At 44.8% G+C, this 72,089-nt stretch overlaps 2 protein-coding genes across 2 annotated transcripts; both read left to right on the forward strand.

The window, feature by feature from the left end:
* The first annotated feature begins 5,218 nt into the window (after positions 1-5,218).
* LOC147991080 (uncharacterized) lies at positions 5,219-5,956 on the forward strand. Its single transcript, XM_087538519.1, has 2 exons — positions 5,219-5,821; positions 5,939-5,956. Exons 1-2 carry the CDS (start codon positions 5,219-5,221, stop codon positions 5,954-5,956), a joined length of 621 nt encoding a protein of 206 aa, XP_087394645.1.
* Positions 5,957-12,597: 6,641 nt separating this feature from the next.
* On the forward strand, positions 12,598-52,842 carry LOC147991081 (uncharacterized). The gene is made up of 3 exons (XM_087538520.1): positions 12,598-13,153; positions 52,360-52,700; positions 52,789-52,842. Exons 1-3 carry the CDS (start codon positions 12,598-12,600, stop codon positions 52,840-52,842), a joined length of 951 nt encoding a protein of 316 aa, XP_087394646.1.
* Positions 52,843-72,089: the final 19,247 nt, after the last annotated feature.

Consider the following 72,089-nt stretch of genomic DNA (forward strand, 5'->3'; position numbering starts at 1 on the left):
GAGGCCATAAAAAAGGCCCAAATAAAAAAATGAGAGAAAAAGATAGAAGGGACAATGTTACTATCCTTTTTCCACACTTGTGCTTCAAAGTAGCACCATGATCTTCATGATAGAGAGTCTCCTATGTTATCACCTTCATACACTAGTGGGAATTTTACATTATAGAACTTGGCTTGTATATTCCAATGATGGGCTTCCTCAAAATGCCCTAGGTTTTTGTGAGCAAGCAAGTTGGATGCACACCCACTTAGTTTCTTTTGTTGAGCTTTCATACACTTATAGCTCTAGTGCATCCGTTGCATGGCAATCCCTACTCACTCACATTGATATCTATTGATGGGCATCTCCATAGCCCATTAATACGCCTAGTTGATGTGAGACTATCTTCTCCTTTTTGTCTTCTCCACAACCACCCTTGTATTCCACCTATAGTGCTATGTCCATGGCTCACGCTCATGTATTGCGTGAAGATTGAAAAAGTTTGAGAACACCAAAAGTATGAAACAATTTCTTGGCTTGTCATCAGGGTTGTGCATTATTTAAATATTTTGTGTGGTGAAGATAGAGCATAGCCAGACTATATGATTTTGTAGGGATAACTTTCTTTGGCCATGTTATTTTGAGAAGACATAATTGCTTTGTTAGTATGCTTGAAGTATTATTATTTTTATGTCAATATTAAACTTTTGTCTTGAATCTTTCGGATCTGAACATTATGCCACAATAAAGAGAATTACATTGATAATTATGCTAGGTAACATTTCACATCAAAAATTCTGTTTTTATCATTTACCTACTCGAGGACGAGCGGGAATTAAGCTTGGGGATGCTTGATACGTCTCCAACATATCTATACTTTTTTATTGTTCCATGCCATTATATTATCTGTTTTGGATGTTAATGGGCTTATTTATACACTTTTATATTATTTTTGGGACTAACCTACTAACCGAAGGCCCAGTGCAAATTGTTGTTTTTTGCCTATTTCAGTGTTTCATAGAAAAGGAATATCAAACGGAATCCAAACAGAATGAAACCTTCGGGAGAGTTATTTTTGGAACAAATGTGATCGAGAGGACTTGGAGTGAATGTCAAGCAACCAACGAGGAGGCCACGAGGCAGGGGGGCGCACCTACCCCTTGGGCGTGCCCTCCACCCTCGTGGGCCCCTTATGGCTCCGCCGACCTACTTCTTCTTCCTATATATATCCATATACCCCGAAAACATCCAGGAGCACCATGAAACCCTATTTCCACCGCCGCAACCTTTTGTACCCAAGAGATCCCATCTTGGGGCCTTTTCCGAAGCTCCGCCGGAGGGGAAATCAATCACGGAGGGCCTCTACATCAACTCCATGGCCTCTCCGATGATGTGTGAGTAGTTTACTTCCGACCTTCGGGTCCATAGTTATTAGCTAGGTGGCTTATTCTCTCTCTTTGGATCTCAATACAATGTTCTCCTCGATCTTCTTGGAGATCTATTCGATGTAACTCTTTTTGCGGTGTGTTTGTTGAGATCCGATGAATTGTGGGTCTATGATCAAGTTTATCTATGAACAATATTTGATTCTTCTTTGAAATCTTTTATGTATGATTGGTTATCATTGGAAGTCTCTTCGAATTATTAGTTTGGTTTGGCATACTTGATTGATCTTTCTTGCAATGGGAGAAGTGCTTAGCTTTGGGTTCAATCTTGCGGTGTCCTTTCCCAGTGACAGTAGGGGCAGCAAGGCACATATTGTATTGTTGCCATCGAGGATAAAAAGATGGGGTTTATATCATATTGCTTGAGTTTATCCCTCTACATCATGTCATCGTGCCTAATGCCTTACTCTGTTCTTATGAACTTAATACTCTAGATGCATGCTGGATAGTGGTCGATGTGTGGAGTAATAGTAGTAGATGCAGAATCGTTTCGTTCTACTTTGTCACGGACGTGATGCCTATATACATGATCATGCCAAGATATTCTCATAATTATGCACTTTTCTATCAATTGCTCGATAGTAATTTGTTCACCCACCGTAATAACTTATGCTATCTTGAGAGGAGCCACTAATGAAATCTATGGCCCCCGGGTCTATTCTCCATTATATTAATCTCCCGTCAACAAGTTATTTCTGGCACCGTTTATTTTGTAATCTTTACTTTCAATCTATATCATAAAAATACCAAAAATATTTATCTTATTATTATTATCTCTATCAGATCTCACTCTCGTAAGTGACCGTGAAGGGATTGACAACCACTTTATCGCGTTGGTTGCGAGGTTCTTATTTGTTTGTGTAGGTACGAGGGACTTGCGTGTAGTCTCCTGCTAGATTGATACCTTGGTTCTCAGAAACTGAGGGAAATACGTACGCTACTTTGTTGCATCACCCTTTCCTCTTCAAGGGAAAACCAACACAGTGCTCAAGAGGTAGCAGTAACTCCGATTGCGCTGAAATTTTAACACATTTTGTTTCGGATATATGCTTCCTTGCACCCGAAGTAGAGACCCAACCGACATACGACGTGAGCATAAGACACCTGGGCGCGCCGCAGATCTTGGGGCCTATGGGCCCCGCTTGCATTGATTTCACCTCCCAAAAATCACAAATATTCCAAAATAATTCTCCATAAATTTTTATCGCATTTGGACTTTGTTTGATATCGATATTCTGTGAAACAAAAAACATGCAACAAACATGAACTGGCAATGGGCACTGGATCAATAGGTTAGTCCAATAAATCATATAAAATATTGCCAAAAGTATGTGAAAGTTGTATAATATTGGTATGAAACAATAAAAAATTATAGATACGATCACTCGTACGCGCCGGTGCTATACAAACGGTTTTAACCCCTTTCCGCGACGGCATTTGGAATGATCACCTAGTGAGTGACGGCGATAGGGGGTCCTTCCCACATGACCCAGAAACCGTCAGGGGTAGGTGTGACGCCCCAAGACCGGCGCTCTAGAAGCCTTCCAGTTATTTCGTTGTTGTTGTGTATTTATTTGTTTGTTGCATTTCATCATCGCATCATCTGCATTGCATCGGCACTCCGTTGCCGTCATTGTTTTCAAACTTGCACCCCCTCGTAGTTGCCGCGTCCCCCCTTGCTTTCGTTGACCGTTCCGAGACCAACCTTGTTCTTCATTTTCCCTCTTGCCTAAACCGGAGTCTCTTTGCATAGTGCATCGACCCCTCGCCCGTGTCTAAAACTTCCCCGAACCCAAACCGGACTATCATTACCATTGGGTCCAGATCATCCCCAAACATCTATAAAACTTCTCCGTTCTCTTCATTGGACTCCCCAACCTAATTATCTCAACCGTCCGATCTAAATCGGAGGGTCCTTTGAGCCCCTAGTCTAGCCACCCTACCTATTTATACAGCCAAACCCTAGCCTATCCTGTCCAATCCACCAATCCTCCTCGCTGCCGCCACTCCTCTTCCTCGGGATCCAACCCGCATCCACTCTCTTTGTCCCTCGTTTTCAGCACCAGGCCAACCAGCACCCCCTGATATGTCTCCAACGTATCTACTTTTCCAAACACTTTTGCCCTTGTTTTGGACTCTAACTTGCATGATTTGAATGGAACTAACCCGGACTGACGCTATTTTCAGCAAAATTACCATGGTGTTATTTATTTGCAGGAGCAAACGTTCTCGGAATGATCTGAAACTTCACGGAGCCACTTTTCAGAAAATAAGAAAAATACCTGCAAAAGATGAAGGCCAGGGGGCCCACCACCTGCCCACGAGGGTGGGGGCGCGCCCCCCTACCTCGTGGGCCCCCTGTTGCCTCTCCGACTCCAACTCCAACTCCATATATTGAGTTTCGGGGAGAAAAAAATCAGAGAGAAGAAATCATCACGTTTTACGATACGAAGCCGCCGCCAAGCCCTAAAACCTCTCGGGAGGGCTGATCTAGAGTCCTTTCGGGGCTCCGGAGAGGGGAATCCGTCGCCATCGCCATCATCAACCATCCTCCATCACCAATTTCATGATGCTCACCGTCGTGCGTGAGTAATTCCATCGTAGGCTTGCTGGACGGTGATGGGTTGGATGGGATCTATCATATAATCAAGTTAGTTTTGTTAGGGTTTGATCCCTAGTGTCCACTATGTTCTGAGATTGATGTTGCTATGACTTTGCTATGCTTAATGCTTGTCACTAGGGCCCGAGTGCCACGATTTCAGATCTGAACCTATTATGTTTTCATCAATATATGAGTGTTCTTGATCCTATCTTGCAAGTCTATAGTCACCTATTATGTGTTATGATCCGTTAACCCCGAAGTGACAATAATCGGGATACTTACCGGTGATGACCGTAGTTTGAGGAGTTCATGTATTCACTATGTGTTAATGCTTTGTTCCGGTTCTCTATTAAAAGGAGGCCTTAATATCCCTTAGTTTCCGTAAGGACCCCGCTGCCACAGGAGGGTAGGACAAAAGATGTCATGCAAGTTCTTTTCCATAAGCATGTATGACTATATTCAGAATACATGCCTACATTATATTGACGAACTGGAGCTAGTTCTGTGTCACCCTAGGTTATTACTGTTACATGATGAACCGCATCCGGCATAATTCTCTATCACCGATCCATTGCCTACGAGCTTTCCACATATTGTTCTTCGCTTATTTACTTTCCTGTTGCTATTGCTATCATCACTACAAAATACCAAAAACATTGCTTTTACTACCGTTACCTTTTATTACCGTTACCACTACTATCATATTACTTTGCTACTAAATACTTTGCTACAGATATTAAGTTTCCAGGTGTGGTTGAATTGACAACTCAGCTGCTAATACTTGAGAGTATTCTTTGGCTCCCCTTGTGTCGAATCGATAAATTTGGGTTAAATACTTTACCCTCGAAAACTGTTGCGATCCCCTATACTTGCGGGTTATCACCCCCTTCGATCCACCTCGCTCGATCCCCCCTGCTCGCACCAATCGAGCCCCTGTCCAGGAGCTCCCACACCAACCCAATGCTGGCCTTCCGCGTTCAACCTCATCCCCAACCTCGCAAGCCTCCTCGATCCTCTCCCGAGCAGGTGCTCTCCCGGAGCCCCGCGTCCGTGCCCCCGTCCGGCCAGCCACGTCGTCGACGCACCCAGCAGATGAGCGTTGTCCTTGCTGCTTTACCTTCTTCCCATGCTCCTCCCGCCTCCGCTAACCTCTCTCTCTCCCTCGTTTTTCATTTCACCGAGCAGGAGCGCCATGGATAGCCGCCCGTGGATGTCGCCTCATGCTGTTTCCCCTTCGTCACTTGAGCTCCCACAGGCAAACCCGCTGTCTCCAGGCCATCCCCATCCTCTGCATCGCCATGGACGCCCACCCGAAGCTCCACGCCCTGCCTTCCCCCACTTCGCCTGTGACCTCTGCTGCACCGAATCTGGCAGGATTCCGTCGCAGCGCCAAGTCCCTTGCCTCGCTGCTCCTTTGCCCCTGGTCACCGGAGACCCCACGCAAGATCCTGCTGCCAGAGCCTTGCCAAGTCCCGCGCCGAGCCAGCACGACGCCGTCCCCTGCTTCTGTCGTGCGAGCACGCGAGGACGAGGCCAGCACCCAGTCCCACTCCTCCCCCCTGCCTCGACCGCGTTGACCTTGGTCCTTGTTTCGATCTGGAGGCAGCAGTCAACTACGTCGCCAGCCACCGCCAGCACCAAGGTCCAACTCGCCTCGCCTCGCCTCGGTCCATCTCCACACACAGCTCAAACCGGCCCAAGCCACATCCGCAGCCCATCCCCACCGACCGGCCTCGCTGGGCCGCAAGATGAGATCCACCTCCATCTGTTGTTGGGCTTTGGCCCAATAGCACTAGTGCTGTTTAGCGCTCAGTGCACTTATTGTTATTCAACACCCATGCCTGTTGGGCCAGCCTGCCAGATTCGGCCCGCATGTTCTTTTTTCTTGTTATGCGAATTATCTATTATCCAGAGAATTACAGTTTTATAGAAAAACCCTCATACTTCATGCATTTAATAACTCTTGAACCATGCATCGGATTAAAATGTTTTATATATGTAAAATGCTTAGAATTTCATCTAGTTTCACAAAATGCCACTTTCATCTATCTTTAAAATGTTTAAAATGTTGTTTGTTTAAATTTGCTTAGATGCCATGTTAAAATGATTTATTTAATAACTAAATCACCGTAGCTCTGAATTAAATAAACATTATATGTAAATGGGGTGGAATAATGCATAGTTTAACATGATGCACTTACTTTTGCTGTTTAGAAACTCTAAAATATGGTTTAGGGAAGAACAGTACCAACTTTGAAATATGCACATGGGGATTTTCCGGACTTGTTTTTTGTTGTTCGGCCTCATTTAAACTTGCCTAGATACGTAGTTTTATTATGCTTCACCCCTTGCCATCTTTAATAATATTTAATATTGTTGGGTACATAACCGAGAGAGAACTAAATAAGTCATGTGGTGTTTCGTCAATATGCAACTGGTTGCATACTGAACTCCACTTAGCTTCTAGTATTGTTTGTGGCACTTTGTCATGCCATGAGTCATTAAACCGGACATGCGTCATACTTGATTGTGCATCATGCCATGACTATGCTTGTTGGTTTACCATGTTGTTTGCTTCTTTCCGGTGTTGCTTCTTCTTGATAGTTCCAATAACGTTGCGATTGTGAGGATTCGTTCGACTATGTCCGTTCGTCCTCTTCATGGACTCGTTCTTCTTCCTAGCGGGATTTCAGGCAAGATGACCGTCACCTTGGATCTCACTACTATCTTTGCTATGCTAGTTGTCTCGATTGTATCGCTATGTCGCGCTACCTACCACTTTTACCAAGCCTCCCAAATTGCCATGATAGCCTCTAACCTTTTTCACCCTTCCTAGCAAACCATTGTTTGGCTATGTTACCGCTTTGCTCAACCCCTCTTATAGCATTGCTAGTTGCAGGTGCAGTTGCAGTTTGTTCCATGTTGGGTCATGGATTTCATGGATATCTTGGGATATCGCAATATCTCTTATTTAATTAATGCATCTATATACTTGGTAAAGGGTGGAAGGCTCGACCTTATGCCTGGTGTTTTGTTCCACTCTTACCGCCCTAATTTCCGTCATACCGGTGTTATGTTCCTTTTTTGCATCCCTAACACGATGAGGGGTATGGGACCCTCTTGACAGTTTGCTTTGAATAAAACTCTTCCAGCAAGGCCCAACATTTGTTTTACCATTTGCCTAATAACAACTAAAACTTGCATAGGGACTTGCCCCCCCCCCCCCCGTGGATTTTTAATCAACCCCCGGGCCAGTGCTCCTCTGAGTGTTGGTCCAAATCGGGCGATGTCCGGCGCCCCTGGGCAACCAGGGTCTCAGTCAACCCGACGTCTGGCCCATCCAGTGTGCCCTGAGAACGAGATACGTGCAGCTCCTATCGGTATTTTTTGGCACATCAGGAGTTCTTGCTGGTTTTGTTTTACCATTGTCGAAATGTCTTGTGCACCGGGATTCCGAGTTTGATCGGGTGTCCCGCGATGGAGGATTGTCTCCGCGGATCGTGAGCTTGTCATGGGCTAAGTTGGGACACCCCTGCAGGGTTTAAACTTCCGAGAGTCGTGCCCACGGTTACATGGCAGATGGGAATTTGTTAATATCCGGTTGTAGTGAACTTGAAGTAAACTCAGTTAAAATACACCAACCGCATTGCGTAACCGTGACTGTCTCCTTTCGAGGAAGTTCGAGAGGATAACACGGTTGGGTTATGTTTGAATGTAAGTAGTTCAGGATCACTTCTTGATCATTACTAGTTTGCGACCGTTGCGTAGATTATTATCTTATTCTTGTACTCGTAAGTTAGCCACCATACAATGCTTAGTCACTGCTGCAACCTCACCACTTGTCCTTTCCATACCCTTTAAGCTCTGCTAGTCTTGATACCCATGGTAATGGGATTGCTGAGTCCTCATGGCTCACAGATTACTACAACAACAGTTGCAGGTACATGTAATGCGATGATCTGACGCAAGTGCGATGCTTGCTTGGTTTTGGAGTTCTGCTTCTTCTTCGATCAAGGGATAGGTTCCGGATTGGGAGAACCTGGGATTAGCAGGGTGAATGTCATTCTTATTTTTCGTTTGATTTCATCCGTAGTCGGATCCTGCTCTTCTGTATGGTGATTGCTATGTATTGATGAACTATTGTATTGAATGTTGTAACTTGTGGCGAGTGTAAGCCTTTATCTTGTATTCTCTTCTATTCAGTACATGGTATGTTGTAATGATATCCACCTTGCTATGCGCTTGAAATGCGTTTGTGCCCCAATCATGAATTCATCACATGATTGGTATAGAATCGCATCTTGGGCGCTACAAGTTGGTATCAGAGCCTTACCAACCTTAGGATCCCCCTTGATTGATCGAATCGCTGCCGTTGTTGAGTCTAGAACAAAACTGTTTTGAGTCTTGGGATTATATATATATATATATATCGGAGAGTAGGATTCTTTTTACTCCTCAACCTCTTCGTCGCTCTGGTGAGGACTACTGATGTAGATGTTTTGACTTTCCTCTCCTCATTTTCACTATAAAAAATTAGGATCACACGAGTATGTTGGGATCGTTCTGATATTCTTGTGACGAGCATTGTTCTTGGTGCCTCCTGACATTTAGCGGTTATGTGGCAGTGTCTCGAGGAGTTGAGCTCCGAGGTGTTGTCGTCATAATTTTATCGTTGCAGTTATGGAATACCTGAGTTCGCCGACATCGAAATCTCTTTTATGCAGTTAGTGGTGAGATAACCTCGACGTCACCCAGTACTGGGGAGGGAGTTCGGGAGTATTGCCACAGCTCGTAAAACAGATGCTTTTCGAAGGTTGAGGTACACGATTTTTGGAGATTTCTTGGTTATGTGTTGATGGATGGATACATTTGGAGCGTAGGGCTTGTTAGTTGTGTGATATATATTGTGCCTCCCTGTATCCCCAATACCAGATTGCATAACCAGAAAGTTTTGGGAGTTTTTAGGTGGGAATTCAAGTATCACATAGGATATCTTTCCAACAAACACATGATACGATATGGGATCTATCATATGTTTGTTTCCGGCTTATTCTGCAAGCCAAATCTTTGTTTTGTTTTGAGTTGTGGTATTCGAGTTGCTTCAATGTCAAGTGTTGATTATATACCTTTCCTAAGCGATGTTCTCATATTCCTATGTGAACACTAATCCTTCTTATTTATCGAGATTGTCATCCCAATTCTATTTCCAACCAGTGCGCTTCGCTTCGAGATGATCCCATCATTTTCCCCATCCGCAAGATCAATTCTAAGTTTTCTCAATGGTGTTTGTTCCATCCGTCCCAAGTTGCATTTGTTTTCCCACCCTCCCACCCTATTTCCTTGCAGAGTCAGACATCTCAATCATGTATCCGATTAATTCACGTGAAGCCTCTACATTCTTTTCCTTCAATATTCTTAATCAGTGATTTCTCGTGAAGATGCTCAGGACCTACAAGTTTTTTTCATTCTTCGTTCTTGTTTCTTCTTCGGTGGGCTAAATTCAAGCCTTGTTGATCATACCCCTTTCCTCGTTTCAAATGCTTCCCCATGCCGGTGCACCTCTTAATCATTCACCTCTGTCTATTCGTATCTGAAGTGCTGAAGATATCTCGGAAGATTCGTGTTTCCATTCTTAATCCGTTCAAGCTATTTGGAGATTACTATCTCATTCAAGTCATTTAATTTAACCGGTGCAATCTCTCTTCAAAATCATTTCAACGGTGTTTATCTTTGAGTGGGCCCTAACCCACATGTCTTTCCCAGGATCTTACCTGACTCTTCTAATTCTTTTCGAAGTCATTCTCAAATTCTTTTCAAAGTTTGACGTAAGAATGAATTTTCATCAGTCAGATGCCCTCTCCAGGACCGCTTTCAAATGCTTTTCCTTGTTGGCTCAATCTTTCTAATCTTCATTATTCGGAGTGCCTCAACAAATCATGGTGGTGTTTCTCGTCGTCATTCTCAGATTTTGAAGACCGAAGAAGATTTTTTTTTCTAAATCTTGGTCCGTTCTCTTAAAGATGTGTAGCCCAAGCTTGATGCCATCCTCTCAAATTGTTTCGGTGCATCGTTCAAGTATTCTCTAGTCAGCTCATGATCTATTTGTGCTCATGTATCTAAATTCCGTGAAGTATCTTTATTCGTTTTCCAATTCTTCCCAGTGAATTGTGCCTTTGCTACTTTCATTTTCAATTCTTACGGTGGTTCGTTCAAGATTTCTTTCCTCTTGTTATCATATCAATTCATTTGTTCTTTTCAAGTCCTACCGGTGGTTCATTCAAGACCTTACCAAGTTTACGCTATATCTCTCCTTAATCCTTTCCAATGAGAATGAGTAGTATGCCAAATCCATTGTGGGTCATCAATCTAATTGATGAAGGATAAGCATAATGTAATTATTATTCTTGTTTCATCGAGTAAATTCAATTCCTTATTCCGGAGGTTCATCAAAATTCTCGGTTTCAATTGTTCATCTTTCTTTTCCGGAGTTCCATGTTTTCTCGGTTATATGGTCACGGAGCTCCAGCTAAATCATTGCAAGACTTCAATCTTATTCTTTCAAACCTTCATGTCTTTTCTACCATCTTTTCATTGCCGGAGTTCTTCATGGAGGCTCTTCATGGTGGTTCATCAAGGATTTAATTCATTCTCAAAGTGTTCTTCAAGATTCTTCTTGGAGGAGCTCAAGTATTCGTCATCTTGCATTGTGAAGTGCAATTATTTCTACATTATCTTTTGAGGTGGTCTTATGTCATTCTTGACAATTTCCCTTTGTGTTTCATGATTCGCAAGTTGTCATGGATGAGATATGTAAACCCATCATTTTCTCTTCGTTCAGGAGATCCTTTGCAACCCGTCAACCTCTTCATTGGAGTTATCCTGGGTTATATTTCACCTAAAGCCTTCCCTAAGGATTGTTGCTATTTATGGTGCTCATAAATGACCCAAGTTCTTCACTTATCCCCTCGGTGAAATAAGTTTTTCGTCTCCTTGTTGATATCAATCCAATCAATTGTTTCCGTTAGCAGCCGATTGTCACCTCACAATTTTGAGATGTTTTCATAAGTCCACAAGGAGTATATCATTTGATTGTTGATTCTTAAACAACTCCGTTCAACCCTTCTTCGTAAGGATGCTCTTTCAATTTTAATTGGGAGATTTGTCATTCTGCTTCTCCGTTCTTTTCTTTCCAACCATCTAGTTTTCCATTCATTTGTTCCGGAGGCATTGTGATGTTGCTCTCTTCACCCATCACCTCGTTTTGTCAATATCACGTTCTTTTCCTTGCTTATCCGTTTAGCAGGAGTGTTGTGTCCTCTGCTCAAGTTCTTTTCATCTTATCAAAGTCTTGCATCTCTTTTCAACCGGAGTGTTGTTCGAATTTGTTCTTCCTTGTTCCTTGGTTATCTCGTTTCAACCAGAGTGGTTTCAATCCTTTCTTGTCCATTGTGCTCGTCATTCATAGCTTTGCAACCTCCAAGGTTCACATGGTGTTCCTTGTTTCTCTTTCTACCGCAGTGCTCTCAACTTCATTCAACTCTGTTGTGTTCTTTCTTTCAAGTTTTCTACCTCTCAAGGTTTGTTGGTTTCACTTGGTTGTCAAAGAAGCAACTTTGTTTTACCTCTTCCTCTTTCGTTTTTCTCCGGTGCCATCCTTAGATCTCGGGTCGAGATCTCTTGTAAGTGGAGGAGAGTTGTAATGCCCCAAGACCGGCCCTCCAGAAGCCTTCCAGTTATTTCGTTGTTGCTGTGTGTTTACTTGTTTGTTGCATTTCATCATTGCATCATCTACATTGCATCGGCACTCCGTTGCCGTCATTGTTTTCAAACTTGCATCCCCTCATAGTTGCTGCGTCCCCCCTTGCTTTCGTTGATCGTTCCGAGACCAACCTTGTTTTTCGTTTTTCCTCTTGCCTAAACCGGAGTCTCTTTGCACAGTGCATCGGCCCCTCACCCGTGTCCGAAACTTCCCCGAACCTGAACCCGACTATCATTACCGTCGGGTCCGGATCATCCCCAAACATCTATAAAACATCTCCGTTTTTTTCATTGGACTCCCCAACCTAGTTATCTCGACCGTCCGATCTAAATCGAAGGGTCCTTTTAGCCCCTAGTCTAGGCACCCTACCTATTTAAACAGTCAAACCCTAGACTATCCTGTCCAATCCACCAATCCTCCTCGCCGCCGCCACTCCTCTTCCTCGGGATCCAACCCGCATCCACTCTCTCCGTCCCTCGTTTTCAGCACCAGGCCAACCAGCACCCCCCTTCGACCCACCTCACTCGATTCCCCCCGCTCGTGCCGATCGAGCCCCTATCTAGGAGCTCCCACACCAACCCAGCACCGGCCTCCCGTGCTCGACCTCATCCCCAACCTCGCAAGCCTCCTCGATCCTCTCCTGAGCAGGTGCTCTCCTAGAGCCCCGCGTCCCCGCCTCCGTTCGGCCAGCCACGTCGTCGGTGCACCCAGCAGATGAGAGCCGTCCCTACTGCTTTTCCTTCTTCCCCTGCTCCTCCCGTCTCCGCTAACCTCTCTCTCCCTCGTTTTTCCTTTCACCGAGCAGGAGCGCCATGGATAGCCGCCCGTGGATGTCCCCTCCTGCTGTTTTCCCTTCGTCGTCGGAGCTCCCGCAAGCAGACCCGCCGTCTCTAGGCCATCCCCGTCCTCTGCATCGCCATGGACGCCCACCCGGAGCTCCACGCCCCGCCTTCCCCCACCTCGCTCGTGACCTCCGCTACACCGAATCCGGCAGGATTCCATCGCAGCGCCAAGTCCCTTGCCTCTCTGCTTCTTTGCCCCTTGTCACCGGAGACCCCGCACAAGTCCCTGCTACCGGAGCCTTGCCAAGTCCCGCGCCAAGTCAGCACGGCGCCGTCGCCTGCTTCTGTCATGCGAGCATGCAAGGACGAGGCCAGCGCCAAGTCCCACTCCTTCCCCCTGCCTCGACCGCGTTGACCTCGGTCCTCGTTTCGATCTGGAGGCAGCAGTCAACTGCGTCGCCAGCCACCGCCAGCGCCAAGGCCCAGCTCGCCTCGCCTCGCCTCAGTCTATCTCCACGCGTAGCTCAAACCGGCCCAAGCCACATCCGCAGCCCATCCCCACCGACCGGCCTCGCTGGGCCGCAAGGTGAGATCCACCTCCATCTATTGTTGGGCTTTGGCCCAATAGCGCTAGTGTTGTTTAGTGCTCAGTGCGCTTGTTGTTATTCTGCACCCATGCTTATTGGGCCAGCCTACCAGATTCGGCCCGCATGTTTTTTTCTTGTTCTGCGAATTATCTATTATCCGGAGAATTACAGTTTTACAAAAAAAAACCTCATGCTTCATGCATTTAATAACTCTTGAACCGTGCATCGGATTAAAATGTTTTATATATGTAAAATGCTTAGAATTTCATCTAGTTTCATAATATGCCACTTTCATCTATGTTTAAAATGTTGTTTGTTTAAATTTTCTTAGATGCCATGTTAAAATGATTTATTTAATAACTAAATCACCGTAGCTCCGAATTAAATAAACTTTATATGTAAATGGGGTGGAATAATGCATAGTTTAACATGATGCACTTACTTTTGCTGTTTAACAACTCTAAAATATGGTTTAGGGCAGAACAGTACCAACTTTGAAATATGCACATGGGGATTTTCCGGACTTGTTGTTTGTTGTTCTGGCCTCATTTAAACTTGCCTAGATAGGCAGTTTTATTATGCTTCACCCCTTTCCATGTTTAATAACATTTAATATTGTTGGGTACATAACCGAGAGAGAACTAAATAAGTCATGTGGTGTTTCGTTAATATGCAACTCGTTGCATATTGAACTCCACTTAACTTGTAGTATTGTTTGTGGCACTTTGTCATGCCACGAGTCATTAAACCAGACATGCATCATACTTGATTGTGATCATGCCATGACTATGCTTGTTGGTTTACCATGTTGTTTGTTTCTTTCCGGTGTTTCTTCTTCTTGATAGTTTCGATAACGTTGCGATTGTGAGGATTCGTTCGACTACGTCCGTTCGTCTTCTTCATGGACTCATTCTTCTTCCTAGCAGGATTTCAGGCAAGATGACCGTCACCTTGGATCTCACTACTATCTTTGCTATGCTAGTTGTCTCGATGCTATTGCTATGTCGCACTACCTACCACTTGTTTACCAAGCTTCCCAAATTGCCATGATAGCCTCTAACCTTTTTCACCCTTCCTAGCAAACCGTTGTTTGGCTATGTTACCGCTTTGCTCAGCCCCTCTTATAACGTTGCTAGTTGCAGGTGCAGTTTGTTCCATGTTGGGTCATGGATTTCATGGATATCTTGGGATATCACAATATCTCTTATTTAATTAATGCATCTATATACTTGGTAAAGGGTGGAAGGCTCGGCCTTATGCCTGGTGTTTTGTTCCACTCTTGCCGCCCTAGTTTCCGTCATACCGGTGTCATGTTCCTTGATTTTGCGTCCCTAACACGATGAGGGGTATGGGACCCTCTTGACAGTTCGCTTTGAATTAAACTCTTCCAGCAAGGCCCAACATTGGTTTTACCATTTGCCTAATAACAACAAAACTTCCATTGGGACTTGCCGGCCCCCGTGGATTTTTAATCAACCCCCGTGCCAGTGCTCGTCTGAGTGTTGGTCCAAACCGGGCGATGTCCGGCTCCCCCTGGGCGACCAGGGTCTCAGCCAACCCGATGTCTAGCCCATCCGGTGTGCCCTGAGAACGAGGTACGTGCGGCTCCTATAAGGATTTGTCGGCACATCGGGAGGTCTTGCTGGTTTTGTTTTACCATTGTCGAAATGTCTTGTGCACCGGGATTCCGAGTTTGGTCGGGTGTCCCGCGATGGAGAATTGTCTCCGCGGATCGTGAGCTTGTCATGGGCTAAGTTGGGACACCCCTGCAGGGTTTAAACTTCCGAGAGCCATGCCCGCGGTTATGTGGCAGATGGGAATTTGTTAATATCCGATTGTAGTGAACTTGAAGTAAACTCAACTAAAATACACCAACCGCGTTGCATAACTGTGACTGTCTCCTTTCGGGGAAGTTCGAGAGGAGAACACGGTTGGGTTATGTTTGAATGTAACTAGTTCAGGATCACTTCTTGATCATTACTAGTTTGCGACCGTTGCGTATATTCTTATCTTATTCTTGTACTCGTAAGTTAGCCACCATACAATGCTTAGTCACTGCTGCAACCTCACCACTTGTCCTTTCCATACCCTTTAAGCTCTGCTAGTCTTGATACCCATGGTAATGGGATTGCTGAGTCCTCATGGCTCACAGATTACTACAACAACAGTTGCAGGTACATGTAATGCGATGATCTGACGCAAGTGCGATGCTTGCTTGGTTTTGGAGTTCTGCTTCTTCTTCGATCAAGGGATAGGTTCCGGATCGGGAGAACCTGGGATTAGTAGGGTGAATGTCGTTTTTATTTTTCGTTTGATTTCATCCGTAGTCGGATCCTGCTCTTCTGTATGGTGATTGCTATGTATTGATGAACTATTGTATTGAATGTTGTAACTTGTGGCGAGTGTAAGCCTTTATCTTGTATCCTCTTCTATTCAGTACATGATATGTTGTAATGATAACCACCTTGCTATGCGCTCAAAATGTGGTTGTACCCCAATCATGAATTCATCACGTGATTGGGATAGAATCGCATCTTGGGCGCTACAATAGGGACCCTACGGTACTCCTACTTGTTTGTGCTCGCATTGCCATCGCAGTCGGTATTCTGTGGTGCTACGTTTACGATGCATGACCCATCACAAACGGTTCACTATTATAGAACGTGTATGATAAGCATACAATCACACACATTCGCTTTTCCCAAACCATATGCGATAACTAATTAAGAAGATTAACTAATCGTCGTATGAGTGTCGGACAGGATTACGAAACGTCGGACCGTCGTAACATCGTCGTACACGACAACTATCGCACACGCTATTCCATGGTGCAACGTTTACGATGCATACTTCATCAGAAACAGTTCATGGTTGCAAATCGTGTACGACAAGGCAAGTACACAAACATTTAGTTTGCGCGCACCGTTTGTGATATTGTTTGACATCGCACACGCTTTGCTAACGGCAACTGTGTGCATGCTTGCACATGTTTCCTCTCTATGAACCATCTCGGATTATGGTGTATATTGCAAACACTTGTGTTTTACCAACCGTGTGTGCCGTAACGACCTGTAGAGCATAATTTCACCGTAATTTAATTGCTACTATTTCAAATTGTACCGGATTTGAATTTGAATGTATTCTATAGCTTTATTCATATCCATCAGGTTCAAACAACCAATGCATTATTCGATTCATAGGTACATATGTTCAAGAATTACATAAGAACCAAATAAAGAATGATGAACCATAGTTGTATACTTGTACTATTAAAGACAGTAAAGAAAGAGGCGAAATACATTCTGGTTGCTGAACAAGGTGAAGCGGAATGCCCATATTGTGCCCTCCTCCACGCAGAAGGCGCGCATGACTCTAGTCCAACACCTTGTGATGGCCGACCGCCCATCCGTCACGGTCTTCATGAAAACATCTAGATAATCATCATGTTCTGCTAGAAATACTTTAACCTTTGCATGCCCACCAATCATGTAGTTTGAGAGGTAATCTTGAGTAAACTGCTTTGGCAGCCACTGCAAAGGAAAAAGATTCAGACACTGTCATCTAACAAAACTCATTATGGGCAGTAAAAAGAAGGCTGCAGAGTTCTTACTTACCATTCTGCAGTTCGATGTTGTCTTAGATAAAGTGTAAACAAATAGTTTAATTGTCATATTTTGACCCATTTTACTAACAATCTTTATCAGCTTCCTCACTTGATGTTGGTTCATCGATATCTCATTGCCCCATAAGCAGAAAGGGTCGAAGCGCGGATCTTTACCAATGACATATGTACCTAAAAGCACCAAGTTAATATTAGAAGCTAAACAACAATTGCACAATGATCTGTATAGCTAACTCGGCTGCGATCTTCGACATTATTGCACACAGTTGGTTTCTTCCACCGTGTGCCTGATACGTCCATTTTTCATCATGCTTTTATATCGATATTTATTGCATTATGGGCTGTTATTACACATTATGTCACAATACTTATGCCTATTCTCTCTTATTTTACAAGGTTTACACGAAGAGGGAGAAAGCCGGCAGCTGGAATTCTAGGCTGGAAAAGGAGCAAATATTAGAGACCTATTCTGCACAACTCCAAAAGTCCTGAAACTCCATGGGAGTTATTTTTAGAATATATAAAAAATATTGGGTGAAGGAAGCACCAGAGGGGGGGGGACCCACCATCCACGAGGGTGGGGGCATGCCCTACCCCCTGGGCGCGCCCCCTGTCTCGTGGGCCCCCTAGCAGGCCTCTGGTGCCCATCTTTAGGTATATGAAGTCTTTTGCCCTGGAAAAAATCATAAGCAAGCTCTCGGGACGAAACTCCGCCGCCACGAGGCAGAACCTTGGCAGAACTAATCTAGGGCTCCGGCGGAGCTGTTCTGCCGGGGAAGCATCCCTCCGGGAGGGGGAAATCATCACCATCGTCATCACCATCGATCCTCTCATCGGGAGGGGGTCAATCTCCATCAACATCTTCACCAGCACCATCTCATCTCAAACCCTAGTTCATCTCTTGTATCCAATCTTTGTCTCAGAACCTCAGATTGGTACCTGTGGGTTGCTAGTAGTGTTGATTACTCCTTGCAGTTGATGCTTGTTGGTTTACTTGGTGGAAGATCATATGTTCAGATCCTTTATGCATATTAATACCCCTCTGATTAGGAACATGAATATGCTTTGTGAGTAGTTACGTTTGTTCCTGAGGACACGGGAGAAGTCTTGCTATAAGTAGTCATGTGAATTTGGTATTCGTTCGATATTTTGATGAGATGTATGTTGTCTTTCCTCTAGTGGTGTCATGTGAACATCGACTACATGAAACTTAACCATTGTTTGGGCCTAGAGGAAGGCATTGGGAAGTAATAAGTATACGATGGGTTGCTAGAGTGACAGAAGCTTAAACCCTAGTTTATGCATTGCTTCGTAAGGGGCTGATTTGGATCCATATGTTTCATGCTATGGTTAGGTTTATCTTAATACTTCTTTTGTAGTTGCGGATGCTTGCAAGAGGGGTTAATCATAAGTGGGATGCTTGTCCAAGTAAGGGCAGTACCCAAGCACTGGTCCACCCACATATCAAATTATCAAAGTGCCGAATGCGAATCATATGAGCGTGATGAAAACTAGCTTGACGATAATTCCCATGTGTCCTCGTGAGCGCTTTCCTCTATATAAGAGTTTGTCCAGGCTTGTCCTTTGCTACAAAAAGGATTGGGCTATCTTGCTGCACCTTATTTACTTTTATTACTTGTTACCTGTTACTAATTACCTTATCACAAAACTATCTGTTACCGATAATTTTAGTGCTTCCAGAGAATACCTTACTGAAAACTGCTTATCATCTCCTTCTGCTCCTCGTTGGGTTCGACACTCTTACTTATCGAAAGGACTACGATAGATCCCCTATACTTGTGGGTCATCAGTGCCCTGTAGAGCACATAATTAACTATCGCACTCGAGTGTCCATCATCACCCTTCTGTGTAACTTTGACCTCATCACCCACGGGTAAACTTATAAACGAAGCCATTCCACACACTTCATTTTTACAAAGCTTTTTGCCAATAAACGCCTGTAGGATCGAAGTATGTCTAGAGGGGGGGGGGGTGATTAGACTACTTGACCAAATAAAAATCTAGCCTTTTCCCAATTGTAAGTGTTGGCAGATTTTAGCAACTTAGCACTAGTCAAGTAAACAACCTACACATGCAAGTCTAAGAGTATAGCAGCTGAATGTAAAACATTACACATGAAGGTAAAGGGAGGAGTTTGGAGGAAGCAAACGCAATGTAGACACGGAGATTTCTGGCGTGGTTCCGATAGGTGGTGCTATCGTACATCCACGTTGATGGAGGCTTCAACCCACGAAGGGTAACGGTTGCGCAAGTCCACGGAGGGCTCCACCCACGAAGGGTCCACAAAGAAGCAACCTTGTCTATCCCACCATGGCCATCACCCATGAAGGACTTGCCTCACTAGGGTAGATCTTCACGAAGTAGGCGATCTCCTTGCCCGTACAAACTCCTTGGTTCAACTCCACAATATTGACGGAGGCTCCCAAGTGACACCTAACCAATCTAGGAGACACCACTCTCCAAAAGGTAATAGATGGTGTGTTGATGATGAACTCCTTGCTCTTGTGCTTCAAATGATAGTCTCCCTGATACGTCTCCAACGTATCTATAATTTTTTATTGCTCCATGCTATTATATTATCTATTTTGGATGTTAATGGGCTTTATTTTACACTTTTATATCATTTTTGGGACTAACCTACTAACCGGAGGCCCAGCCCAAATTGTTGTTTTTTTGCCTATTTTACGGTTTCGAAGAAAAGGAATATCAAACGGAGTCCAAACGGAATGAAACCTTCGGGAACGTGATTTTCTCAACAAACGTGATCTAGGAGACTTGGAGTGGGCGTCAAGAAACGATCGAGGAGGGCACGAGGCAGGGGGCGCGCCCTCCACCCTCGTGGGCCCCTTGTTGGTCCATCGACATACTTCTTCCTCCTATATATATCCACGTACCCCCCAAACATCCAGGAGCACCAAGAAAACCTAATTCCACCACCGCAACCTTCTGTACCCGAGAGATCCCATCTCGGGGCCTTTTCCGGAGCTCTGCCGGAGGGGGCATTGATCATGGAGGGCCTCTACATCAACTCCATGGCCTCTCCGGTGATGTGTGAGTAGTTTACTTCAGACCTTCGGGTCCATAGTGTAGGGGATCGTAGCAGAAATTTAAAATTTTCTACGCATCACCAAGATCAATCTATGGAGTAATCTAGCAATGAGGGGAAGGGGAGTGCATCTACATACCCTTGTAGATCGCTAAGCGGAAGCGTTGCAAGAACGCGGATGAAGGAGTCGTACTCGTAGCGATTCAGATCGCGGTTGATTCTGATCTAAGCGCCGAACAACGGCGCCTCCGCGTTCAACACACGTGCAGCCCGGTGACGTCTCCTATGCCTTGATCCAGCAAGGGGAGAAGGAGAGGTTTGGGAAGACTCCGTCCAGCAGCAGCACGACGGCGTGGTGGTGGTGGAGGAGCGCGGGACTCCAGCAGGGCTTCGCCAAGCACTACGAGAGACGAGGAGGGAGAGGGGTAGGGCTGCTCCAACAGGGAGATCGAATCATGTGTTGGGCTGCCCCTTTGCCTCCACTATATATATGTTGGGTTTCGTAGTAATTTCAAAAAATTTCCTACGCACACGCAAGATCATGTGATGCATAGCAACGAGAGGGGAGAGTTTTGTCTACGTACCCATGCAGACCAACTGCGGAAGCGTTGACACAACATAGAGGAAGCAGTCGTACGTCTTCGCGATCCAACCGATCAAGCACCGAAACTATGGCACCTCCGAGTTCGAGCACACGTTCAACTCGATGACGATCCCCGGACTCCGATCCAGCAAAGTGTCGGGGAAGAGTTCCGTCAGCACGACGGCGTGGTGACGATCTTGATGTACTACAGTAGCAGGGCTTCGCCTAAACTCCGCTACAGTATTATCGAGGACTATGGTGGCTGGGGGCACCGCACACGGCTAAGGAATAGATCACGTGGATCAACTTGTGTGTTTCTGGGGTGCCTCTGCCTCAGTATATAAAGGACTAGAGGGGGGGAGGCTGGCCGGCCAAGGTGTGGCGCGCCAGGAGAGTCCTACTCCCTCTGGGAGTAGGATTCCCCCCCCCCCAATCCTAGTTGGAATAGGACTCCTTGAGGGGGGGGGGGAAAGAGAGAGAGGGGCCCGGCCACATCTCCTAGTCCTAATAGGACTAGGGGAAGGGGGGAGGCGCATAGCCACCTTGGGCTGCCCCTTTCTCCTTTCCACTAAAGCCCACTAAGGCCCATATAGCTCCCGGGGGGTTCCGGTAACCTCCCGGTATTCCGGTAAAATCCCGATTTCACCGGGAACACTTCCGATATCCAAACATAGGCTTCCAATATATCAATCTTTATGTCTCGACCATTTTGAGACTCCTCGTCATGTCCGTGATCACATCCGGGACTCCGAACAACCTTCGGTATATCAAAATGCATAAACTCATAATATAACTGTCATCGTAACCTTAAGCGTGTGGACCCTACGGGTTCGAGAACAATGTAGACATGACCGAGACACGTCTCCGGTCAATAACCAATAGTGGGACCTGGATGCCCATATTGGCTCCTACATATTCTAGGAAGATCTTTATCGGTCAGACCGCATAACAACATACGTTGTTCCCTTTGTCATCGGTATGTTACTTGCCCGAGATTCGATCGTCGGTATCCAATACCTAGTTCAATCTCGTTACCGGCAAGTCTCTTTACTCGTTCTGTAAATACATCATCCCGCAACTAACTCATTAGTTGCAATGCTTGCAAGGCTTATGTGATGTGCATTACCGAGAGGGCCCAGAGATACCTCTCCGACAATCGGAGTAACAAAACCTACTCTCGAAATACGCCAACCCAACATGTACCTTTGGAGACACCTGTAGTACTCCTTTATAATCACCCAGTTACGTTGTGACGTTTGGTAGTACCCAAAGTGTTCCTCCGGTAAACGGGAGTTGCATAATCTCATAGTTATAGGAACATGTATAAGTCATGAAGAAAGTAATAGCAACATACTAAACGATCGGGTGCTAAGCTAATGGAATGGGTCATGTCAATCAGATCATTCTCTTAATGATGTGACCCCATTAATCAAATAACAACTCATTGTTCATGGTTAGGAAACATAACCATCTTTGATTAACGAGCTAGTCAAGTAGAGGCATACTAGTGACACTTTGTTTGTCTATGTATTCACACATGTATTATGTTTCCGATTAATACAATTCTAGCATGAATAATAAACCTTTATCATGATTATAAGGAAATAAATAATAACTTTATTATTGCCTCTAGGGCATATTTCCTTCAGTCTCCCACTTGCACTAGAGTCAATAATCTAGATTACACCGTAATGATTCTAACACCCATGGAGCCTTGGTGCTGATCATGTTTTGCTCGTGGAAGAGGCTTAGTCAACGGGTCTGCAACATTCAGATCCGTATGTATCTTGCAAATCTCTATGTCTCCCACCTGGACTAGATCCCGGATGGAATTGAAGCGTCTCTTGATGTGTTTGGTTCTCTTGTGAAATCTGGATTCCTTTGCCAAGGCAATTGCACCAGTATTGTCACAAAAGATTTTCATTGGACCCGATGCACTAGGTATGACACCTAGATCGGATATGAACTCCTTCATCCAGACTCCTTCGTTCGCTGCTTCCGAAGCAGCTATGTACTCCGCTTCACATGTAGATCCCGCTACGACGCTTTGTTTAGAACTGCACCAACTGACAGCTCCACCGTTTAATGTAAACACGTATCCGGTTTGCGATTTAGAATCGTCCGGATCAGTGTCAAAGCTTGCATCAACGTAACCTTTTACGATGAGCTCTTTGTCACCTCCATATACGAGAAACATATCCTTAGTCCTTTTCAGGTATTTCAGGACGTTCTTGACCGCTGTCCAGTGATCCACTCCTGGATTACTTTGGTACCTCCCTGCTAGACTTATAGCAAGGCACACATCGGGTCTGGTACACAGCATTGCATACATGATAGATCCTATGGCTGATGCATAGGGAATATCTTTCATATTCTCTTTATCTTCTGCAGTGGTCGGGCATTGAGTCTTACTCAACTTCACACCTTGTAACACAGGCAAGAATCCTTTGTTTGTTTGATCCATTTTGAACTTCTTCAAAATCTTGTCAAGGTATGTGCTTTGTGAAAGTCCAATTAAGCGTCTTGATCTATCTCTATAGATCTTTATGCCTAATATGTAAGCAGCTTCACCGAGGTCTTTCATTGAAAAACTCTTATTCAAGTATCCCTTTATGCTATCCAGAAATTCTATATCATTTCCAATTAGTAATATGTCATCCACATATAATATCAGAAATGCTACAGAGCTCCCACTCACTTTCTTGTAAATACAGGCTTCTCCGAAAGTCTGTATAAAACCAAATGCTTTGATCACACTATCAAAGCATTTATTCCAACTCCGAGAGGCTTGCACCAGTCCATAAATGGATTGTTGGAGCTTGCACACTTTGTTAGCTCCCTTTGGATCGACAAAACCTTCTGGTTGCATCATATACAACTCTTCTTCCAGAAATCCATTCAGGAATGCAGTTTTGACATCCATCTGCCAAATTTCATAATCATAAAATGCGGCAATTGCTAACATGATTCGGACAGACTTAAGCATCACTACGGGTGAGAAGGTCTCATCGTAGTCAACCCCTTGAACTTGTCAAAAACCTTTTGCGACAAGTCGAGCTTTGTAGACAGTAACATTACCGTCAGCGTCAGTCTCCTTCTTGAAGATCCATTTATTCTCAATTGCTTGCCGATCATCGGGCAAGTCAACCAAAGTCCATACTTTGTTCTCATACATGGATCCCATCTCAGATTTCATGGCTTCAAGCCATTTTGCAGAATCTGGGCTCACCATCGCTTCTTCATAGTTCGTAGGTTCATCATGATCTAGTAGCATGACTTCCAGAACAGGATTACCGTACCACTCTGGCGCGGATCTTACTCTGGTTGATCTATGAGGTTTAGTAGTATCTTGATCTGAAGTTTCATGATCATTATCATTAGTTTCCTCACTAACTGGTGTAGGTGTCACTGGAACAGTTTTCTGTGATGTACTACTTTCCAGTAAAGGAGCAGGTACAGTTACCTCGTCAAGTTCTACTTTCCTCCCACTCACTTCTTTCGAGAGAAACTCCTTCTCTAGAAAATTTCCGAATTTAGCAACAAAAGTCTTGCCTTCGGATTTGTGATAGAAGGTGTATCCAATAGTTTCCTTTGGATATCCTATGAAGACACATTTCTCCGATTTGGGTTCGAGCTTATCAGGTTGAAGCTTTTTCACATAAGCATCGCAACCCCAAACTTTCAGAAACGACAATTTGGTTTCTTGCCAAACCACAGTTCATAAGGCGTCATCTCAACGGATTTTGATGGTGCCCTATTTAACGTGAATGCGGCCGTCTCTAGAGCGTATCCCCAAAATGATAGCGATAAATCAGTAAGAGACATCATAGATCGCACCATATCTAGTAAAGTACGATTACGACGTTCGGACACACCATTACGCTGTGGTGTTCCAGGTGGCGTGAGTTGCGAAACTATTCCACAATTTTTCAAATGTACACCAAACTCATAACTCAAATATTCTCCTCCACGATCAGATCGTAGAAACTTTATTTTCTTGTTACGATGATTTTCAACTTCACTCTGAAATTCCTTGAACTTTTCAAATGTTTCAGACTTATGTTTCATTAAGTAGATATATCCATATCTGCTTAAATCATCTGTGAAGGTGAGAAAATAACGATATCCGCCACGAGCCTCAATATTCATCGGACCACATACATCTGTATGTATGATTTCCAACAAATCTGTTGCTCTCTCCATAGTACCGGAGAACGGCGTTTTTGTCATCTTGCCCATGAGGCACGGTTCGCAAGTACCAAGTGATTCATAATCAAGTGGTTCCAAAAGTCCATCAGAATGGAGTTTCTTCATGCGCTTTACACTGATATGACCTAAATGGCAGTGCCACAAATAAGTTGCACTCTCATTATCAACTCTGCATCTTTTGGCTTCAACATTATGAATATGTGTGTTACTACTATCGAGATTCAACAAGAATAGACCACTCTTCAAGGGTGCATGAGCATAAAAGATATTACTCATATAAATAGAACAACCATTATTCTCTGATTTAAATGAATAACCGTCTCGCATCAAACAAGATCCAGATATAATGTTCATGCTTAACGCTGGCACCAAATAACAATTATTTAGGTCTAATACTAATCCCGAAGGTAGATGTAGAGGTAGTGTGCCGACTGCGATCACATCGACTTTGGAACCGTTTCCCACGCGCATCGTCACCTCATCCTTAACCAATCTTCGTTGATCCGTAGTCCCTGTTTCGAGTTGCAAATATTAGCAACAGAACCAGTATCAAATACCCAGGTGCTACTGCGAGCATTAGTAAGGTACACATCAATAACATGTATATCACATATACCTTTGTTCACCTTGCCATCCTTCTTATCCGCCAAATACTTGGGGCAGTTCCGCTTCCAGTGACCAGTCTGCTTGCAATAGAAGCACTCAGTTTCAGGCTTAGGTCCAGGTTTGGGTTTCTTCTCTTGAGTAGCAACTTGCTTGCCGTTCTTTTTGAAGTTCCCCTTCTTCTTCCCTTTGCCCTTTTTCTTGAAACTAGTGGTCTTGTTGACCATCAATACTTGATGCTCCTTCTTGATTTCTACCTCCGCAGCTTTCAGCATCGCGAAGAGCTCGGGAATAGTCTTGTTCATCCCTTGCATATTATAGTTCATCACGAAGCTCTTGTAGCTTGGTGGCAGTGATTGAAGAATTCTGTCAATGACGCAATCATCTGGAAGATTAACTCCCAATTGAATCAAGTGATTATTATTCCCAGACATTTTGAGTATATGCTCACTGACAGAACTGTTCTCCTCCATCTTGCAGCTATAGAACTTATTGGAGACTTCATATCTCTCAATCCGGGCATTTGCTTGAAATATTAACTTCAACTCCTGGAACATCTCATATGCTCCATGACGTTCAAAACGTCGTTGAAGTCCCGATTCTAAGCCGTAAAGCATGGCACACTGAACTATCGAGTAGTCATCAGCTTTGCTCTGCCAGACGTTCATAACATCCGGCGTTGCTCCTGCAGCAGGCCTGGCACCCAGCGGTGCTTCCAGGACGTAATTCTTTTGTGCAGCAATGAGGATAATCCTCAAGTTACGGACCCAGTCCGTGTAATTGCTACCATCATCTTTCAACTTTGCTTTCTCAAGGAACGCATTAAAATTCAACGGAACAACAACACGAGCCATCTATCTACAATCAAACATAAACAAGCAAGATACTAATCAGGTACTAAGTTTCATGATAAATTTAAGTTCAATTAATCAAATTAATTAAAGAACTCCCACTTAGATAGACATCCCTCTAATCCTCTAAGTGATTACGTGATCCAAATCAACTAAACCATAACCGATCATCACGTGAGATGGAGTAGTTTTCAATGGTGAACATCGTTATGTTGATCATATCTACTATATGATTCACGCTCGACCTTTCGGTCTCCGTGTTCCGAGGCCATGTCTGTATATGCTTGGCTCGTCAAGTATAACCTGAGTATTTCGGTGTGCAACTGTTTTGCACCCATTGTATTTGAACGTAGAACCTATCACACCCGATCATCACGTGGTGTCTCAGCACGAAGAACTTTCGCAACGGTGCATACTCAGGGAGAACACTTCTTGACAATTTAGTGAGAGATCATCTTATAATGCTACCGTCAATCAAAGCAAGATAAGATGCATAAAAGGATAAACATCACATGCAATCAATATAAGTGATATGATATGGCCATCATCATCTTGTGCTTGTGATCTCCATCTCCGAAGCACCGTCGTGATCACCATCGTCACCGGCGTGACACCTTGATCTCCATCGTAGCATCGTTGTCGTCTCGCCAAGCTTGTGCTTCTACGACTATCGCTACCGCTTAGTGATAAAAGTAAAGCATTACATTGCGATTGCATTGCATACAATAAAACGACAACCATAAGGCTCCTGCCAGTTGCCGATAACTCGGTTACAAAACATGATCATCTCATACAATAAAATTCAGCATCATGTCTTGACCATATCACATCACAACATGCCCTGCAAAAACAAGTTAGACGTCCTCTACTTTGTTGTTGCAAGTTTTACGTGGCTGCTACGGGCTTAAGTAAGAACCAATCTCACCTACGCATCAAAACCACAACGATAGTTTGTCAAATAGACTCCGTTTTAACCTTCGCAAGGACCGGGCGTAGCCACACTTGGTTCAACCAAAGTTGGAGAGACAGTCGCCCGCAAGCCACCTATGTGCAAAGCACGTCGGGGGAACCGGTCTCGCGTAAGCATACGCGTAATGTTGGTCCGGGTCGTCTCGTCCAACAATGCCGCCGAACCAAAGTATGACATGCTGGTAGGCAGTATGACTTATATCGCCCACAACTCACTTGTGTTCTACTCGTGCATATAACATCAACATAAATAACCTAGGCTCGGATGCCACTGTTGGGTTTCGTAGTAATTTCAAAAAAATTCCTTCGCACACGCAAGATCATGTGATGCATAGCAACGAGAGGGGAGAGTGTTGTCTACGTACCCACGCAGACCGACTGCGGAAGCGTTGACACAACGTAGAGGAAGTAGTCGTACGTCTTCGCGATCCAACCGATCAAGCACCGAAACTACGGCACCTCCGAGTTCGAGCACACGTTCAGCTCGATGACGATCCCCGGACTCCGATCCAGCAAAGTTTCAGGGAAGAGTTCCGTCAGCACGACGGCGTGGTGACGATCTTGATGTACTACAGCAGCAGGGCTTTGCCTAAACTCCGCTACAGTATTATCGAGGACTATGGTGGCTGGGGGCACCGCACACGGCTAAGGAATAGATCACGTGGATCAACTTGTGTGTTTCTGGGGTGCCTCTGCCTCAGTATATAAAGCACTAGAGGGGGGAGGCTGGCCGGCCAAGGTGTGGCGCGCCAGGAGAGTCCTACTCCCTCTGGGAGTAGGATTCCCCCCCCCCAATCCTAGTTGGAATAGGACTCCTTGAGGGGGGAAAGAGAGAGAGGGGGCCGGCCACCTCTCCTAGTCCTAATAGGACTAGGGGAAGGGGGGAGGCACACAGCCACCTTGGGCTGCCCCTTTCTCCTTTCCACTAAAGCCCACTAAGGCCCATATAGCTCCCGGGGGGTTCCGGTAACCTCCCGGTATTCCGGTAAAATCCCGATTTCACCCGGAACACTTCCGATATCCAAACATAGGCTTCCAATATATCAATCTTTATGTCTCTACCATTTCGAGACTCCTCGTCATGTCCGTGATCACATCCGGGACTCCGAACAACCTTCGGTATATCAAAATGCATAAACTCATAATATAACTGTCATCGTAACCTTAAGCGTGTGGACCCTACGGGTTCGAGAACAATGTAGACATGACCGAGACACGTTTCCGGTCAATAACCAATAGCGGGACCTGGATGCCCATATTGGCTCCTACATATTCTACGAAGATCTTTATCGGTCAGACCGCATAAGAACATACGTTGTTCCCTTTGTCATCGGTATGTTACTTGCCGAGATTCGATCGTCGGTATCCAATACCTAGTTCAATCTCATTACCGGCAAGTCTCTTTACTCGTTCTGTAAATACATCATCCCGCAACTAACTCATTAGTTGCAATGCTTGCAAGGCTTATGTGATGTGCATTACCGAGAGGGCCCAGAGATACCTCTCCGACAATCGGAGTGACAAAACCTAATCTCGAAATACGCCAACCCAACATGTACCTTTGGAGACACCTGTAGTACTCCTTTATAATCACCCAGTTACGTTGTGACGTTTGGTAGTACCCAAAGTGTTCCTCCGGTAAACGGGAGTTGCAATCTCATAGTTATAGGAACATGTATAAGTCATGAAGAAAGCAATAGCAACATACTAAACGATCGGGTGCTAAGCTAATGGAATGGGTCATGTCAATTAGATCATTCTCTTAATGATGTGACCCCGTTAATCAAATAACAACTCATTGTTCATGGTTAGGAAACATAACCATCTTTGGTTAACGAGCTAGTCAAGTAGAGGCATACTAGTGACACTTTGTTTGTCTATGTATTCACACATGTATTATGTTTCCGATTAATACAATTCTAGCATGAATAATAAACCTTTATCATGATTATAAGGAAATAAATAATAACTTTATTATTGCCTCTAGGGCATATTTCCTTCAATATAGGGGGAGAGGGAGGGCTGCGCCCCCACCTAGGGTTCCCACCCCAAGGGGTGCAGCAGCCCTAGATCCCATCTAGGGTGGCGGCCACAAGGGGGAGAGGGGGAGGCACACCTGGGGTGGGCCTTAGGACCCATCTGCCCTAGGGTTTGCCCCTCCCCTCTTGGAGGCGCCTTGGGCCTTGGTGGGAGGCTCCCTAGCCAACCTAGGGGCTGGTCCCTTCCCACTATTGGCCCATGTATGCCTCCGGGGCCCGTGGCCCCTCCCGGTGGACCCCCGGACTCCTCCGGTGGTCCCGGTACACTATCGGTGATGCCTAGAACACTTCCGGTGGCCAAAACCATACTTCCTATATATCAATCTTTACCTCCGAACCATTCCGGAACTCCTCATGACGTCCGGGATATCATCCGGGACTCCGAACAATATTCGGTAACCGTGTACATACTTTCCCTATAACCCTAGCATCATCGAACCTTAAGTGTGTAGACCCTACGGGTTCGGGAGTCATGCAAACATGGCCGAGACAACTCTCCGGTCAATAACCAACAGTGGGATCTGGATACCCATGTTGGCTCCTACATGTTCCATGATGATCTCATCGGATGAACCACGATGTCAAGGATTCAATCAAAGAGTCATGCAGACATGGCCGAGACAACTCTCCGGTCAATAACCAACAGTGGGATCTGGATACCCATGTTGGCTCCTACATGTTCCATGATGATCTCATCGGATGAACCACGATGTCAAGGATTCAATCAATCCCGTATACAATTCCCTTTGTCTATCAGTACGATACTTGCCCGAGATTCGATCGTCGGTATCCCGATACCTTGTTCAATCTTGTTACCGGCAAGTCTCTTTACTCGTTCTATAACACATCATCCCGCGATCAACTCCTTGGTCACATTGTGCACATTATGATGATGTACTACCGAGTGGGCCCAGAGATACCTCTCCGTTACACGGAGTGACAAATCCCAGTCTCCATTCGTGCCAACCCAACAGACACTTTTGGAGATACCCGTAGTGTACCTTTATAGCCACCCAGTTACGTTGTGACGTTTGGCACACCCAAAGCACTCCTACGGTATCCGGGAGTTGCACAATCTCATGGTCTAAGGAAATGATACTTGACATTAGAAAAGCTTTAGCATATGAACTACACGATCTTGTGCTCGGCTTATGATTGGGTCTTGTCCATCACATCATTCTCCTAATGATGTGATCCCATTATCAACGACATCCAATGTCCATGGTCAGGAAACCATAACCATCTATTGATCAACGAGCTAGTCAACTAGAGGCTTACTAGGGACATGGTGTTGTCTATGTATCCACACATGTATCTGAGTTTCCTATCAATACAATTCTAGCATGGATAATAAACGATTATGATGAACAAGGAAATATAATAATAACCAATTTATTATTGCCTCTAGGGCATATTTCCAACAGTCTCCCACTTGCACTAGAGTCAATAATCTAGTTCACATCGCCATGTGATTAACACTCACCGGTCACATCGCCATGTGACCAACATCCAAGAGTCTACTAGACTCAATGATCTAGTTCACATCACTATGTGATAAACACTCAAAGAGTTCTGGGTTTGATCATGTTATGCTTGTGAGAGAGGTTGTAGTCAACGGGTCTTGCCATATTCAGATCCCTATGTATTTCGCAAAACTTTATGTCATATCGTAGATGCTGCTACCACGTTCCACTTGGAGCTATTCCAAATTGATGCCCCATTATACGTATCCGGTATCTCTACTCAGAGCTATCCGGATAGGTGTTAAGCTTGCATCGACGTAACTCTTTACGTCGAACTCTTTATCATCTCCATAACCGAGAAACATTTCCTTATTCCTCTAAGGATAATTTCGACCGCTATTTGGTGATCCTCTCCTAGATCACCTTTGTACCCTCTTGCCAGACATGTGGCAAGGCACACATCTGGTGCGGTACTCAGCATGGCATACCGTATAGAGCCTATGACAAAAGCATAGGGGACGACCTTCGTCCTTCTTCTCTCTTCTGTCGTGGTTAATCTTTGAGTCTTACTCAACTTCACACCTTACAACTCAGGTAAGAACCCCTTCTTTGACTGATCTATTTTGAACTCCTTCAAAAACATGTCAAGGTGTGTGTTCTTTGAAAGTATCATCAGGCGTTTTGATCTATCTCTATAGATCTTGATGCCCAATATGTAAGCAGCTTTATCCAGGTCTTCCTTTGAAAAACACTCTTCAAACAACCGTTTATGCTTTCCAGAAATTCTACATCATTTCTAATCAACTATATGTCATCCACATATACTTATCAGAAATGTTGTAGTGCTCCCACTCACTTTCTTGTAAATACAAGTTTCTAGCAAACATTGTACAAACCTGAAAGCTTTGATCACTCCATCAAAGCATATATTCTGACTCCGAGATGCTTGCTCTAGTCCATAGAAGGATCGCTGGAGCCAACATACATTTTAGCATCCTTAGGATCGACAAAACTTTGATTGTATCACATACAACTTTTTCTTATGAAAACTGGTAAGAAAACTTGTTTTTGACATCCATCTGTCAGATTTCATAATCGAAAAATACAGCTAATGCTAACATGATTCCGACGGACTTAAGAATCGCTACGGGTGAGAAATTCTCATCGTAGTCAACTCCTTGAACTTGTGAAAAACTCTTTGCCACAAGTCGAGCTTCATAGACGGTAACATTACCGCCCACGTCCGTCTTCTTCTTAAAGATCCATTTATCTCAATGGCTCGCCGATCATCGGGCAAGTCCACCAAAGTCCATACTTTGTTCTGATACATGGATCCTATCTCGGATTTCATGGCTTCTAACCATTTTTCGGAATACGGGCCCACCATCACTTCTCCATAGCTCGTAGGTTCATTGTTGTCTAACAACATGATATCTAAGACAGGATTACCGTACCACTCAGGAGTAGTGCATATCCTGGTCGACCTACGAGGTTCGATAGCAACTTGATCCGAAGCTTCATGATCACTATCATTAACTTCTTCTTCAACAAACGTAGGCGCCACAGAAAACATCTTTCTGTGTTGCATCACTCTCTGGTTGAAGTAAAGGTTCGACAACCTCATCAAGTTCTATCTTCCTCCCACTCAATTCTTTCAAGAGAAACTCCTTCTCGAGAAAGGACCCGTTCTTAGTGACAAACAATTTGCCCTCGGATCTGAGATAGAAGGTATACCCAACTATCACCTTTGCGTATCTTATGAAGATGTGTTTGTCCGCTTTTGGGTTCGAGTCTCTCCGGCTAAAGCCTTAAGCATCACAGCCCCAAACATTAAGAAATGACAACTTTGGTTTCTTGCCAAACCAATGTTCATACGACGTCGTCTCAACGGACTTAGATGGTGTCCTATCTAAAGTGAATGCAGCTGTCTCTAATGCATAACCTCAAAATAATAGCGGTAGATCGGTAAGAGACATCATACATCACACCATATCTCATAAGGTTCGATTACGACGTCCGGACACACCATTACCCTGTGGTGTTCCAGGTGGCTTCAACTGTGAAACAATTCCACAATGTCTTAAGTGTTTGCCAAACTCATAACTCAGAAATTCTCATTGATCAGATCGTAGGAATTTGATCTTCTTGTTATGATGATTCTTAACTTCACTCTGAAATCGCTTGAACTTTTCAAACGTTTCAGACTTGTGCTTCATTAAGTAAATATACCTATATCTACTCAAATTGTCAGTGAAGATGAGAAAAATAGAGATATCCACCGCACGCTTCAATTTCTCATTGGATCACATGCATCAGCATGTATGATTTCCAACAAGTCACTTGCCCGTTTCATTGTACCTAAAAACGGGGTCTTAGTCATCCTGCCCATGAGGCATGGCTCGCATGTGTCAAGCGATTTAAAATCAACTGACTCCAAACATCCATCGACATGGAGTTTCTTCATGCATCTTACGCCAATATGACCTAAACGGCAGTGCCACAAGAAAGTGGTACTATCATTATTAACTCTACATCTTTTGGCATGAACATGTGTATTGCCACGACCGAGATTCAATGAACCATTCACATAGGGTGCATGACCATGAAAGGTATTATTCATGTAAACAGAATAACCAGTATTCTCTAACTTAAATGAATAACCGTATTGCAATAAACATGATCTAATCATATTCATGCTCAACGTAGACACCTGATAAAATTTATCTAGGTTCAATACTAATCCCGAAGGCAGATGGAGCGTGCAATGGTGATCTCATCAACTTTGGAAACACTTCCAACACACATCGTCACCTCGCCCTTAGCCAGTCTCCATTTAGTCCGTAGCTTTTGCTTCAAGTCACCAATAATAGCAACTGAACCGGTATCCAATACCCAGGTGCTACCAGGAGTACTAGTGAGGTACACATTAATAACACGTATATACTCTGTTGAAGTTGCCAGCCTTCTTATCTACCATGCATTTGGGGTAATTCCGCTACCAGTGACCGTTCCCCTTACAATAGAAGCACTTAGTCTCGGGTTTGGGTTCAACCTTGGGTTCCTTCACTGGAGCGGCAACTGGTTTGCCATCCATGAAGTTTCCCTTCTAGCCCTTGCCCTTCTTGAAACCAGCGGTCTTGTTAAACCATCAACACTTGATGCTCCTTCTTGATTTCTACCTTTTGCGGTCTTAAGCACTGCGAACAGCTCCGGGATTAACTCCATCCCTTGCATGTCATAGTTCACCACGAAGATCTAGTGGCTTAGTGATAGTGGCTAGAGAACTCTATCAATCACTATCTTATCTGGAAGTTTAACTCCCACTTGATTTAAGTGATTGTAGCACCCAGACATTCTGAGCACATGCTCACTAGCTGAGCTATTCTCCTCCATCTTGTTGGCAAAAGAACTTGTCAGAGGTCTCATACCTCTCAACATGGGCATGAGCCTTAAATCCCAATTTCAGCTCTTGGAACATCTCATATGTCTTATGGCGTTCAAAACGTCATTGGAATCCCGATTCTAAGCCATAAAGTATGGTGCACTAAACTATCAACTAGTCATCAGGATGTGTCTGTCAGGTGTTCACAACATCCACAAATGACGTTGTAGGGGTTTGCACATCGAGCGGTGCATCGAAGACGTAAGCCTTCTGTGTAGCAGTGAGGACACTCCTCGGACTACGGACCCAGTCCGCATCATTGCTTACAATATCTTTCAACTTGGTCTTTCTCTAGGAACGTATTGAAATAGGGAGCAACAACGTGAGCTATTTATCTACATCTACAACATATTTGCAAAGACAATTTAGACTATGTTCATGATAATTGAGTTCATCTAATCAAATTATTTAACGAACTCCCACTCAGATAGACATCCCTCTAGTCATCTAAGTGAAACATGATTTGAGTCAACTAGGCCGTGTCCGATCATCACGTGAGACGGACTAGTCAACATCGGTGAACATCTTCATGTTGATCGTATCTTCTATACGACTCATGCTCGACCTTTCGGTCTTCCGTGTTCCGAGGCCATGTCTGTACATGCTAGGCTCATCAACACCCGTTGTATTTGAATGTTAGAATCTATCACACCCGATCATCACGTGGTGCTTCGAAACAACGAACCTTCGCAACGGTGCACAGTTAGGGGGAACACTTTTCTTGAAATTTTAGTGAGGGATCATCTTATTTAAGCTACCATCGTTCTAAGCAAATAAGATGTAAAACATGATAAACATCAAATCCAATCAAATAGTGACATGATATGGCCAATATCATTTTGCTCCTTTTGATCTCCATCTTCGGGGCTCCATGATCATCGTTGTCACCGGCATGACACCATGATCTCCATCATCGTGTCTTCTTGAAGTTGTCTCGTCATCTATTACTTCTACTACTATGGCTAACGCTTTAGCAATAAAGTAAAGTAATTACATGACGTTTATGTTGACACGCAGGTTATAAATAAATTAAGATAACTCCTATGGCTCCTGCCGGTTGTCATACTCATCGACATGCAAGTCGTGATTCCTATTACAAGAACATGATCAATCTCATACATCACATATATCATTCATCACATCCTTTTGGCCATATCACATCACAAGGCATATGCTGCAAAAACAAGTTAGACGTCCTCTAATTGTTGTTGCAAGTTTTTATGTGGCTGCTATAGGTTTCTAGCAAGAACGTTTCTTACCTACGCCAAAACCACAACGTGATATGCCAATTTCTATTTACCCTTCATAAGGACCCTTTTCATCGAATCCGATTCGACTAAAGTGGGAGAGACAGACACCCGCCAGCCACCTTATGCAACTAGTGCATGTCAGTCGGTGGAACCTGTCTCACGTAAGAGTACGTGTAAGGTCGGTCCGGGCCGCTTCATCCCACGATGCCGCCGAATCAAGATAAGACTAGTAACGGCAAGTAAACTGAAAAAAATCGATGCCCACAACAACTTGTGTTCTACTCGTGCATAGAAACTACGCATAGACCTAGCTCTGAAACCACTGTAGGGGATCGTAGCAGAAATTTAAAATTTTCTACGCATCACCAAGATCAATCTATGGAGTAATCTAGCAACGAGGGGAAGGGGAGTGCATCTACATACCCTTGTAGATCGCTAAGCGGAAGCGTTGCAAGAACGTGGATGAAGGAGTCGTACTCGTAGCGATTCAGATCGCAGTTGATTCCGATCTAAGCGCCGAACAACGGCGCCTCCGCGTTCAACACACGTGCATCCCGGTGACGTCTCCTACGCCTCGATCCAGCAAGGGGAGAAGGAGAGGTTTGGGAAGACTCCGTCCAGCAGCAGCACGACGGCGTGGTGGTGGTGGAGGAGCGCGGGACTCCAGCAGGGCTTCGCCAAGCACTACGAGAGACGAGGAGGGAGAGGGGTAGGGCTGCTCCAACAGGGAAATCGAATCGTGTGTTGGGCTGCCCCTTTGCCTCCACTATATATAGGGGAGAGGGAGGGCTGCGCCCCCACCTAGGGTTCCCACCCCAAGGGGTGCGGCAGCCCTAGATCCCATCTAGGGTGGCGGCCACAAGGGGGAGAGGGGGAGGCACACCTGGGGTGGGCCTTAGGGCCCATCTGCCCTAGGGTTTGCCCCCTCCCCTCTTAGAGGCGCCTTGGGCCTTGGTGGGAGGCGCCCCAGCCCACCTAGGGGATGGTCCCTTCCCAGTATTGGCCCATGTATGCCTCCGGGGCCCGTGGCCCCTCCCGGTGGACCCCCGGACCCCTCCGGTGGTCCCGGTACACTACCGGTGATACCCGGAACACTTCCGGTGGCCAAAACCGTACTTACTATATATCAATCTTTACCTCCGGACCATTCCGGAACTCCTCGTGACATCCGGGATCTCATCCGGGACTCCAAACAACATTCGGTAACTGCGTACATACTTTCCCTATAACCCTAGCGTTATCGAACCTTAAGTGTGTAGACCCTACGGGTTCGGGAGTCATGCAGACATGGCCGAGACAACTCTCCGGTAAATAACCAACAGCGGGATCTGGATACCCATGTTGGCTCCTACATGTTCCACGATGATCTCATCGGATGAGTCACGATGTCAAGGATTCAATCAATCTCGTATACAATTCCCTTTGTCTATCGGTACGATACTTGCCCGAGATTCGATCGTCGGTATCCCGATACCTTGTTCAATCTCGTTACCGGCAAGTATCTTTACTCGTTCTGTAACACATCATCCCGTGATCAACTCCTTGGTCACATTGTGCACATTATGATGATGTCCTACCAAGTGGGCCCAGAGATACCTCTCTGTTACACGGAGTGACAAATCCCAGTCTCGATTCGTGCCAACCCAACAGACACTTTCGGAGATACCCGTAGTGTACCTTTATAGCCACCCAGTTACGTTGTGACGTTTGGCACACCCAAAGCACTCCTACGGTATCCGGGAGTTGCACAATCTCATGGTCTAAGGAAATGATACTTGACATTAGAAAAGCTTTAGCATATGAACTACACAATCTTATGCTAGGCTTAGGATTGGGTCTTGTCCATCACATCATTCTCCTAATGATGTGATCCCATTATCAACGACATCCAATGTCCATGGTCAGGAAACCGTAACCATCTATTGATCAACGAGCTTGTCAACTATAGGCTTACTAGGGACATGGTGTTGTCTATGTATCCACAATGTATCTGAGTTTCCTATCAATACAATTCTAGCATGGATAATAAACGATTATCATGAACAAGGAAATATAATAATAACCAATTTATTATTGCCTCTAGGGCATGTTTCCAACACATAGTTATTAGCTAGATGGCTTCTTCTCTCTCTTTGGATCTCAATACAAAGTTCTCCTCGATCTTCTTGGAGATCTATTCGATGTAATCTTCTTTTGCTGTGTGTTTGTCGAGATCCGATGAATTGTGGGTTTATGATCCAGATTATCTATGAACAATATTTGATACTTCTCTGAATTCTTTTATGTATGATTGGTTTATCTTTGCAAGTCTCTTCGAATTATCAGTTTGGTTTGGCCTACTAGATTGATCTTTCTTGCAATGGGAGAAGTGCTTAGCTTTGGGTTCAACCTTGCAGTGCTCGATCCCAGTGACAGAAAGAGAACCGACACGTATTGTATGTTTGCCATCGAGGATAAAAAAGATGGGGTTTATATCATATTGCATGAGTTTATCCCTCTACATCATGCCATCTTACTTAAAGCATTACTCTGTTCTTATGAACTTAGTACTCTAGATGCATGCTGGATAGCGGTCGATGTGTGGAGTAATCGTAGTAGATGCAGAATCGTTTCGGTCTACTTGTCGCGGACGTGATGCCTATATACATGATCATACCTAGATATTCTCATAACTATGCTCAATTCTATCAATTGCTCGACAGTAATTCGTTTACCCACTGTAATACTTATGCTCTTGAGAGAAGCCACTAGTGAAACATATGGCCCCCGGGTCTATCTTCCATCATATTAATTCCAACACTTAGTTATTTCTATTGCCGTTTATTTTACTTTGCATCTTTATTTCTCTTTATCATAAAAATACCAAAAATATTATCTTTCAGATCTCACTCTCGTAAGTGACTGTGAAGGGATTGACAACCCCTTTATCGCGTTGGTTGCAAGGTTCTTATTTGTTTGTGTAGGTGCGTGGGACTCGAGCGTGATCACCTACTGGATTGATACCTTGGTTCTCAAAAACTGAGGGAAATACTTACGCCACTTTACTGCATCACCCTTTCCTCTTCAAGGGAAAACCAATGCAGTGATCAAGAGGTAGCAAGAAGGATTTCTGGCACCGTTTCCGGGGAGATTCGTGCCAAGTCAAGTCAAGATTTGACTCCCGACAACGAGCCATTTCTGGCACCGTTGCTGGAGTCTATGCACAAGTCAAGACATACCAAGTACCCATCACAAACTCTTATCCCTCGCATTACATTATTTGCCATTTTCCTCTCGTTTTTCTCTCCCCCACTTCACCCTTGCCATTTTATTCACCCTTCTTTTGTTCGTCTTTCCATTTGCTTTGATGTCTTACTTGGCTCGTTTGCTCGTTTGGTTGGAATAGTTGTTTATTTATTGCTAAACAGAGAACCTAATATCTATGGATCCTCATCCGCTTGCTAATCTTTTTAAGAGATCCAATTATGATGAACCAATTGCTAGTGAGTTTTGTGCACTAGATTATCTTTATGAGGTTTTTGCTTGAAATTCGTGAATTAGAAAAGTGTGATGAATTACTTTATGAAGCGATTCACGATAGATCTTTGAATAAAAAGCATGATTGTAATGATTTTATTATAAATTCTATTTATGTAAATTATGCTAATAATATGCAAAACCCTAAGCTTGGGGATTCTACTTTTACTATGTCCTCTACTTGTTGCAATGATCATGATTGGGGCGATTCTTCTTTTGATCTTGAAAATTTATTTAAGCCTCATGATGAATATGAGATTGATAAGAGTGTTTGCAATGTTATTGGAAGTGGGTTTGGAAGAGTGTCAACTTTAGATCCCACATATTTGGAGAATGTTCAATCTTATGATTTTTTTATAAAAGTGGGTTTGGAAAGGTCATGAATTTAGTTAATGTTAATCCCACTATTTTGGAAGAGTGTCAAATTTGCATGCACGTGGATCGTGTTGAAAATATTTTATGTGATAGCTATTTTGTTGAATTTTCTTATGATCCCACATGTAATTATTATGAGAGAGGAAAATATGATTGTAGAAATTTTCCTGTTACTAAATTACCTCTCGTTATGTTGAGATTGCTATTGTTTCTTTCCGCTTCCTTGCATATGCTAGTTTTTGCTTACCTTGATAATTTGTTTGCCTATAAGATGCCTATGCATAGGAAGTATGTTAGACTTAGATGTTTTTGTCATGTGTTTTATGATGCTCTCTTTGTGCTTCAATTCTTGTCTTTCATGTGAGCATCGTTGAAATCTTATGCCTAGCTATAAGGCTTTAAAGAAAAATGCTTGTTGGGAGACAACCCAATATTTTTCCTTGATGTCATTCAATAAATAATTTATATAGCCTCTGTTTTGGTTGTGTTTTTTGTGTTTAATTAATGTTCGTGCCAAGTAGAACCGTTGGGAAGACTTGGGGAAAGTCTTTTTGATCTTGCTGTAAAAAACAGAAACTTTAGCGCTCACGAGAATTGCTGCCATTTTTATTTGAAAAGTGCTATTTAGTTAATTATTTTTGCATATTATTAATAGATAAATTCCTCATGTGCATAAATTTATTTTAGAATTTTTGGGGTTCCATAAGTTTGCGTTAGCTACAGATTACTACAGATGGTTCTGTTTTTGACAGATTCTGTTTTTCGTGTGTTGTTTGGTTATTTTGATGAATCTATGGCTAGTAAAAGAGCTTATAAACCATAGAGAAGTTGGAATACAGTAGGTTTAACACTAATATAAATAAATAATGAGTTCATTACAGTACCTTGAAGTGGTGTTTTGTTTTCTTTTGCTAACGGATCTCATGAGATTTTCTATTTTGAGTTTTGTGTTGTGAAGTTTTCAAGTTTTGGGTAGAGATTTGATGGATTATGAAACAAAGAGTGGCAAAAGCCTAATCTTGGGGATTCCCATGGCACCCCAAGGTAAACTTCAAGGACACCAAAAAGCCTAAGCTTGGGAATGCCCCAGAGGGCATCCCCTCTTTCGTCTTCATCTATCGGTAACTTTACTTGGAGCTATATTTTTATTCATCACATGATATGTGTTTTGCTTGGAGCATCTTGTATGATTTGAGTCTTTACTTTTTAGTTTACCACAATCATCCTTGCTTTACACACCTTTTGAGAGAGACTCACATGATTTGAAATTTATTAGAATACTCTATGTGCTTCACTTATATCTTTTGAGCTATATAGTTTTTGCTCTAGTGCTTCACTTCTATCTTTTAGAGCACGGTGGAGGATTTGTTTTATAGAAACTATTGTTCTCTTATGCTTCACTTATATTATTCCAAGAGTCCTTTATAACAACATGGAAATTTTCTTTTAGGAATAATATAAAAACTTTTATACAAGTGTATTGAATACTAAGAAAAGTTTGATACTCAATGGTTGTTTTGAGATATGGAGATGGTGGTATTAGAGTCATGCTAGTTGAGTAGTTGTGAATTTGAGAAATACTTGTGTTGAAGTTTGTGATACCCGTAGCATGCACGTATGTTGAACCATTACGTGATGAAGTCGGAGCATAATTTATTTATTGGTTGTCTTCCTTATGAGTGGCAGTCGGGAACGAGCGATGGTCTTTTCCTACCAATCTACCCCCCTAGGAGCATGCACGTAATACTTTGTTTCGATAACTAATAAATTTTTGCAATAAGTATGTGAGTTCTTTATGACTAATGTTGAGTCCATGGATTATACGCACTCTCACCCTTCCACCATTGCTAGCCTCTCTAGTATCGCACAACTTTCGCCGGTACCATAAACCCACCATATACCTTCCTCAAAACAGTCATCATACCTACCTATTATGGCATTTCCATAGCCATTCCGAGATATATTGCCATGCAACTTTCCACCGTTCTGTTATTATGACACGCTTCATCATTGTCATATTGCTTGCATGATCATGTAGTTGACATCGTATTTGTGGCAAAGCCACTGTTCATAATTCTTCATACATGTCACACATGCATCATTGCACATCCCGGTACACCACTAGAGGCATTCACATAGAGTCATATTTTGTTCTAAATATCGAGTTGTAATTCTTGAGTTGTAAGTAAATAAAGTGTGATGATCATCATTATTAGAGCATTGTCCCAAGTGAGGAAAGGATGATGGAGACTATGATTCCACCATAAGTCGGGATGAGACTCCGGACTAAAAAAAGAGGCCATAAAAAGGAAGGCAAAAATAAAAAAATGAGAGAAAAAGAGAGAAGGGACAATGCTACTATCCTTTTTCCACACTTGTGCTTCAAAGTAGCATCATAATCTTCATGATAGAGAGTCTCCTATGATATCACTTTCATATACTAGTGGGAATTTTTCATTATAGAACTTGGCTTGTATATTCTAATGATGGGCTTCCTCAAAATGCCCTAGGTCTTCATGAGCAAGCAAGTTGGATGCACATCCACTTAGTTTCTTTTGTTGAGCTTTCATGTACTTATAGCTCTAGTGCATCCATTGCATGGAAATCCCTACTCACTCACATTGATATCTATTGATGGGCATCTCCATAGCCCGTTGATACGCCTAGTTGATGTGAGACTATCTTCTCCTTTTTTGTCTTCTCCACAACCACCATTCTATTCCACATATAGTGATATATCCATGCTCACGCTCATATATTGCGTGAAGATTGAAAAAGTTTGAGAATATCAAAAGTATGAAACAATTGCTTGGCTTGTCATTGGTGTCGGGGATATACCCCGCGGTATGACCCGGCCGGATGTATGACCCGGGTGGGACTTGGCGCTTCATTGGTAACCCGCCGGAGGATTAGCGACTCACGAGGCCGGCGGCTCGCTGGTGTGACGACTCACGAGTCTGGAAACACATTGGTGACCTGGCGAGTGTTTCAGATGGATGACAAGGCCCAAGGCCCAGAAGGCCGGCTCATATGATGGTGGGCCGGCTTAAAAGGAAAGGCATAAGGAATATTCTCCTAGAAAGTAAGCAAGACTAGGACTCCACTTGTAATAGAGTTATCCTGATCCAACTAGGACTAGTCATATAACCCACCCCTTCAACATATATAAGGAGGGACAAGGCACCCAAGAGAGAGAGAGAGAGATAATCGTTAAGGCTAGACATAACAAGAGGAGAGCCGGCTTATGCGGCGACTCCCTCATGATCATAATGAGACCTAAACAACATGTAGGGCTATTACCGGATCATGTTTCCTGGGGCCCGAAGCTGTATAAATCCTTCTCTTGTGTGTTGATCCGCCTCACTCTCTCAATTCCAACCAACCCCTCTCAAGCTACTACGTAGATGCGTTGGCATCACGATTAAGTCCTCACATTAGGACATTTGTCGTGACGTTTCCACAACAGTTGACGCTTAACGTGGGGCCCGCGCACGGTGGTGTTGAGTTTTTGGTGGAATCTCACGAATCTGTGTGGATCGGTTTCCGCTGTTTTATGAAGTCGTCGAGACGGACAGAAAATTTCCCTTCGCACCGCTGTAGAAATCTACCGAAGACGTCTTGTTTTCTGGATCAGTGGCGAACCTCGCTGTGGCTGGGTATGGCCAGTCAAGAAAATACGACCACGTCTTACCATCTACGACGTCAAGTCCAAGGAACCATCAGATCAGGCGCACAAACCACTACGATGGTGCATTGAGTAATTTTGGACGAGCAGAGTCCAGGATTGGACTGGAAAAAGAATCGGCGAGATCACCCGTACGCGGCGACGAGCGACTCATCCAATCTGAAGAAAAATCAACTTCCGTTGCAACTCAAACTCTGTCTTCTATGCCTCCTTTTTCCATGGCGGGTTGTATGGAGCAGCAGATGAAGACAAATAAAAAATGACGGCAGTCTGGCCACGATCCAGTGTCCCTGTGACAGTTTCCTCAAAAACTAGTAATTGCAATACACAATGGCACAATCTTCAATGGGACATCATACTCCACGTGAAAATCATCAGCAGCGTCAATTTCCAATGGGATTCACTTGAAGACGTAGTTGACTTTGTTAGAACCGCAATACCGCTGAACCGCCGAGATCGGACTCGCCGAGCTACGACCCGGAAATAGAGACAACAACGACCCGAACTCGCCGCCACAGGGTGTCATCCACCCTGGCTTCGGACTCGCCGCGCCTTGAGCCGCCCTGGCCGTGCTCCGTCCCCGTTGTGATCGAGTCAGTCCCGTATCCGCCTTCGAGTCGCCTTCATAGCCAACCGCCGTAGTTGAGCCACCATCCATAGCCCGTTCGAGCCTTCAGCCCTTTTTTTTCGAGAATGACGGGGGAAAACCCCACCGTTTGTTATATTACTCGAAGGACTCGGCAGTCATACAGTGTTTTCACCACATGCAGACTGGGGTCTCGCCTACCGTAGCTGGTCCACCGTGGCCACCTTGCTGCATTGAATCGCCGAAATCCACTGCGGCCTCATAACTGTTGCGAGCCGCCGGCTGCCTCTACCACGAGCAGCCCGGAATCTTCCGCCGCAGTGGACTGCGGCCATAGCTGTACCTCGAGCCGGTCGGTGAGCCTCCGCCCATTGAGCCGCACCGTCCGCACCCGCGACTCGGCTGCCCCTACTGCGCTGGCCGCCGCAAGCCACCATGAACCGCCTGCCTCTGGAGGATCCAACATCCGCTGATGCCATAGGAATTTGTCAGATTATCTATGATCAAACAAGCAAGTTGGGTTGAACGCCCACAGAATCGCTCTTCTGTGTTTGCGCGCAATGGATGAACGCCCTGAACTCCTCTCTGTTCCGCTCCGCACGCAGCCGCCCCGGCGCTGATAGAGGCAAAGGTGTCCCGATGTTTCGATGAGATGGTGGCTATCGTTTTCTGTGGGAGTCGACCTTGACGATCCGACTACGAACGTGCGAGACGTCGCGCCTTAGCAATCGCTAAACCAACTTCCGAGGGGTTATTGACCACGCCGGAGCACGATCAACCTGACCACGAGGGCCTGTTTCCTGCGAGCAAACGAAGAACAAGCAAGAAACTGAGATTGCAATCTGGATATTGCGAACATAAGATGAAAGCTTTATTGATCAAGGTGGGGTTCTGTGACGTCTTGGTCTGGTCGTTGGACACAAACGAAGTACGCGAAGTTGCAGCTATGGCGAACTTTTAATCTAAACAAAACCCAAAATCTAAACGACGCCCTAAGGGCTGTATATATGAAGGAAGAGAGGGGAATTTCGTGGCCCTTGAGGGTGGGGTCCGAATCCAACCCTAACTCTTGTTTCCCCACACATACGGACTCTAAAAATAGCCTATACTTAAGTATTTCGAAATTACATGGGCCTGGCCCATTAATAAGGTGACGCAGCACCTAGAATAGCCTATGGACGAATATTATGAAGTGGCATCTTGTATATTTCGTCCATGGCTTCATGCACTCCTTATGGCGGCTTCAAAGTCCTGAAATCATCAGTTGTAACTCCGTTCTTGATCCCCTTGCGCATGCCATCAACTTCATGCGTGTTCTTGCTCCAATGTTCAGCCTTCTCCAAGCTAGGCCCTTCATTTGAAAGCAAAACAAATGTATCCAATTTAGGCAGCATCATAATCTCATGAACATTAGAATCATTACCAAGAAACGAAAGTACCTGGTAATTTAATTGGCGTGCGCGAGCTCTAGTAATTGGTCCAGTATATGTAACAGTAGGGGCTGTGGGTGTAACAATGGTATTGATGTCCTCATCATCCTCCCCTTCTTGAAATGAAGTCATCCTCGACGGAAGCTCATCTTCGTCACCCAAATAAGGCTTCAAATCTGCAATATTAAAAGTGGGACTAACCCCAAAATCTGCAGGTAGCTCAAGTTTATATGCATTATCATTTATTTTCTCTAAAACCTTAAAAGGACCATCAGCACGTGGCATTAGCTTTGATTTGCGCAGATTAGGAAATCTATCTTTACGCAAATGTAACCAAACAAGATCTCCAGGTGCAAACACAACATGTTTTCTACCCTTATCTCCAGCAAGTTTATATTTAGCATTCATACGCTCAATGTTTTCCTTAGTTAACTCATGCATTTTTAAAATCAATTCAGAACGTTCTTTAGCATCAAAATTAACCTTCTCCGAAGATGGAAGAGGCAACAAATCAATAGGTGCACGAGGTAGGAAACCATACACAATTTCAAAAGGGCACATCTTAGTAGTAGAATGCAATGAACGATTATAAGCAAATTCAATATGAGGCAAGCATTCTTCCCACATTTTCTTGTTATTCTTCAAAACAGCCCTAAGCATAGTAGACAATGTTCTATTGACTACTTCAGTTTGTCTATCAGTTTGGGGGTGACAAGTAGTACTAAAAAGCAGCTTGGTCCCCAACTTAGCCCATAAACATCTCCAAAAGTGGCTAAGAAATTTAGTATCACGATCTGAAACAATAGTATTTGGCACACCATGTAAGCGAATAATTTCACGAAAGAACAAATCAGCAACATTAACAGCATCATCGCTTTTATGACATGGTATAAAGTGTGCCATTTTCGAGAACCTATCCACGACAACAAATATGCTATCCCTCCCCTTCTTTGTTCTAGGTAAACCTAAAACAAAGTCCATAGATATATCCTCCCAAGGAACACTAGGTACAAGCAAAGGCATATATAAACCATGAGGATTGAGTCGTGACTTAGCTCTTTGACATGTAGTGCATCGAGCAACAAAACGCTCAACATCCCGTCTCATCTTTGGCCAAAAGAAATGTGTAGCAAGTATATCCTCCGTCTTCTTGACGCCAAAGTGTCCCATTAATCCTCCTCCATGCGCCTCCTGCAACAACAAAAGACGAACGGAGCTAGCTGGAATGCATAGCTTGTTAGCACGAAACACAAATCCATCGTTAAGAACGAACTTGTTCCAAGTTCTCCCTTCCTTACAATTCTGCAACACATCTTTAAATTCAGCATCATTAACATATTGATCCTTGATGGTCTCCAAACCAAATATTTTAAAGTCAAGTTGTGAAAGCATAGTACAATGACAAGACAAGGCATCAGCAATAACATTTTCTTTACCCTTCTTGTGTTTAATCACATAAGGAAAAGTCTCAATGAATTCAACCCATTTAGCATGTCGACGGTTCAGTTTTGCTTGACTTTTAATGTGTTTCAAAGATTCATGATCAGAATGTATAACAAATTCCTTGGGCCATAAATAATGTTGCCATGTTTCTAAGGTCCGAACAAGAGCATATAATTCTTTATCATAAGTAGAATAGTTCAGACTAGGCCCACTCAATTTTTCAGAAAAGTATGCAACAGGTTTTCCATCTTGTAATAACACACCTCCTAATCCAATTCCACTAGCATCACATTCAAGCTCAAAAGTCTTATTGAAATTAGGAAGTTGGAGTAAAGGAGCATGTGTCAACTTATCTTTCAATACCGTGAAGGCTTCTTCTTGTGCGGTACCCCAAACAAAAGGTACATCCTTCTTTGTAAGCTCGTTGAGAGGTGCAGCAATGGTGCTGAAATCTCTCACAAAACGCCTACAAAAACCAGCGAGGCCAAGGAAACTCCTCACTTGTGTGACCGTTTTGGGCTGCGGCCAACTCTCAATAGCTTCAATCTTGGCTTTATCAACTTCAATTCCCTGTGGAGTAACAACATAGCCAAGAAAAGATACTCGGTCGGTGCAAAAGGTGCACTTTCCAAGGTTACCAAACAAACGTGCATCACGTAGAGCAATAAAAACAGCACGTAAATGTTCCAAATGTTCCTCCAAAGATTTGCTATAAATCAATATGTCATCAAAGTAAACTACCACAAATCGTCCAATGAAAGCACGTAAAACTTCGTTCATTAACCTCATGAAAGTACTAGGTGCATTAGTTAACCCAAAAGGCATGACTAACCACTCATATAATCCAAACTTAGTTTTAAATGCTGTTTTCCATTCATCTCCCAATTTCATACGAATTTGATGGTAACCACTACGCAAATCAACTTTGGAGAATATTGTAGAGCCACTCAATTCATCAAGCATATCATCTAGCCTAGGAATAGGATGACGATAACGAATAGTAATATTATTAATGCCTCTACAATCAACGCACATACGCGACGTACCATCCTTTTTCGGCACTAAAATGATAGGAACAGCACAAGGACTAAGGGATTCGCGTATATAACCTTTGTCGAGCAGTTCTTGTACTTGACGCATAATCTCCTTCGTCTCCTCTGGATTGGTACGGTATGGTGCCCGGTTGGGTAATGATGCACCGGGAATTAAGTCAATTTGATGCTCAATCCCGCGAATAGGTGGTAATCCCGGTGGCACGTCTTGTGGAAAGACGTCGGCGAACTCCTGCAAAATGTTAGTGACAGCAGGAGGCAAAGAGGAAGGCACGTCCTCGAATGAAAATAATGCCTCTTTGCACACAAAAGCATAGCAAACAGATTTGCTAAAATCTAGATCATCAATATCAGATTTGGTGGCAAGTAAACATGCACTTTTCAATTTAATTTCAGAAGCAACACTAGCTTGTTTATTATTATTAGGCTGCATTTGTTGCTCAAATTCTTTTGCCACAATCTGATTTTCACTCTTAGTTTTCTCCTGTTTTGCTTTATTAGCTCTATTAATATCATCTTTCAAAATGGAATCAGGAGTCATAGGAAGCAAAGTAATATTTTTATCCTTATGAACAAGAGTATACTGATTGTTTCTACCATGGTGAATAGAATTTTTATCAAATTGCCATGGTCTACCAAGTAATAAGGAACATGCTTGCATCGGTACCACATCACAATCAACATAATCAGCATATGTAGAGATACTAAAATGCACATGAACAGTACGTGTTACCTTAACCTTGCCGCTGTTGTTGAACCATTGGATGTAGTAAGGATGTGGATGTGGTCTTGTGGTGAGAGATAGCTTCTCCACCATCTCGATGCTAGCCAAGTTGTTGCAACTCCCTCCATCTATGATCACGCGAACAGAACGTTCCTTCACAACTCCCTTTGTATGGAACAAATTATGCCTCTGATTTTGCTCAGCTTGTGTAACCTGCACACTCAAAACACGTTGAGCAACTAAACATTCATACCTGTCAGCATCTTCAGGAGCCATGTATTGCGTCTCATGATCAGAATCGTCTCCACCGTGTTCGTCACGTGTAATAAGAGCCAATGTCTCCTCATCATAGTCACTAGCGGACTCATACCCACCATCCTCAGTAACAATCATCACACGCTTAGATGGGCATTCTCTTGCATAATGACCTCCACCCTTGCAACGTCGACAAATAATATCATGTGTTTGCCCTGTTGATGCCATGGATGAAGAAGAGCTCTTTGCAGGCCCAGAAGGTGTGCTCTTGGCAGATAGTGGTGATTGTGCCTGCTTTATTGTATCACGGTTGGAGGTGGTAGCCGACGGAGGCGCCGGTGAAGCAGAACGTGTGGAAGTAGATGATGCACGTGGTGTCCATGAAGAAGGTCGACCTGCAGAAAAGTTAGTCCGCGCCAATGCCTGTCGATCCTGCACTTCACGTTCAGCTTTACAAGCAAGATGGAATAAACGAGTGATATTAGTATACTCCTTATACTCTAGAATCGTCTGAATCTCTCTATTTAATCCACCCATAAAACGTGCAAGCATAGCTTCATTCTCCTCAACAATACCACATCTAATCATGCCAGTTTGTAATTCCTGATAATATTCTTCTACAGAATTTTTTCCCTGTCTTAAGCGCTGCAATTTTTGAAGTAATTCACGTTGATAATATGGTGGAACCCAACGAGTACGCATAGCAGTTTTCAAAGCAGCCCAAGTAGCAGGAATGGGATATAATCTACAATGCTCAGACCACCAAACACATGCAAAACTAGTGAATGCACAAACAGCAGCAGGAACACGTCTCTCCTCGGGATATTGTAAACATGTAAATCGTTGTTCAGTTTCTAACTCCCAAGTAAGATATATATCAGGAACATATCTACCCTCAAATGGTGGAATATTCAATTTTAGTTTAGGGAGATGGTCATGATCTCGTACCTGAGGGTGAGCCCTACCATTGCCATTATTTGCATGTGGACGACCTGATGGTTGCTGTGCTGGTGGTGGCACGTAGTTCTGATTTTGATCAACCTCATCCTCGTAATCGCCAGCAAAATCATCCTCCTCCGCATCAGCAGCAGGAGCCACAGAAGTAGCAACAGCAGCACCAACAGTTTGGCCAGGTGCAAGAGGGAGACGGCTCGCTCGGCGGAGGGCCGTTTCACGATGTGTAGGTAGTCGTCGTTGTTGTTGTTGTAGAGGTGCGTTAGGTGCAGCCGGTGGTGGTGGTGGAAGACGCGCGAGCAATTCATTAAACCTGTCATCGAGTTTTGTTTCGAACGTCTTCTCCATGTCATCTATCTTCTCCATGGCCTCTTCAAATCTGTTTAGCACATCCTGCACCTGTCCATTCATCATTTGCTGAAATTTATCATGCAACTCCTGATTCATCATGTTCTCCCAGTCAGTCTCGTCGGCTTGTGATCCTGCCATGGTTAGCAACAATAGAAAACACACAAGAATATGATCCTACAGAATACTAACAAGAGGTGGTGGTGGCGGGTGTCACAAATCCGTCAAGCAAATCTCAAATTCTTACCAGTTCTTACCCAGCAGCAGGCGGTGATCGGCAACCGTTGTAGTCAAAACTCTCAAAAGCTTGGATAGAGCGATTGCCAGGGAGAGTCAAACGCACGACGTAGAGGTATGTGGAGCTGGGAAGGCTTATAGTATGGTAGCAAAAAGGGTCAGCAATAATCAATTCAGAGATGCAAAGTTGAATAAACGCTCAACGACGGTACTGTGCTGGTCCTAGGCTAGACCGTGCTAGAGACGCGAGCCTAGAACACTAACAAAATCACGGCGCTGCACGTAAATAAGGGAAAAGCACACTCTGGAACTTTTTTTTTTCGCTTTTTTTTGCGCTCCTCTTTTTTTTTGCGCTCCTTTTTTTTTGCGAAAAATCACTATAATGGCGAGTGTCTCAAAACTCTTCCCTCGTCAAACTGATAGGATGGGCACGAAAAAAAAATTTCCACTTTTTTTTTCGGAAATCAGGGCAGCGACGACGAAAAAGTGCGACAAAAAATCACTATGATGGCACGTGGCTCAAAAGACTCAGAAAAGCCTAAAAATAGGATAGGGAAAAAATATTTTTGCCCGTGAAAATTTTGGCCTAAAAACTGCCCGGGGGTCTCCAGACTTTTTTTTTCGAGACCTACGCAGGCAAGGAAACACGAATCGGAATTGAGATTGATCTCAAAAACAAACCTAATATGAGAAGAACTCGGATTGGTGGTGGATATATGGTTGTGGTATATGGCAGCGGTGGTGGTATATGGTAGCGGTGGTGGTATATGGATAGAGATTGATGGTGGTATATGAATACGGATTGGTAGTGGTATATGGATAAGGATTCAGAGCGGTGGCGGATAAGCAAAAGTGGTAGATGGGCGATGATGATGGTGCGGCGGCGGCGTGACAACTTATGACCAGAACTCGAAACTCTAAAAGACTAGACTCTAAGACCAGCAACTTGACACGACGATGCAACCGCAAATTCAACAAAGCAAAAACCCTAAAAAGATTATGCAAAGGCTCAGATTGGTTCGGATATGATGAACTAACCCTAATTTTTTTTTGTGTGGCTTTTTCGTGGACTGTAGGTATGAAGAACAGACTCGATCTAATCTACGAAAAACTGTAAAATCTCACCGAGCAACCTGGAAATCTGATACCACTTGATAGAGGCAAAGGTGTCTCGATGTTTCGATGAGATGGTGGCTATCGTTTTCTGTGGGAGTCGACCTTGACGATCCGACTACGAACGTGCGAGACGTCGCGCCTTAGCAATCGCTAAACCAACTTCCGAGGGGTTATTGACCACGCCGGAGCACGATCAACCTGACCACGAGGGCCTGTTTCCTGCGAGCAAACGAAGAACAAGCAAGAAACTGAGATTGCAATCTGGATATTGCGAACATAAGATGAAAGCTTTATTGATCAAGGTGGGGTTCTGTGACGTCTTGGTCTGGTCGTTGGACACAAACGAAGTACGCGAAGTTGCAGCTATGGCGAACTTTTAATCTAAACAAAACCCAAAATCTAAACGACGCCCTAAGGGCTGTATATATGAAGGAAGAGAGGGGAATTTCGTGGCCCTTGAGGGTGGGGTCCGAATCCAACCCTAACTCTTGTTTCCCCACACATACGGACTCTAAAAATAGCCTATACTTAAGTATTTCGAAATTACATGGGCCTGGCCCATTAATAAGGTGACGCAGCACCTAGAATAGCCTATGGACGAATATTATGAAGTGGCATCTTGTATATTTCGTCCATGGCTTCATGCACTCCTTATGGCGGCTTCAAAGTCCTGAAATCATCAGTTGTAACTCCGTTCTTGATCCCCTTGCGCATGCCATCAACTTCATGCGTGTTCTTGCTCCAATGTTCAGCCTTCTCCAAGCTAGGCCCTTCATTTGAAAGCAAAACAAATGTATCCAATTTAGGCAGCATCATAATCTCATGAACATTAGAATCATTACCAAGAAACGAAAGTACCTGGTAATTTAATTGGCGTGCGCGAGCTCTAGCAATTGGTCCAGTATATGTAACAGTAGGGGCTGTGGGTGTAACAATGGTATTGATATCCTCATCAGGCGCACTTCTGTTCTGCTCCATGCGCGCGCAATCGCGACCCGCCCGTCTCCCTGGAGCCGTCATCGTGTTACGTCTAATATTGGTACATGCGTGAGCAGGAATCAAGCGAAGGAGAGTTGCCGGTTCCTGTGTTCTTTTCTCTGGCTTTTGTTGTGACCACTGCTGCTTCCATGTTGATCAAGACAAGTCACGTCAGCTACTGGTACAACTTAATCCGCAAAGATCAATGATACTTTACCCCTTGGTTGCTAGTGTAGCTACTGTTGCTACAGAAACACTAGTACTAGTTGACTGATTGGGTGCTAGTTGCTGTGAACTGTTACGTCCACTGCACGACACTACCAGGTGATATCCATCCAGTCTGTTTTAATAAACACATATAAATTTTTATGAAACAGTTATTTTGGATTGCGATATTTTTTTATGCAGGGCAATTGTTTATTATAAATGAGGCATCATACTGCACCGACATTTCGTCGGTGCCATATTATCCAGTGAATGAACATGCGCAAGTCGCCGTCACTGTGATCCAGTTTACATCAACGCGTCGGTCGACTCGCCCGTCCGCGCCGTCTTACAACGCCACAGACGACTCGCCCGTCGCCCGCGCGGCCGGTTCACGCGTCCGCGCCGGTTTACAGCGCAGAGGACAACTTGCTCGTTCGCACCGGCTTACAACGCCGCGACCGACTCATCGGTCTACTCCTGCGGCCGACTCAGCTATGATTGATTTCAGCTTCACCGTGATAATTACTGGCCTAACATACCAGGTGAAGTCCATTCATTATATATTTTTATATTACATATTGCTTTCTTTGAAAGAGCAATTACTCTGTCTTGTGAGGTTTTTTGGTGCAGGAAAAATTGTCTACTGCAAAAGTGACCGTCATATCACGGAGATTTATTGAATAACTCATACCGGAAGTGTATAATGAGTGTTGCGAAGATTGTCAAATCGCTTCGAACCTTCGGTTTACATAAATTTCAGTGTTCCGCTGTTCAACTATATGCCGGTTTATATCACGGCCAAGTATGGAGAATCTCAAGACAACTCCTCGAGTCGTCTTAAGACTAGGGGGCTTCTTGATCGTATTCGAATCATAGCTTAACCCCTTTTGGACCCGACTTTGATCGTATTCGAATCAGAGTCGTTAAAAAAGTCTCAAGGTCATTTGGGGGCTTCCTGTTCAAACATAGGTCGTATTCGAACCAAAGAGAACATAGTTGTCGGTACCCTCTTGATCGGCACAATGCCAAACTCACTAGGGGGCTCCTTGATCGTATTAGAATCATAGTTTAACCCCTTTTGGGTCCGACTTTGATCGTATTCGAATCAGAGTCGTTAAAAAAACTCTCAAGGTCATTTGGGGGCTTCCTGTTCAAACATAGGTCATATTCGAACCAAAGAGAACATAGCTGTCAGTACCCTTTTGATCGGCACAACGCCAAAGCCACTGGGGGCTACATGATCGTATTCGAATCCTAGCCTAACCCCTTTGGTCCGGTTTACTGATCGTATTCGAATCAGAAGCCTCAATTTTTTCTTTCTATTTGGCTTAAGTTTTTTGAAAACAATCTTTGTTTTTGTCTTGAGGTTTGTTGGCCAGATCTAAGTATAAGTATGGTTTAAATTTAGCCCGACTTGGCTTTAGACGATAAGTCGCCAGCATATGACAATCATCAAACATTTGGAAGTCTTGGCTTCTAAAGATTGGGTTATCACCCTTACTGTGCAGGTCACATAAACAGGTAGTGCAAATTCAATATCACAGGTATGATATTATAGTTATGTTTCAAAGTTATGATTCATAACAGGCTTATCTGTGACTCCTTTTTTACACATCAGTGGTCATATGTAAGATATTATGACCCTCCCTGTGGTAAACCGCCAAGGGTTGTTGTGATCTACTTGTGTGCAGTATAAGACTACATTTGGGTGGTTACCCGCTCTGGCTTTTGACGTTAAGTCGCCAGGGCATATGTTGTTTAAACTCTATGCAAGATTTGCAGAACTATGACTTATATAAATGCTTAAGTCCAAGCTCATCATTAAAATTGATGCTTCAAAATGATTATCCGTTCTGGATTTTCTCAAAGGCTATAAGCCGCCGGGTTATAAAAATTCTGGCTTACAATGGAGGTGTATTGAATCGCCATCGGTCAAGAGCCGCCGGGTATTTAAACCCCGGATTTACTTGTCAACAGATAAGGTATTCAAAGTCGCTTTGGCGCAATGGCTATTATTTTATCAATGGATATGGTTTATTCTACAATAGGAGGAATAGTCCCGAGTTGCCGCAGGCTTACGACCCGGCACTTGGGGGCTACATTATTCAAATTGAGATTACATCAAATATGCAAGTCCCATGTCACTGCCAGCATGCATCATGGCACTTGGGGGCTAATGCAAAGTCATTTTTTGCTCAACTTATTGAAGACCTGACTTATCACGTTCTAAATGAGCCGGCCCTTGGGGGCTATCAATTGCTCCTGTCGAAAATTCAAGGTACACAAGCCTTAATCCATTATATTGAAAGATCCACTACTCAGTTGGTAAAGTACAAAGCTCTTAACCTTGTGGATGTGGGTTCAAGCCCCATGGTGGAGATTATATGATATGATGTTATTATCAATGAATCATATACAAAGTCCCAGCTCAGTAATATCTTACTGAGCTGGCCCTTGGGGGCTACACGTTGCTGCTCAAGTTTACATGATCATATTTACAAAGTCCCTGCTCATTATTGCATAATGACCCGGCCCTTGGGGGCTACACTAGTTGAAATTTTTATGAGCATAAGGCAATTACAAGTCCCAGGTTGCTGCAAGCATGACAACCCGGCACTTGGGGGCTACAGGTGATATGCATATAAGGGAGGAATAACTTCAAATTCTCAGTTTTGAGCAAATCAGGTATTATATTATTATCAGAGAAATCTGCAAAGTTTATGACCCGACGTCATCATAAGATTAACCCGGCATCAGCAACAATTACATGACTCGGCATCATTTGTTTATAACCCGACAATTTTGGCAATCATAAATCGGCAAGATCTACATCTTTAAGCCGGCTGAATATCAGATGAGTATTTCAAGACCAATGTTTTTAAGCCGGCGGTTTGGAAGCCGACTCAAGTGGATTATTCTTCACAATATTTCTCTGTGAGAAACCAACGTTAGCAAATTGAGTATGAAGCTGGTTTATTGACCCGGATTTTCTGGAAGAAGGAAATGACAATTGGACTTAAGGATGATCAGGTCCCAGTTCAGGAGAATATTTAACCCGGAGCACAACCTGTCAAATTTGTTCTTGAGTTATTTTGCAGGATCAGTTTAACATGGATAAATCCAAATTAAACTGGGGGCTAATGTCGGGGATACACCCCGCTGTATGACCTGGCCAGATGTATGACCCGGCTAGGACTTGGCACTTCATTGTTAACCCGCGGGAGGATTGGCGACTCACGAGGCTGGCGGCTCACTGGTCTGACGACTCACGAGCCTGGAGACACATTGGTGACCCAGTGGGTGTTTCAGATGGATGACAAGGCCCAAGGCCCAGAAGGCCGGCTCATGTGATGGTGGGCCGGCTTAAAAGGAAAGGCATAAGGAATATTCTCCTAGAAAGGAAGCAAGACTAGGACTCCACTTGTAATATAGTTATCCTAATCCAACTAGGACTAGTCATATAACCCGCCCCTTCAACATATATAAGGAGGGGCAGGGCACCCGAAGAGAGAGAGAGAGATAATCGTTAAGGCTAGACATAACAAGAGGAGAGCCAGCTTATGCGGCGACTCCCTCATGATCATAATGAGACCTAGCCACAAACAACATGTAGGGCTATTACCGGATGATGTTTCTCGGGGCCCGAAGCTGTCTAAACCCTTGTCTTGTCTGTTGATCCGCCTCGCGTCTCTCAATTCCAACCAACCCCTCTCAAGCTACTATGTAGATGCGTTGGCCTCATGATTAAGTCCTCACACTAGGTCATCTGACATGACGTTTCCACGACAATCGGGGTTGTGCATGATTTAAATATTTTGTGTGCTGAAGATAGAGCATAGCCAGACTATATGATTTTGTAGGGATAACTTTCTTTGGCCATGTTATTTTGAGAAGACATAATTGCTTAGTTAGTATGCTTGAAGTATTATTATTTTTATGTCAATATTAAACTTTTATCTTGAATCTTTTGGATCTGAACATTCATGCCACAATAAAAAAATTACATTGAGAAATATGTTAGAAAGCATTCCACATCAAAAATTCTTCTTTTATCATTTACCTACTCGAGGACGAGTAGGAATTAAGCTTGGGGATGCTTGATACGTCTCCAACATATCTATAGTTTTTGATTGCTCCATGCTATTATATTATCTATTTTGGATGTTAATGGGCTTTATTTTACACTTTCATACCATTTTTGGGACTAACCTACTAACCGGAGGCCCAACCCAAATTGCTGTTTTTTTTGCCTATTTTAGGGTTTCGAAGAAAAGGAATATCAAACGGAGTCCAAATGGAATGAAACCTTCGGGAACATGATTTTCTCAACAAACGTGATCCAGGAGACTTGGAGTGGGCGTCAAGAAACGATCGACGAGGGCACGAGGCAGGGGGCGCGCCCTCCAGCCTTGTGGGCCCCTTGTTGCTCCACCGACGTACTTATTCCTCCTATATATATCCACGTACCCCCCAAACATCCAGGAGCACCACGAAAACCTAATTCCACCGCCGCAACCTTCTGTACCCTAGAGATCCCATCTCGGGGCCTTTTTCAGAGCTCCGCCGGAGGGGGCATTGATCACGGAGGGCCTCTACATCAACTCCATGGCCTCTCCGGTGATGTGTGAGTAGTTCACTTCAGAATTTCGGGTCCATAGTTATTAGCTAGATGGCTTCTTCTCTCTCTTTGGATCTCAATACAAAGTTCTCCTCGATCTTCTTGAAGATCTATTTGATGTAATCTTCTTTTGCGGTGTGTTTGTCGAGATCCGATGAATTGTGGGTTTATGATCCAGATTATCTATGAACAATATTTGATTCTTCTCTGAATTCTTTTATGTATGGTTGGTTTATCTTTGCAAGTCTCTTTGAATTATCAGTTTTGTTTGGCCTACTAGATTGATCTTTCTTGGAATGGGAGAAGTGCTTAGCTTTGGGTTCAATCTTGCGGTGCTCGATCCCAGTGACAGAAAGGGAACCGACACATATTGTATTGTTGCCATCGAGGATAAAAATATGGGGTTTATATCATATTGCATGAGTTTATCCCTCTACATCATGTCATCTTACTTAAAGCATTACTCTGTTCTTATGAACTTAATACTCTAGATGCATGCTGGATAGCGGTCGATGTGTGGAGTAATAGTAGTAGATGCAGAATCGTTTCGGTCTACGTGTCGCGGACGTGATTCCTATATACATGATCATACCTAGATATTCTCATAACTATGCTCAATTCTATCAATTGCTCGACAGTAATTCGTTTACCCACCGTAATACTTATGCTCTTGAGAGAAGCCACTAGTGAAACCTATGGCCCCCGGGTCTATCTTCCATCATATTATTCTTCCAACACTTAGTTATTTCTATTGTTGTTTATTTTACTTTGCATCTTTATTTCTCTTTATCATAAAAATACCAAAAATATTATCTTATCATATCTATCAGATCTCACTCTCGTAAGTGACCATGAAGGGATTGACAACCCCTTTATCGCGTTGGTTGCGAGGTTCTTATTTGTTTGTGTAGGTGCGTGGGACTCGAGCGTGATCTCCTATAGGATTGATACCTTGGTTCTCAAAAACTGAGGGAAATACTTACGCTACTTTACTGCATCACCCTTTCCTCTTCAAGGGAAAACCAACGCAGTGCTCAAGAGGTAGCACTCCCCAACACTCAACTCTCTTTCATATAATTGGATTTGATGGAAAGATGATTTTAGTGGAAAGCAACTTGGGGATGGCTAGAGATCAAGATTTATGTGGTTGGAATGGAAGATCTTGATCTCAACACAAGTGTAGGTGATTCTCTCTCAGAGAATGTATGATAGAAGTGTAGGCATGTTCTGATGGCTCTCTCCACGAATGAAGAGTGGGTGGAGGGGTATATATAGCCTCCACACAAAATCTAACCATTACACATAGTTTACCAAACTCGATGGGACCGAATCAGAAAACTCGGTCAAACCGATTCAGTTGAAAATGTGAACGTTAGGATTTTCGTTGGGACCGACATGTCAACTCGGTGGGACCGATTTCATTAGGGTTAGGGCATAACGTAATCTCGGTGAGGCCGATTACACAAACTCGGTGGGGCCGATTTTGGTAATAAGCTAACTAGAGAGTTGGTCAGGCAAACTCGGTGGGACCGATTCGCTCATCTCGGTTGGACCGAAACGTTATGAAGGGGAAACAGAGAGTTTGCATTGCAAACTCGGTGGGACTGATCGCTCATCTCAGTTAGAGCGAAACGTTACGAAGGGAAACCGAGAGTTTGCAATCCCGTCTCGGTGAGACCGAGATCCCTATCGGTGAGACCGAAAAGACTAGGGTTTTGTGGCAGTGGCTATGTCAACTAAACTCGGTGACGCCGGATGGAAAGTTTCGGTGGGGCCGAGTTTGACTTTTAGTTTGGGACATATGTGGATATGAGAAAGTGTTTGAGGGGTTTTGGAGCATATCACTAAGCATTTTGAGCAAGTAACCCATTAAGCAGCACCTCATCCCCTTTTAATAGTATATGATTCTCCTATGGACTCAATGTGATCTTGGATCACTAAAAGGTAAAATGCAGAGTCTTGAGATTTAGAGCTTGAGCCAATCTTTTGTCCTTAGAATTTTGAGGGGTCCACATTTCTAATCCATGCCATGCCAATCATTGAGCTTTCCTTTAATATTTATCTTGAAATAGTATTAGCTCAATGAGTTATATGTTGTTAGGAATTACCAAAACCACCCAGGGATAGTTGCACTTTCAATCTCCCCCTTTTTGGTAATTGATGACAACATATAGATCAAAGCTTCGACAAATGATTATAAGATTGAAATACATCATTGCTTTGAGAAGTATGTGATAAGCAAGAGCTCCCCCTAAATTTGTGAATTATTTAAAATTTGTTTTTGAATGCAAATGTACAATCGATTAGGATCATGGGTTACTCTTCCATGTCACATACATCTTAGTGGAGTGCTCAAAATGATAAACATTAAAAATGTGCACTCATCACCAAATAAATTGAATGATCATATAGAGATATAAAAGATAGTATCATCCAAGCAAGCATTAACGTAGCATATGATCAATCACATGATCACACAAGTATCTCACACAAGGACATAAAGTATCTCACACAGGCACACAATAAAAAGTTCAACCAAAAGCAAAGAAGCAAAACACTCTCTCAAAGCCTATGATCTATAAATATTTCTCCCCCTTTGGCAACAAGTTACCAAAAAGTTCAAACATGCATAGTGCTATGCGTCTCTCAGGCTTGGTCTTCGGGAGGTGGTGTAGAGAGAACTCCATGGACGAAGGCATCCGTTGATGTAGTTGGAGCTGGTGGAGTGGATGCTGGAGGTGGCACTGGAGCTGTGGCTGCTGGTGCTGATGTTGTTGCTCTTGTATCAGGTACATGCACTGCAGCAGACCTCTGTCCTCTAGGAACTCACTGAAATGCATCAATAGTTGCGTTCCCTCTCTTCTCTTCTGCTTCCTCCTGGAGCTGCTCAACTGATGTTTGAATCTCAGTTACCTTCATATCAAGATCATAAAATTTGGTTTCTATGATCCTCTCCAAGCTCTCCTAGTTTTGAGTCAGGGTGGCCCAGCCCTTCTCAATCCTTAGTGTAGACTGGATCAGATATGCAAGTTGATCTTGCTTTCTCTTCAGGAAAACTTGAGACGCCTCTTAAACACTTGGCATCTTGGCAGCTTTCTCAGCCTTTGCTTTGGCTCTCTTCTCCTGTGCTTGAGCTGATGATGGTTCCTCCTCATTCATCACTACAGTGTTGTCTTCAAAATCAGGATATAAGGGTAGATGCTCTTTATCCAACATATATGTTCATGTGACCATCTTGGAGTTGATGAGCTCCTGAATGTGTGGAGCATACCCACATGTTCTCTTCTGGCCAGCAGCAGTCCTATTGATTGTCTCTACAATCAGACTCATGACCTTGAACTTCTAAGGGACATCAAAAAGCTGTAGCAGGTTGATAGAATGCCCCTTGATCATCTTGTGATCTCCTGACTTGGGTAGCAATGTGTGCCTTAGGATCCAGTTGATGGTAGGCAGACCAGACAACAAGTAATGTACTGATCCAAGCTTGTGAGTCTCCAAAGCTTTATCTGGGATCTCCTTGTACATGTTTGCCATGGAGTTGTGGTCCTTCTTCTTCTTGGCATACACATCCAAGTCATCCTCATGTTCCTCTGGGGCATTGATCACCTTGGCCCATTCTTCAATAGTGGATTGGTACCTAGTACCTTCAGACATCCATATGATCTTCCCATCTGGGTAAAAGTGAGTAGTGGAGTAAAACTGCATGATAAGCTCATCATTCCATTTTGTGAGCTTCTGTCCAACAAAGTCATCTACTCCACATGCTTTGAACCTGTCATATACTCCTGGGAAGTGATCTTCATTATCCTTGATGAATTCCCAATCAACCCATCTCATGTCACAAACAATGGGCTTCTTGTTGAGCAAAATAGTTTCATAGAAGTCTTGATGTTCTTTTGTGTGGAACCTGTAGTCAACTGCAGTCCTTCTCCTCACAGCATAGGGATCAGACTATCTCCACAATCTCAGTCCAGCATCTTTTCTAATGTGCATGTCTTCAGCCACTGGATGAGTATCATTGTGTTCTGGGATCTTGGGTTTCAATTTTGTCAAAACAAGAGATTCATCATCCTCTTCTTCAGCTTGAGGCACTAGAGCCTTGTTCTTCTCTTCAGCAGGTATATTTTTGGTGTTCCTGTTGGGCTTAGTGGGCTTCTGAGCTTGAGCTTTGGGAGCAGCTTTGGGCTTTGATGTTGCAGCCCCTGACTTAATTGCATCTCCCATAAGCTTCTGAGCTTTGGGTGCTGGAGCATCCTCTTCCTCTTCCTCTTCTTCTGCGGGATCCTTTAACATGGATGATCTCCCTAGAACTCTGGCAGTGGTCTTCTTGACCCTCTCCTTTCTCTTCTTGCCTTCTCCAGCCTCTTTGGGTTCAAGAGTGAACTCCATTGTCTCTTGAGTAGAGGCTATGGCCTTTGACATAGGAATCCTTCTTGCTGGAGCCTTCTTATTCATCCCTGTCTTAACTATAGCAGCTGTGCCATACTCCTTTTTCAGCACCTTCTTCTTGGAGCTTACTTCCTCCTCAGTAGCCACATAGTCCCCATCCTCTGAATCTGAGGTTCTCTTCTTCCTTGTTCTGGTGGCTGCCTTTGGCAAGTTACTTGGAGTGCTCCTGCTGCCATCATCAGAAGTGTTTGAGGGATCTGAACCCTCACTCAACTTCACATGTTCCTCAAACCTGTTCTGACTGTCACTCTAATCAGACATCTTTGAAAACTTACTGACAGCAGACCCTATGAATAGATGTAGATGAGGTAGAGTGGATGAGCATCACAAAGTGCAGAGTTTTTGCAAAATAGATGACTTAAAAACTTAGTTTTAGTTCTCCACAGAAAGCGTTTCGGAGCTACCGATTTGATACACTCGGTGATACTGAAGCAGCTTTTGGAACCTAAACTGGTGAACTCGGTCAGACCGAGTCACAGTTCGGTGGCACCGAGACTGCTAGGGTTTCACAGAGAATCGAACTCGATCACACCAATTTGCAATTTTTGGTCAGACTGAAAATGCATGTGCTATGGCCTAAGCCAAATCGGGGAGACCGATTTCTACAATTCGGTCGGTCCGAGATGAGTCCGGTGGAGACCTAAACCTAAATTTTCAAATCAATTCTAATCTAAGGATGTTTTCTTCTGGATAGATTGTTTGCATACGTGGTAAAGATCATGGCAAAGTAATGTTCTACGAATCGGAGCTCGGAAATAGCACAAAGAGTCGAACTCATACCCTAGCTCGGCAGGAGTTCGCTATGGCGACAATGGTGGAGTATATTTCCATTGACGGCGATGGAAACCAGCGGCGGGAGGTCGCTGGCGGCGAGGAGATGATCCAGAGACCCGAGGAGGCAGAGCAGGACACGCGCGGGGTGAAGGGTTTTGGAGAAATTTCCAAAATTCAACCCGTCGGTATATATATCCCGACCCTGTCGGTGTGAACGAGTGGAACAACTCAGTGGCACCGAGATGCAGAATCGCAAGCAATTACTTCAACTCGGTGTGACTAAAAAGTTCAAATCGGTTGCACCGATATTGAAAACCTAGATCAACTTAGTGAACAAGGTGTGACCGAAGTGGATGACTCGGTCATACCAAAATGCACAAACAGGTTTTGGAAGTTTAAGTCTATGACGAATCGGGGACTCCGAGTGCTCCTCACACAGAGTGGTTCGAATCTGACTTGATCGAACTTTGTGATGTAGCATGAATAGAGTTTGAGACGAGAAAAGCATACATAGCTAGAGGAGGTTCTTAGGCATTCTTGTTCATCCACTTGGCAAAAGAGAAAAACGCCAAACAATCAAAACAACAAGTGGATGTCCTCGAATGAGAAAAATATGCAACCAACATGCTCACACAATAAAATGGCAAATGAAATATGTGGCAGAGCATGCACAAACACTCTAGCATCTATCAAGCAATTGGCGATGACTAGGTCATCTATATATGAGTATATTGACTGAGGAGTCAAATGAGAACATTTGATCATAGGTCATACTCATCATTTAAGCACAAGTGGGGTTGCCACTTTTACATATAGCATTGTTGTGTTCACATTGTTAGAGTTGCTTTAGCTCAATTGATTAGAGTAAATCTCCCCCTAGATGTGATATCCCCCCTAAGAGGGATGAACTAACCTTGGGTTTTGTCGATGATGACTTCATGTAGGTGTTGAAGATGTAGATGCTCAATGTTGATGTAGATCATTCGGAGCAATCCATTGGAGTGACTTGCACTTTCAATACCTACACGGGTTAGTCCCACAAGGAACAAACAAGGATATCCATAGACATAGAGTGATGTTCACATAGGATGATGTTGAAAGTGCAACTATCCCTGGGTGGTTTTGGTAATTCCTAACAACATATAGCTCATTGAGCTAATGCTACTTGAAGGTAAATATTCCAGGAAAATCTCAATGATTGGCATGGCATGGATTAGAAAGTGGACCCCTCAAAATGCTAAGGACAAAAGGATTGGCTCAAGCTCAAAGCACAAGACTCTACATTTCATTTTAGTGATCCAAGATCGCATTGAGTCCATAGGAAAAGCCAATACTATTAAGAGGGGATGAGGTGTTGCTTAATGAGGTTCTTGCTCAAAGTGCTTAGTGATATGCTCCACAACCATCAATCACTTTCTCATATCCAAATATATCCCAAACCAAAAGTCAAACTCGCCCCCACTGATTTGATCTATCCGGCGCCACCGAGTTCACTTGACATAGCCACTGCCACAAATCCTAGTCTTTTCGGTCTCATCGATAGGGATCTTGGTCTCACAGAGATGGGATTGTAATCTCTCTGTTTCCCTTCGTAACGTTTCGGTCCAACCGAGATGAGCGATCAGTCCCACTGAGATTGCGATGCAAACTCTCTGTTTCCCTTACGTAACATTTCGGTCCTACCGAAAGAGCGAATCGGTCCCACCGAGAGTGCCTGATCAACTCTCTGGTTAGTCTATTACCAAAATCGGTCTCACCAAGTTTGTGCAATCGGTCTCACCGAGATTACGTTATGCCCTAACCCTAATGATATCGGTCCCACCGAGTTGACATGTCGGTCCCACCGAAAACCCTAATGGTCACATTATGAACTAAATCGGTCTGACCGAGTTGTATGATTCGGTCCTACCAAGTTTGGTGATTTGTGTGTAACAGTGAGATTTTGTGTGGAGGCTATATATACCCCTCCACCCACTCTTCATTCATGGAGAGAGCCATCAGAACATGCCTACACTTTTGTCGGTGTCAAAACTGGCGGATCTCGGGTAGGGGGTCTCGAACTATGCGTCTAAGGCGGATGGTAACAGGAGGCAGGGGACACGATGTTTTACCCAGGTTCGGGCCCTCTTGATGGAGGTAAAACCCTACGTCCTGCTTGATTTATTCTTGATGATATGAGTATTACAAGAGTTGATCTACCACGAGATCGGAGAGACTAAACCCTAGAAGCTAGCCTATGGTATGATTGTATGTTATCCTACGGACTAAAACCCTCTGGTTTATATAGACACCAAAGAGGGTTAGGGTTACACAAGGTCAGTTACAAAGGAGGAGATATCCATATCCGTACTGCCTAGCTTGCCTTCCACGCCAAGTAGAGTCCCATCCGGACATGAGACGAAGTCTTCAATCTTGTATCTTCATAGTCCAACAGTCTGGCCAAAGGATATAGTCCGGCTGTCCGGAGACCTCCTAATCCAGGACTCCCTCAGTAGCCCCTGAACCAGGCTTCAATGACGTTGAGTCCGGCGTGCAGTATTGTCTTCGGCATTGCAAGGCGGGTTCCTACTCTTAATACACCCCGGAAGAATTTGAATACAAGGATAGTGTCCGACCCTGCAAAATAAGTTCCACATACCACCGTAGAGAGAATAATATTTCCACAAATCTAATCTGCTGACATGTTTCAGCAACATGACGTTATGTCATGGCCCAGTGATTATTCGAACCGTTTCCTTTAACTAACTCCGCACATAACGCGAGGCAGTTTCCTGACATGTCTTGTCAAAGCAGGGATCGTGTCCCCCTTATTATGGGATTCTCATCAATACGGGCGTGGGTAATCCAACCGCGCCATCGATTACGGCGCTTGGGGAATAAGCGAGTCTTACCAGGCTAGTGGGGGCGCATGGCTTCAGCCACCCTTATAAAGGGATAAGGTTTAGCCTTTTTCTACCCATGCCTTCTTCCTCAACCTTCTCCAAACATGTCCGGAGCGGGGGGCAAATGGATGGCTTCCTCCATTACGGAGGGGCACATCAAAAAGCTACGCGGCGCCGGATACTTAGCCGCGAATATCGCACATCGGCTGCCCGCTGCGAGGCAGGTCGTTCCTACCCCGGAACCTCATGAGAGGGTAGTTTTCCTCCACCACTTCCTCCATGGACTGGGGTTTCCTCTTCATCCATTCGTCCGTGGTCTCATGTTCTACTACGGGCTGGACTTTCATGATCTGGCCCCGAACTTCATCCTCAACATTTCGGCGTTCATCATCGTCTATGAGGCTTTCCTCCGTGTCCGGCCCCACTTCGGCCTGTGGCTGAAGACCTTTAACATCAAGCCGAAGGTGGTGGGAGGCCAACAAGCAGAATGCGACGGAGCCATGGTGGGCAAGATGCCCAATGTCACATGGCTTGAGGGCTCCTTCGTGGAGACCATAAAGGGGTGGCAATCGGCCTGGTTCTACATCATCGAGCCGCGCGACACCAAATGGGCGGCGGCCCCCGAGTTTCAATCCGGATTCCCTACACGGCTCACTTCCTGGAAAGAGAAGGGCTTGTCGTGGGGTTCATCGGTGGAGCTGGATGGACTCCAAAAATGTATCCGGAGTATGGCAAGCAAGAAGCTCAAGCTTGTCAACATAGTCCAGGTCATGCTCATCCGCCGGATCCTCCCGTGTCAACAACGGGATTTTAACTTGTGGGGGTTCGACTAGGCCCAGCACCAGACTCTGAGCGAGCTCTTCGATACGACACACAAGGACGTCTGGAGGGTACTGTTCAAGGGCGCCGAGGTCCCTCCCTCTCTTGCCGAGGACCGCGGGCTAAGCGCAAAGCGCCTAGCGCATTCGGTGAGTTCTATACATCCAGTAGGATATTTGTTTCCCCTAGCTTAGTCATGTGCGGGGTCTGAGCTCCATACCTTTGACAGGACTGGGTGGAGACGTCGGGGCAGATTAACTGTCCGGCCCCTCTGCCCGAAGACACTGCGGACGCTCTCCTGACGGAGATGCTGACTCCGGCTCCTTACAAGGTGCCGGAGAAGACCAAGAAGGCCAAGGGAACCCGAAAGAGTTCCCGGTGCCAGGTGATATCGGACTCATTGTCCGAGGACTCCTCGGCGCACTCCTCCCATGAAGACGAGGAGGAAGATGAAGACACTCCCCCTCCAGTCGGGGGAGACAAGAAAAGGAAGGCCGCCCCAACTGGGGGGCCGAAGGGTCCAAGAAGGGAAGGACTCTCCTTCTGGACAGTTCCACCATCGTCGCCAAAGGCGAAGACGAGTGGCTGCCTAGGGCCAAGCCCCTGGCGAAGTCGTAAGTATTCAGATACCAGAGTAGCTCATGGCATTCCTTTGTCGCACTGCTTCTCCTAACGCCAAATCGTGATTATGCAGACCACCCCGAGCCCGTATTGACGTATCCTCGTCGGACGGCTCCCTGGACCCGTTGGATATGGATAGCGATCCACTTCCGACCGCCACCTCCCCTTGCCCTACGGACAACGCCGAGGTGTTGTCTCAAGAGGCACCGGGTCGAGGGGAGACAGTCCCGGAGGCGCCTCAAGGCGACCTTCCGGACTCCAGGAGCAAAGGGAACAAGGCCCCCGAGGGCTCCGAGTTCGGCCCTCGGCCGAACATCGCGCCGGAACCTCCAGTGGTTCTGGACTCGGGCAGGCGGCCTCCTTCCAAGAGGGGCAAGACGCCTGTGCCGGTGACCTCTGTCCATCCAGAGGCACCGGACAATCTGCTGGGAGTGCTTCACAGTTCTTCCATCGACGAGGAGCACCGCACTATTATGAGTGCGGTGGTCCAGAAGGTTCAGTCCGCCATGAGCGGACTGACTAAAGCCTGTGCCAGCCTTCTAATAGGCTTTGAGGTAAGTTTTTGAAATATGGGAAAAATATTACCGCATAGACAGTAGCCCCTGATGCTCTGTTTGGTGTTCACAAAGAAAAGCCGAACAGAGGATCAAACACTATCGCAGGAGTCTAATATAAGTATGTCTATATGCGTATGCAGGTTTCTCTCCTGGCCTCTGCCACACTGACTGCGGAGGTCGCCGCACTGAAGCAGGACCTCAAAGGGTCCACGGAAGAGCTCGGCCTTGCCAAGAGGCAGCTCGAGGAGAACAAAGGTAAGTAGCACCTAGTGAACAAAGGTAAGTTTTTGAAATATGGGAAAAATATTACCGCATAGACAGTAGCCCCTGATGCTCTGTTTGGTGTTCACAAAGAAAAGCCGAACAGAGGATCAAACACTATCGCAGGAGTCTAATATAAGTATGTCTATATGCATATGCAGGTTTCTCTCCTGGCCTCTGCCACACTGACTGCGGAGGTCGCCGCACTGAAGCAGGACCTCAAAGGGTCCACGGAAGAGCTCGGCCTTGCCAAGAGGCAGCTCGAGGAGAACAAAGGTAAGTAGCACCTAGTCTATGGACATATATGAAAGGAATGCAATTGCAAAATGACAGGATCATCATGAATTTGCCAGGGGCCACGGCCGAGGTGGCGACCCTGAAGCAAGCGCTATCCAAGGCCAAAAACAAAGCGGCCAAGGAGCGCACCGAGCAGGAAAGGCAGGAGGCTCGGGTGGGCGAGGTGCGGCAAGAGCTCCACGCTCTCGTGACAAAGCACGAGGCGTTGGAGCTTGACTTGAAGACGCGAGAGTCCGAGCTTGCCGCGGCCCTCGAGAGTGCAAAGAATGCCAAGGCCGAAGCCCAAAAGGCCCTCCAGGAGATTGATGCGATGAAGAAGATAGTGGCGGGTAAGGGATTCTATATGCAAAGCAAGCATGTGAAAGTAAATTACTTGTTACTTACCCGAATCCGGAGCTCTCCAAGAGCATTCGTAGATTTGCCCCGCAGCATGTCGGATGCCGCAACGTTTTACCAGGCCGAGGAGGGAGGCTCAACGGAGAAGTTGTTCTGGGCCCAATATACTGGGACCAAACACCCAGTGCCTATGAGCGACCAACTAAAGCAGCTGGTCGAGCTACACAAGGCGGCCGAACATGCCATGAAGGGCTTTATAGTATGGCTGTGGCCTGGCGACGCCCTTCCGAACAGCTACTTCGGCCTGGTGAGGCGGCTTGTGGATGCCTGCCCACGGCTGGAAGTCGTCAAGCGGCCCGTCTGCATCGAAGGTGCATGTCGGGATTTCGCCCGTGTGAAGGTGCAATGGGCCAAGCTAGACGCCGTGAAGCTGATCAAGGAAGGGCCGCCGGAGGGCAAGGAGCATTGCCACCCCAAGATGTACTATGAGGGTGTCCTGAAGGGTGCCCGTCTCGTAGCGGACGAGTGTACCAAAGATACAATATTTGAGTAAACCCGCTCGTGTAATCCTGTATTCATGAAAACTTGTTCATATGCGTTGTGCAACGCTTGTTTGAATTTAAAATATTACCTTCTGTTCGGCTGTTTATCAAATCTGAGAGATGGCTAGTCGTCGGCTTCTGCCCCCATGCCACGAGTGCTGGGGTGTTCGGGATAAACCTGAGCACTCTTGTTCCCATTTTTGGGTCCTTCGAGGGAGGTGCTCAGCACAACGAACAAGGCAATCAGACTATAATGCATTATCACTCTCACTTAGCCATAGAATTCTATAATTTTAAATTTTGGCGAAGCCCCTAGTGTTCGGAAGGCCGAACTCGGGGCGCGATACACGCCTTAAGCCGGACAGGGCCGACTCCTCGCTCTAAGCGGCATAAGTCTTTAAGGACTCGAAAACCTCTCGAACAGCGACCAGTCTCTCGCCTTATCATGATAGCCAGTTTTAGCTTTCTCTACTGAGGTGCTTAGCCCAGCAGAACCAGGGCACAATCGCAGTAGTTCTCCCAGTGCTACCTTAGCCGATATAGCAGAACGTAAGGTACTAAAACATGGGAGCCGGGCAAACCCAACTATTGACCCAAGACATGATTCGGAGCTGATGCATATAATGCTATAAGTTCGGGGTGCCGCACTGTTGAAAGTGTCCGGACTTCTCACGCCGTATTGTGGGGTATGCTTAAGCCCCTAGCGTATTGGCCATACCAGAGTGTACGTGTGCTGGATGTCATGAATGAACATATATATATAAAAGAAGAATGTAATAATAGTCTTAATGCTATGCATTGTTTATTCAAAAAGGTGCGTTAAAGCAGAATGATACATGCAGTGCAATAAGCAAAAAGTAGGACTATGTCCCCTCCAAGGGCGAGCTGAAGAATAGTATTAAGGCAAGTATTACACTCGTTATCGTAATCCACCTGGGAGTTCCGTGGTGCGACGTAGCTTGCTGCCTTCTTGGTTGCTGCATCATATGTTCGGCAATCATGCTGCCGGACCGGGTTTCCAGAGATTAAAGTCCTGAAAAGAAAAAAAAATAACAAAACAGGAAGCCCCTAGTGCGGTTTAAGCCGCGTTTTGGGGCGTACCGTAGTCATGCCCCCTCCCAGCCTGTGCCCATGGTATTTTTAATGCGTAATTATGTACGCGTGGCACGAATTTCGCCGTTTGGCTTGGGCCGGGGTGGGGGCCGCATTGCTATGCGAGCTCAGAACGTGCCAGGCGATCCTGTTGCTGATTACTCCGGGCACGCTTGAAGGTGTTTGGGTCCTTAAACGCCGAACTAGGGGATTGCCTTAAGAGGCTGCTTTGCGCTTCCGCTGCGAGGGCCGCAGTGTGCTCCTCAGTTCAAAGAGAGCGCTCTGTGTTTCCGTTAACTATAATGACCCCCTGAGGTCCTGGCATCTTGATCTTGAGGTATGCATAATGCGGTACCACATTGAATCTCGCAAATGCGGTTCGCCCGAGCAGTGCATGATAACCACTGCGGAACGGGACTATATCGAAGATTAACTCTTTGCTTCGGAAGTTATCCGGGGATCCGAAGACCACTTCCAGTGTGACTGAGCCTGTGCAATGGGCCTCTACACCTGGTATGACGCCTTTAAAGGTCGTTTTTGTGGGTTTGGTCCTTGAGGGGTCTATACCCATTTTGCGCACTGTGTCCTGGTAAAGCAGGTTCAGGCTACTGCCGCCATCCATAAGGACTCGAGTGAGGTGAAATCCGTCAATGATTGGGTCTAGGACCAGTGCGGCAAATCCGCCATGACGGATACTAGTGGGGTGGTCCCTGCGATCGAAGGTGATCGGACAGGAGGACCATGGGTTGAACTTTGGGGCGACTGGCTCCAACGCATATACGTCCCTGAGCGCACGCTTCCGCTCCCTCTTGGGGATGTGGGTTGCGTATATCATGTTCACCGTCCGCACTTGTGGGGGGAACCTCTTCTGTCCTCCGGTGTTCGGCTGCCGGGGCTCTTCCTCGTCATCGCTATGTGGCCCCTTATCTTTGTTTTCGGCATTTAACTTGCTGGCCTATTTTGAATACCCAACAATCCCTATTGGTGTGGTTGGCTGGCTTGTCGGGGGTGCCGTGTATTTGACATGAGCGATCGAGTATGTGGTCCAAACTGGACAGGCCCGGAGTGCTTCTTTTAAATGGCTTTTTCCGCTGACCGGGTTTAGAGCCTTTGAATCCGACATTGACTGCCGTATCCTCGGTATTGTCGTTGTTAATGTGGCGCTTATGTTTGTTGCGACGTGACCTGCCATTGCCGTCCTTGGTATCTGAAGTACCACGGTTCTTTGACATGTTATTACTGCGAGCCAGCCAGCTGTCTTCTCCCGCACAAAAGCGGGTCATGAGTGTCGTGAGGGCTGCCATAGATTTTGGCTTTTCCTGACCAAGGTGCCGGGCTAGCCACTCATCGCGGATGTTGTGTTTAAAAGCTGCTAGGGCCTCTGCATCCGGACAGTCGATGATTTGATTTTTTCTTTGTTAGGAACCGTGTCTAGAATTGCCTGGCCGATTCCTCTGGCTGCTGAATTATATGGCTCAGGTCATCGGCGTCTGGTGGTCGCACATAAGTGCCCTGAAAGTTGCCGAGGAATGCGGCCTCCAGATCTTCCCAACAGCCAATGGACTCTGCTGGCAAGCTGTTGAGCCAATGCCGAGCTGGTCCTTTAAGTTTGAGTGCGAGGTATTTGATTGCGTGTAGGTCATCACCGCGGGCCATGTGGATGTGCAGGAGGAAATCCTCGATCCATACCGCATGATCTGTCGTGCCGTCGTATGATTCTATGTTTACGAGTTTGAAACCCTCTGGGATTTGATGATCCATTACTTCATCTATGAAGCATAAGGGGTGTGCGGCACCTCTGTACTGGGCTATATCGCGATGCAGCTCCAATGAGTCTTGCCCGTTGTGTTCGGCCCGACCGGATTTACTTTTACTGTATCCGGCGTGACGTTTATCGTCTCGCATAGTGGCGCGCCCTCGTGATCCGTAGATCGATCTTGCATGTTTTGCTTTGTCCTCCAATACGTCTCGCAGGTCTGGCGTATTTCCCCATGCCATTTTATTTAAATGGCGTCGGGGTACAGGCTGAGCTTTTGGCTGGAATGCCTCTCTATCGCGGCCATGAGGTGGCTGATCAGTCGCGTCATACGCTTCTTCCTCCAGTCGGGGTAGCAACATGCATTTTGGGTAACTCTTGGAGGGGCGTTCGAGTTTATATTCCTCGGCCGCGAGGACTTCAGTCCATCTGTCAGCTAGCAGATCTTGATCAGCTCTAAGCTGCTGCTGCTTTTCTTAAGGCTACTTGCCATAGCCATGAGCCTGCGCTGGAAGCGCTCTTGCTCGACGGGATCCTCAGGCACGACAAATTCGTCGTCGTTGAGGCTTGCCTCGTCTTAGTAGGGAGGCATGTAATTATCATCCTCTACCTCTCTATCTGTCGCTCTCTCAGGGGGGCTGGCTTCTCCATCCTCCTGCGCTGAATCTTGCTGTAGGGAGTTGTCTTCGGCACTGTCCGGGGTGTTATTATCTCCTGTGCCGGTATCACCGTTTTTGCTTTGGCGGGACTTAGAGCGGTGCCGCTGATGCCGGCGCTTAGGTTGCTTCTTGGAGGGGTCATCCCCCGCTGTTCCGTCGCCATTACCCTCTTTGGGTGTGTCCACCATATATATATCATATGACGAGGTGGCTTTCCAGTGCCCTATAGGCACTGGTTCCTGTTCGTCTCCTGCATCGTCGTCCATAC

Source organism: Triticum urartu, chromosome 1A, assembly GCF_056163025.1.
Source record: "Triticum urartu cultivar PI428250 chromosome 1A, HENAU_Tu73, whole genome shotgun sequence".
NCBI classification, from domain to species: Eukaryota; Viridiplantae; Streptophyta; class Magnoliopsida; order Poales; family Poaceae; genus Triticum; species Triticum urartu.

Bases quoted from the DNA above. Each gene is read 5' to 3' on its own strand.
- LOC147991081 (XM_087538520.1), top strand. From the start codon at position 12,598: ATGGATAGCCGCCCGTGGATGTCCCCTCCTGCTGTTTTCCCTTCGTCG. The intron at 13,154-52,359 runs GTGAGATCCACC...TTTTTTATGCAG, and splicing joins CGGCCTCGCTGGGCCGCAAG to GGCAATTGTTTATTATAAAT. The intron at 52,701-52,788 runs GTGAAGTCCATT...TTTTTGGTGCAG, and splicing joins TTACTGGCCTAACATACCAG to GAAAAATTGTCTACTGCAAA.
- LOC147991080 (XM_087538519.1), top strand. From the start codon at position 5,219: ATGGATAGCCGCCCGTGGATGTCGCCTCATGCTGTTTCCCCTTCGTCA.